This window comes from Dromiciops gliroides, chromosome 2, assembly GCF_019393635.1.
Source record: "Dromiciops gliroides isolate mDroGli1 chromosome 2, mDroGli1.pri, whole genome shotgun sequence".
Lineage (NCBI taxonomy): Eukaryota > Metazoa > Chordata > Mammalia > Microbiotheria > Microbiotheriidae > Dromiciops > Dromiciops gliroides.
Window position 1 is genome coordinate 244,398,977 of NC_057862.1, and position 72,089 is coordinate 244,471,065.

At 38.0% G+C, this 72,089-nt stretch overlaps 2 pseudogenes; both read right to left on the bottom strand.

Moving 5' to 3' along the window:
• Window positions 1–11,539: 11,539 nt before the first annotated feature.
• On the bottom strand, window positions 11,540–19,317 carry LOC122738638 (annotated as a pseudogene).
• A 23,503-nt stretch (window positions 19,318–42,820) lies between these two features.
• Window positions 42,821–43,493, bottom strand: LOC122738639 (annotated as a pseudogene).
• Between the last annotated feature and the right edge of the window lie 28,596 nt (window positions 43,494–72,089).

Sequence of the window (72,089 nt, forward strand, 5' to 3'; positions counted from 1 at the left end):
AAATTGTGCTAATTAACACAAAACTTTTATTACAATTTTATTTTAAAATGCTTTTTTCATCCTATTTCTATTTCCCTCACTGTATGGATAAACATGAACAACAGGAGGAAAAAACCCTGCCCTGTATCAATTCATGCAGCTTGGTCTTTTGAGGGTATTGTTAAATTTTGGTCCTAGCTATTCCTTGTACTACTAGACAGAAGAAGCATGACATGTGGTTGTGGTAGGTCTTGACTGTTTGCATGCTTTAATTTCCTCGTTTCACACTGGACATTTGGTCCAGGGCTAAACTGGGCAGCTGAAAGGCCACTATCATTTCCTACAGGTTCAAATTCACTAGTTATTTCTGCCAAAATATAGGAATCTGCACTTCTGTTTTTGGCAATTATTTTGTGAGTGTTTATGAGAATATAAGAGTCTTGAAAGAAGGAACTGTTTGACCTTTTTGTCTTTGTATTATGGTGCCTAACAGGATGTCTCATGAATAATTGGTACTTGAAAATGCTTATTGATTGATAATTGAATGATGATTGGAGGAGTTAATTTGGTGGAACATAATTTCCTAACTACACAGAAAACAAAAACAAACTTGCCTTTCTCCAGACTTATACAAAGTTGGTAAATCATGCAGGAGATGACTTGAAAAGCCACTACTAATAATTGCCCTTGTCAGAGCCACTCTTGTATCCTGGAGAAAAGAAGCTCTGAGATGATTTCTGTGGGGGAGAACAAAATGTGCCTGTCCTACTCTACTGTCTAATGCCCAGTGTTCGTGCACAGTGCTATTATTAAATATTGACTTTGCCCAGAAATTAAGCTGACACAGCTGCATAGTTGTACTTGGGGGCAGGGTGAAATCAGGAAGATGCACATTTGGCAATTTGGTCCAGGTTCACAGATGTAGCTCTCACACACCCATTTCTAGGGCCTCAGCCCCAGGCTAAGCTACAGTCACTGATCCAGAGAAGAGAGATCCTCTAGAGTGTGAAGAATGGGAGGAAGAAAATGACTAAATTCTTCCTTTCAGCCATCTACTTGGATGCTTAAGCACTGCTGTACCATCTTTTTGCTTTTGGTGGGAATTATCTGTGGTCATCATTGTAGACTCTTGGAGGACTAACTTTTCATCTATTTGGGCATGAAACATTCTATTAAGAAGGAATTCTCCTCCATATACCTAGATTGTAAGTTCCTAGAGAGCACAAAATGTGTCACTTATTTTTGTATCTTCCCCCAGCATATAGCTGGGCATTGTGTGTCATCCATAGTAGAGATACCCCATCTTTCTGCCACAAAGGAGCCCTGGCTCTGGACTCATTTTGTAGTATTTTGGGAAACTGATCCCAAAGAAAGGTGATTCAAGCTTTTTTCTCACTCTGTGGCTCATTATAACCCTTCACCAAGGGTCTAAGGGTAAAAAAAATCTCTAAAATAAAGTTTAGATGTGGTTTGTGTCTAGAATCTCCCTAAAAGGGATGAACAGGATTGGACACCTTTGAGAAAGTTACTGTGTGTGTTGTTATTGTTATTGTTATTGTTGAGTGGTTTTAGTTGTGTCCATCTCTTTGTGACCCCATTTGAGGTTTTCTTGGCAAAGATAGCAGCATCAAACTAGTGCAGAGTGGTTTGCCATTTCCTTCTCCAGTTCCTTTTACAGATGAGGAAACTGAGGCAAACAGGGTTAAGTGGATTGTCCAGAGTCACACAGTAAGGGACTGAGGCCAGAGTTTTAAATTAAATTAACTTTTTTTTTATCATAAAAGTATTTTATTATTTTCCAGTTACATGTAAAGATAGTTTTCAACATTTGTGAGGACAGATTTTAATTCAGGAAGATGAGTCTTCCTGACTTCAGGTCTGGTACTCTATCCACTATGCCACCTAGCTGCCCTATACAATGTATAGGATAGCTGAAAACAAAGTAGAGCTATTTATTTTTTCTGCAACAAAAGAAATGTTTAAAACACAAAAAACATGTTCTGACCCCTTACTAAAGTATATTTGACACCTGGTTGATCCCTTGGTCCCCATGACATGAGGTAGGGTAGGAATAATATCTCCAAAGGTCCTTGCCACTTGGGATAAGCATGTTAATAAACACTCAAAACATGAAACTGTGGGGACCAAATTTAATATAGGGAGAGTCAGTTGAGTGGCTCACCATAATATTGGGGTCCCGGAAATAATGAGAGACCTCTAGGTACAAAGATCCCTCCCCTCCAAACTGCCTTTTTAGATATTTCTCACAGGCCAGTAAGAAAGGAGCCTAACAGCCTCTTTTCCACAAACGAATCAGGTTTTATTAATGGGAATAAAATAAGCAGCAAAGGTGAAATTAATAAAATCAAAGTCAAGGAAATAAGCAAAAAGAAATACGTATAATCCACCTAACTCTAACTTAAGTCTATACCATCCCCAAACTCGCTTCCAGTTTAGCTAATTCAAAAGAGCAGGGCTCATATGTTAACTCACCACCTGGCAGCCGTAGCTTCAATGGAAAAACAGCTTTGCAGCCAGGGCCCGCAAGACTCCTTTGCTCCTGCAGTTCACACCACCAGAAAGAGAGTGACTCTGGAAGAGACTGAGCTCCCCTCAGTGAGCATTTACTCTCCCTCCTCCAAAAGGGGAGGTCCTTAAAAACTGCCTGTGGAGAGTGGTTTCTCCTGCTGACATTGGCAGCATACATCACTCAGGACAGGACAGGTGTGGCCCATCCCAATCAGTCTGTCAAATTCCAATAATTTTACCACAAAACAATAAATAATTGCTTCTAATATTCCTCCTCCCTCCCATCCTTGAGGTAGGAAAGATTCCTTGACACTTGTGGGATTGCCAAACAGATTTCAGTTTTACCTCAGTCTGTATTATCTGAGCTATGATTCAAGGTCTTCCGGACAGTCAGGACATGACTCCTTTTTCTGGTAGTGGTCATCTCTTTTCTAAGTAGGGCATGGTTACAGATAGCATTTCCTGATGCTATTTAGTATTTGGGAACTCCCTACCTCTTCAACTAATGAGGTAGGTGTGGGGAAATGTTCATATCTGAGGATCATTGTTCAATTACTTATCCTTGGAGAACAATATACAGCAGAAGAGACAGCCAGAGACTTGACATTTAATATCAGGGTCACCTAAGCAAAGAGCATATTCTTGTTCTCATGTGGGTAAAGGTACCAGCTGCTGTTGATGAGGGGCAGGGGAGAGAAACCTCCATTCTTTCTATCAAGGGAGAAGTCTCAAGAAAAAATCTGCCTCAAGAGTCTAGAAGCTTTCTCCCCTTGCATTTATGGCTGACAGAGTGGTAGACAATCATCTTTGGCACAGCCTCCCTGTTGTGGGTCCAGGCCTGACTTAGGGCAGTGGTTCTGGCTTGGGAATGAAATAAAATAAGACACTTTTAGAATGTCCCACACTTAACAAAAAGAAGTTTGTTCAATAATAACATAGAAAGGATTCTCAGCAAAGATAAATCACTTGGTCAGTTAGATGCAGTCCCACCTCACCTGATTCTCTCTTAGTTCCCATGACAGTGAGTATGGTAAAAATATCTACAGGGGTTCTTGCCATATAGGATAGCTTTTATTGTTGTTCGGTCATTTCAGTCATGTCTGACTCTTTGTGATCCCATTTGGGGTATTCTTGGCAAAGATACTAGAGTGTTGTCATTTACTTTTCCAGCTCATTTTATAGATGAGGAAACTGAGGCAGAGTTAAGTGACTTCCTCAGGGTCGCCCAGTTAGTCTGAGATCAGATTTGAACTCATGGAGATGAGTCTTCTTGACTCCGGGCCTGGCACTCTGTCCACTATGCCACCTAGTTGACCTATATAGGCTAGCTTTACCCTAAAAGTCAGAGTATATTGAATGGGATTGGGACTTTACATGATAATGGGACATCCATCAATTTTTTAATCAACATTCATTTTTAATTAAAAAAAAATTTTTTTTTTTTTAGTGAGGCAATTGGGGTTAAGTGACTTGCCCAGGGTCACACAGCTAGCAAGTGTCAAGTGTCCGAGGCCGGATTTGAACTCAGGTACTCCTGACTCCAGGGCCACTGCTCTATCCTAACATTCATTTTTTAAATAAGATTTTGAGTTCTAAATTTTTCTCCCTCTCTCCTTCCTGTTCCCCTCCCCAAGACAGCAAGCAATCTGATATAGATTATACATATGCAATCATGTTAAGTATATTTCCATGTTAGTCATGTTGTGAAAGTAGAATTAGAACAAAAGGGGGAAACCATGAGAAAGAAAAAGAAAAAAAAGTGAAAATAGTGTTCTTCAATCTGCATTCAGACTTCATAGTTCCCTTTCTGGATATGACTAGCATTTTCATCATGAGTCTTTTGGCATTGTCTTGGATCATTGTATTGCTGAGAAGATCTAAGTCTATCACAGTTGATCATCACACCATGTTGATGTTACTGTGTGTAATGGTCTTCTGGTTCTGCTCATTTCACTTTAGCATCAGTTCATGTAAGTCTTTCCAGGTTTTTCTGAAATCTGCCTGCTCATCATTTCTTATATCACAATAGTATTCCATTACATTCATAAACCACAATCAAGTTTGAAAGTCAGTGACTCCTTGTGACTGGTCTTTTTATGACCTAGGTGCGGGGAAAGCCATATCAACAACAAAAGTCCTACTTCCCAAGACCAATGAAGTCTTAGAGACTTTTATAGGGGAAAAACTAGCCCAGCTCAAGTGGCAAGGATCCTTGCAGAAATATTTCTTACCTTCCCTCCTGTCACAGACACCAAAAGACCACCCAGGATCCTCTGGTCTTGCACACCTTTTAATAAGGAGCCAGAGCATGTGTCCTCCCAGAAGGGGCCAAGACAAAGACTGATTCTTATATATACTCCATGAGCTGTGTCCCATTACATATTTACTGTGTATTTAAGTATTAGTTAAATTAATGAATGCTTCTGTTTCTACTATTCTACTTCCCAAATATTAAAAAAGCCTGGAGCTAAGTAGTATAATTAGATACAGGGAATTAGAAAGTTAAATTGGTATCAGAACAGTCTAATAAAAATAACAATAACAATATTCAATCTATGCCATTATCAAACTAATCATCCTACAATACTGCTTTATGTATGATACTCCTCAGCTTCATTATTCCCCATTATCTATAGACAAAATCTTTATTGTTTTCCATTGTGTATAGACAAAACCTTCATTATTTCCCATTGTCTATAGAATAAAACTTAGTTTACTAAGTTTGACATTCAAAGTTATCCACAATCTGTTCCTGACCTATTTTTCCTACCTTATCTCATAGGAGACAGTATCATATAATGGGTGTAGAGATGATTTCAAAGTAAGGAAGATCAGGGTTCGAGTCTTACCTCTGAAACACATTGGCCGTGTGACATGACTTAACCTAAGACTTACAAGTTACAGAACAGTTGCCAGTCTTTAGTGGCAGAGAGAATTTTCTCCTCAGGAATTCCCTACCTCAAGAAAAACAAACTAAAAATTCCCACTATTAGTCACACAGAGCCTCTATTCCAACCCAAATCAGTTTAATTCCCAGAATACTAGGTGAACATTCTTATTTCAGAGTCTTTACTTATATGTTCCTTTCCATTTGGAATTTCCCCTCTCCTTTTTTCCTTTGTCTCTGATTATCTAAGACCTGACTCAAGTCCTAGCTCTTTTGTGAAGCCCTCCCTAATCACCTCAGTCTCCAATAACACCTCTCTCCTATCGACTCCTCTAGTGTTTATTGTCCATGGAAATAGTTCTGGGTTGGGAATGGAGAATCATAATAATGGAGATAATAATACTTGTGCTACCTACCTAATAGGGTTGTTGGGAAGAAAGTGCATTGTAAACTTTAAGGTGCTATAGAAATATGAATTATCACTTATCAGGGATACCTAGCTGGCATAGTAGATAGAGCCCTAGGCCTGGAGTCTGGAAGACTTGAGTTCAAATCCAGCCTTAGATTGACCTTAGTTGTATGACTCTACACAAGTCACTTAACCTCCTCTGTTTCCTCAATTGTAAAACGTGAATAAAAGCACTTGCCCTACAGGGTTGTTGTGAGGATCAAATGAAATAGTATTTGCAAAGCACAGTGCATGGCACATAGTAGGTATTATATATTCCCTTCCCCTTTATTTGCCAGTTGCAACACAGTATTTAATACTGTTAGGTCTTCATCTGTAGTGGGAAGAGTGTGAACTTCAATAGCTGACTAGCTGCCCCAGGGAGGTCACAATGTAACACACTGTCAGCTGGCCTATTTCCTCCCTGGAGGAAAGGTGGTTTTTAGCTTGACATTTTCTCACCCTCTCTTTCTCTACGGAAATTTAATCAGTTACACCCTATTATAACAATTAGCTAGCATTTAATCATAGGGGCAATCTAATGGTCCCTCAGGTCCATATGGTCCCCTCCTCTGCTCTTTTACAGGTGTTACAGCTATGAAAATTTAGTAGTACAATCATAATAGCAGAGTCCCCTCTTTGTCCTCCCGCTGCTGCTGCTTCTTCCCATCCCACACCACTCCCTTCACTTTCTTCCCCTTTCCAATATTTAACATTTAAGCTGAGGACTGACTCTGAGCCCTAATTTAAATTTATGTTTATTTCTAGCTAACCTATGGACTCCTTATGTTTGAGAAGAAACAAAAAAAAATGTATAGGAAATGTTTGAGTAAAAGAAACAAGCAGTGAGCAGTTAGGTGGCGCAGTGGATAGAGCACTGGCCCTGGCATCAGGAGGACCTGAGTTCAAATATGACCTCAGACACTTAACAGTTACTAGCTGTGTGACCCTGGACAGGTCACTTAACCCCAATTTCCTCACCGCCCCCCCTAAAAAAGAAAGAAAGAAACAAGCAGGCTATACTGTAATATTTATTACTGGGCAAGGATAGGTGGAGTCAGGATTAGTATTATTACAGGATGAGGGTGGGAAGAGGAAGATGGAGAAAGATCAAATTTTTAAAAAAATTTCTTTTAATCTTTCAAAAGGTGGGTACCATCCCAGAATTTCAAGTCTTCAGTTCCAAGATGCCTATAGGTCGCTGAGAATCTTCCTAGTACTTTTTCCTTTCAATCCATTTCTGTTTTCACCTTGGTACTTCTCTGCCACCAATTCTTTCCTGGGCAGGACTGGGGATAATACCCATCTGCTTTTGCTCAGTTATTGAAGCTCCTACTCTTCTCTATCATTCTGTCTTACAGACTGTGTTTGTCCCTTTAAAAACTCTAGGTGTGACTCAAGTTTGCTTTCTGGCTCAAAGATTGTGATGGCTCCAAATCGCTCTGAGGATTGAGAGGGGAATGCTTGCCCTCTGAATTATAAATCCCAGGATACCAGTCAGTTCTTAAACCCCTATTACATTGCTCTCTTTCATATAGAATTTTGCAGAACTTTGCAAAATAGGATACGGTACATTGACATCTGCAATTATCCAGTATAACATCAAAATTACATCAGCATTTAACAGAACAAGGATGATTAACCCAACAGCCCAGGTAATCACCTTAGGGTATATTTCACAGCAAATATACAACAGCAATCCATGTAATAGACCTAAAACAATGGAGAGCACCATTTTGCCAGACTGCTTCAATGAGTGCATGTTTGAATTTAATTCTGGGGATATATATATATATATATATATATGTATGTATATGTATATATATACACACACACACACACACACACACACACACATATATAATATACACACATATGCATATGTGCGTGTGTATATGTATATATATATATATATATTACAGGCATGTGTCTTGACAGTACAAGCAATATCATGTAACATGAACAAATATACATAAATAGCAAACAGATGCAAAGTGATAAGAGCATTGGTGTTTAGTCATTTTTTAGACATGTCTGACTATGACACTATTTGGGGTTTTCTTGGCAAAGATACTGGAGTGTTTTGCCATGCCCTTCTCTAGCTCAGTTTTACAGATGAGGGAACTAAGGCAAACAGGGTTAAGTGACTTGCCCAGGGTCACACAGTTAGAAAATATCTGAGGCCAGATTTGGACTCAGGAAGAGGAGTGTTTCTGACTTCAGGCCCAGTGTTCTATCCACTGCACCAACAAGCTCCCCAGTAGCATTGGTAGAGTAGGAAAAATAGCCAAATTATAGGCTAACAACAAAATTAAGCATAGTTAACAAACTATAAACTATCAATCAATCAATAAACATTTATTAAGTTCCTGCTATATGCCAAGCACTGTGGGATGTGCATAATGTTAATATAAGGCAAACACACATACAAAAAAGAAAAATCACAATAATGACAAATAAACCAGGAAAATGATGAATATCCCAAGATTAACATGCGTATCCATTAGCATATATATTTACATTCAAGGAACATCTTGCATGGGTAAATGTTTGCATTATCATCTGACTACCAGTGTAACTGTTTCATCAGTTTCACCTTATATATTGTATTTGGTCCCTAGTCCAACAGTCCTTGTTCTTCTGTGACCTGCTGACCTATGTACCCTTCTATCCAGGCTAGTTGATGGTATGGACTGATCAAACCTTTATTACACTTGTGTATGTCCTGTCCCCACAATTAGACCATATATTCCTTGAGGAAAATGACTGCTACTGTGCATAGGATAATGCCTTTTATTTAATAATAATAATAATAATAAATAGCTACCATTTGTATAGTGCCTTAAGGTTTGTAATATGGTTTAGAAACATCTTTGTAGGTACCAGTTTTTATTTGGGGAGTGTTAGCTAGGCAGCTTGCCACAATATTGGGGCAAGGAAGGATACTGACAGCCTCCCTCAAAACATAACAGGATTTATTAACAAGAACGAACTTAAAAAACACAAGCAAAATCAGTAGAATTAGGGGAAAGGAAATAAAATGGGGGAAGGTAAATGATACAACCTGACTAAACACCACCACCCAGGAATCAGCTTAGAACACACAGGGCTGCATCCTGTCATCTTCCAGCTTCAAGCTAGAATGGCGAATCTCCTCCCTTCTTCCCAGCAGACCCCAGGCTGACCACACACAGCCCCAAGCCAATTGGCTGGCAGCCCTGACTGACAGTCACATGACTGCCCTCACTGGGCTTCTAGTCATTATAATTTTGCCAGGCCCATGTAGGCATCCACAAATGGTGATGATGTGAGGTGTCAGCACCATGGCAACGGCTACAACCAGTGGATGGAGCACTGTGCTATTTGTGGAGGCACTGTGCCTGAGCCCCAGGCCAGTGTGCCCACCGGGGTTTTTAAAATTCTAACCAAAAGATGGGGTCATAAAGACCTCAAATAACAATTAATTCTTTATATCTTATTTACAAATCCTATCTCACAACTCAGATCTTCCCATCTCCAGATCCAGCATTCTATTCACTGTGCTATTTAACCACCTTTGTACTTAATACAGTATGATAAATGTTTGTTAATGATTTGTGGGGGGAAAATGCTAATTTTGGAATCAGAGGACCTGGGTCCAAATCCTGACTTTGCTATTTATTACCTATGTGACTGGGCTAGTTAGTTTGCATCCCCAGGACTAAGCTTACTTGTTTGTAAAATAAGAAAGTTGGAATACATGATCTCTAAGGGTTCTTCTAGCTACAAAAATATTATTCTATGACTAATAGAAAAATGGATTTACTTACTAAACAAACATTTATGTTATCATTGAAAGGACTTACTTTATAGAGATATCCCCCTCCCCAAATAGCTTTTCTTTTAAAATTCTTATCTAACCTTGTTTGTTCCCTCACTTATCCTCATCTTTTCTTTTTCATTTCACTTCCTGTTACATGCATAACAGGAATGATTCCAATGAACTCACCCAAAGTGGGGGTTAAGAGATAGGGCAGGTTCAGGATCTGGGTAAATAGTCAAAATTTTCTCTTAAAAGGCCAGAATGAGTGGATCAGGTGGAACAGGATAGAGGAGATAGTATCTAGGGACACTAAGTTCAAGAAGGAAAAGAAGGGGAGAACTCTGGGGAGGGAAGAATCTCCATGTCTAGGCTGTGTCTTGCCTCTAACACAACATTCCAATAGTGATGACCAGGTAGTAATGAGGTCCTGTGTAGGCCAGCTGATGAGGCAGTCATAATAGGAAACAGTGTAAAGGAAGGATAAGAGGTTTCCACCAGGACAGAACAGTGAAGTGAAGAAAAAGTGAAGAAAGGACTCAGAAGAATAGGCAGCTCAGGTCCCAAGTTCCCTCAACTGAGTGGACATTGATCCTCAGGAGTATTGTTAGTGTAGCAGAATTAAACAGGAAACAGCTGTCTAAGCACCTGAACTGTGTTTTGTTCTCCTGAGTTTGGGGCATTTCTAAAGATTGGTTAAAGGCAGTCTACATTGTTTGATGTTGCATAATACATTTAACTAGTAGAGAGGTCATGATATTAACAGCACTAGTTTAGATTGCTGAACTGAATCAAACATGTGGTCAATAGCTCCCCATGTGGGTTAAAAACATATACTATTTCAACATTGAAACTGTATCAACATGTTTGTTCTAACTTATTTCTACAGTTCATTGTCACAAAATTGAGTTTAATAAGAAGTTGTGATAAATATATATTCAGTTTGTCTTTTGAGACAGATATTTTCCTAATTATCAGCCTTATTGTGTTCTGGTTTGGCTGATCTTATTTTTACTGTGTTTTCCCCAATAACATTAGAATTTCGTTGAAATAGAAAGACTGAGACTTAGCCAGAAGGTGTAACCTTTAAGGAACTAATTAAATTAAACTTAGCATGGAAACATTTAGCACTTTTATTTTGCTGTAACTTGTTTATTATGTGCCAAAACCACTACATCACAGCTTACTCCACACATGTGTAGGAGAGTGCAATCTTGCCTGTGTACACTACAGTGAGACAGAAGCTGCATAAACACCTTCATAAAAATCCACACAGAAAAGTTGGGATAAACAATATTCACTATGAAAGTTAATATGGATTAGATGTAAGAACTTTGATAATTATAATAAAATCAAAGAATTTTGATTCTATCTCTACAACATACTTGACAACTATCCCCTTCTCTTTCATCACACTGCCTCTAGCCTAGTTCAGACCCTCAGCAAATCTTCTTTGGACAATTGCTCTTAATTATTCTCCTTTTTCTGGTATTTCTCTTCTCCAATTTGTCCTATGTGAAATTGATATTCCCAAAACATAGATATGACCATATTTCTTCCCTACCTGAAAATCTTCCGTGGTTTCTTTTGATAGATACAAATTCCTCAGTTTTACCCAACTGCCATTATTTTGTTAAATTAAATTTGTAATTGTGTGATTATGCTTCCTTAAAAATATCCTTTATTTATTTATTTTTTTAATTTTTAAATTTTTTTTTAGTGAGGCAATTGGGGTTAAGTGACTTGCCCAGGGTCACACAGCTAGTAAGTATTAAGTGTCTGAGGCTGGATTTGAACTCAGGTACTCCTGACTCCAGGGCCAGTGCTCTATCCAGTGCGCCACCTAGCCTCCCCAATATCCTTTATTTTAACCATAACCTTTATTAACTTTTGGTCTTCACACCAGGTGGCTCAAATGCTGCAGGAAGATGATATTGTTGGTCTCTGTCACCACTCTGCCATCTCTAGTTCTCCATTTGATGGTCTTATGGATGCTATGCAAGGAAGTACTGTTGCTAGTAAACTAGTCTTCATTACATGTCTACTATTTGCCAGTTGGTATTTCTTTCTGCTTCCAGCTTAACTTTCTTGTTGAGCGTGGCTTCATATTGGAGGTGTCTGGAGGTGTCTGTCTGTACTGACTGCCCCAGCTCTGTCTCTACATCTAGCAGAGCTGTGCTGATCTATTTCCATCTGTACAAGCCTAGCAGATCACCATCTCCCTGAGGTTCTTCTCATAGCTGGCTTTCAGATTCCGAAGCAAGTCCAAGTCAATCTCCAGGGACTCTACTGTGATTTCAGCTCAGTGGCAATCTGCTCTACCTCCTCAGAACTTGTATTGATCACCATAGTGCCCTCCTCAATCTGTTGGGACCAATACTTATGAAGCTCTTGCCATAGCTTGGCAGCGGGCTCATATGTCAGCCAGGAGCTTGTTCAGGTCTTGGCATTTGGGAGAGTCCCCTCAGCTGAGATCCTGTTTTCTGGGCTTATGGGAAACTTACCTTCTCTTCATGGTTTTTATTTATAAAGCACTGCTCTTCCTTCAAAGCCTCAATCTATGTCTCCAGCTGCAGCCTGGTCATTTTGGTGTCTTCCCTGAGGCCACGGAAGTTACTTTCCCTAGATTGTCTCATGGCCAGCTCTGTTTCATGTTTGATCCCGAAGTCATCCACTAACAGGCATTACAATTTTTGAGACAATTCTGACATTGTTCAGTGAGTTTATAATATCTGAGCCCACATTCCTTAAACGTCTTGAAATAGGGTCACCAATCTCTCTGGTGGTTAATGTTCCCTCTTGTCCATATGCTCCCAGGTTTGTCTGTGATTCTCAGCCTCCAGGATTCTGCACAGGTAGGAGAAGAGGCAGATGTTGGAGTCCTCCATGCTCTATTTCTCCTGCTAGATCACCTAACCCTATCTAACTCCCCTAACCAGACCCCTGACTCTTCAACCCTCACAGAAGTCAATGAGGCCAAAGAGATTCAGGAAGCCAGTGCCATTTTAGACTCTGGCCACACTGTTGACTGTACTAAACTAGTGTAGGGAGAAGTAGTTGGTGAATAAGATGGTAGAGTAGATCATGTAGCCACAAGAGTAAGGTAAGAGGCCATAAGAATTATCAGGCCTGTATGTGAGAACTATATAACTATCTTTCACTAGACTTTGTCACTCCAGTATTGTGGGGAACTTGTTCTGCACATTTAAGAAGTTTCTATCCTCACATCACCAACAAACCCATAACCCAAATCAGGTGATACCTGAATTTATCTTTACTTAAGTCATTATTTATCTCATCATTCTTTTTGTTGAGTTGTTGCTTTATGGAGACACAATGTGATGTGGGAGGTGACTAGAGAACCAGCTTCAGAGTAGGGAAGACTTGGGTTCAAATTCTACCTCAGATGCATAGTAGGCTATAAACAGTAGGTCACACAGTTTGACCCTGAGTAAGTCATAACCCCTTAATGCCCCCAAGCAACTTTAAAAAAAATGATAAACATTTTTATTTAAAGTTTTGAGTTCCAAATTCTATCCCTCCCTCCGTCCCCTCCCTGCTCCCTGAGGTGGCAAGCAATCAGATTATAGGTTATACATGTGTGATTATTTAAAACATTACCAAATTAATCATTTCATATAAGAAAACTTTAATAAAAGAAAAAAATGAAAGAAAGTGAAAATAGCATGCTTCAGTCTGTGTTCAATCAATATCAGTTCTTTCTCTGGGGATGGATAACATGCTTCATCATTAGTACTTTGGGATTGTCTTGGATCATTATATTGCTGAGAATAGTTAAGTCATTCACAGTTCTTCATCAAACAATATTACTGTCACTGTATACAACATTCCCCAGGTTCTGCTCCCTTCACTATAAATCAGTTCATACAAGTCTTTCCAGACCTTTCTGAAATCATCCTGCTTGTTATTTCTTATAGCATAATAATATTCCATCACCATCATATATCACAGCTTGTTTAGGCATTCCCCAGTTGATGGGCATTCCTTTGATTTCTAATTCTTAACCACCACAAAAAGAGCTGCTATAAATATTTTTGTACAAATAGTTTTTTTTCTTTTTGGGGATGTCTTTGGGATATAAACCTACCAGTGATATTGCTGGATCAAAAGGTATGCATAGGGGGAAGCTAGATGGCACAGTGGTTAAGCACCGGCCCTGGATTCAGGAGTACCTGAGTTCAAATCCGGCCTCAGACACTTGACACTTACTAGCTGTGTGACCCTGGGCAAGTCACTTTACCCCCGTTGCCTGCAAAAAAAAAAATTAAAAAGGTATGCATAGTTTTATAGCCCTTTGGGCATAGCCCAAGTAATTTTTGAAGACTAATAAGTTGTGAATCATCTGCATTGGTGGGTAAATACCTGCACAATGCTGTCAGATGCCTGGATAAAAAAAGTGTTGTTTTATTAAAGGGAAATGCGTCAGTATGAAAGAAATTTGTTAAGACTCCATAAAGTTTTGTGAGGATTTTTTATGTTACCCAGGCCTTATTTATCATCCTAAATTTGTCCTGTAATTAAAAGCCCTGCTATAAATAAGTAAAGAATGATCTCATTGAAAGGAAGAACGAGAGAGTGGAAGGAAAAAAAAATGGAACATCAGACATCAAAAGGCCCAAAGAGATTATTTGTATAAAAAGCATCAGATAATGAGAATTGACACAATTACTTTCCAGGGCTAGATGGTGTGGCATCACCCAGGGAATTTTCTGTCTGATTAAAAATAATTATTACTGGCATTAAATCCAGTTGGAATTAGACAGCACAATTTATCTTTTATTTCATGCTGCTAACATATGCTGACTTTCTTGAGCTGAAAGATTCTCTTTCATTCTGATAAATAATACTTTGTAAATATTTTGAGATGAATTTCCTGGATCACTGAACAATGCTAACCATGAACATAAGTGAATGAACATGCTATCTTTGTTCTTTATGCTTGAAGTGTAGGACCTGGGAGGCCTTGACATATTGGATCTGTCATCCTCATGAGGCCCACATCATTCATAACAGCAATTGGAAGTCACTGAGCTTACCCATGTTAGCAGAGCTCTTCAGAGTCACATGGATACCCCCGGGTTACACGTTTCATTGTCTGGTGAATACTATGTATGTAAATGGACAGCTTGCCAAATGAGCACCCTATGAATCTGAGTTTTCTTAGCACATTGGAAAGACCTTATATACCTACCTTTTCCTGTTACTTTCTAGTGGGAAAAATAAATATCTTGGTTCTCTTATCAGTCTGAGTTAGGAACATGAAAAGTAATCTTTTGGAATTCACCATTTTTTTTTACTGCTTTTTCTCTACTCAGTGTAAATCATTAGGTAGTGATCTCTCAGACCAACTAGACTATTTTGGAACTGGAATTAGGATTAGGCCATAGCATCATAGATTTAGTGCTGGAAGGCATTACTAGTTTAAAGATTGTTAAGGGCTAAAATTCTAGCTAAACTGTCTAAAATATCGAATGAGTGGTCACCAATAAATTATAAGCTTTAGCAAGAGTTAGACTTTTAAGCATTTATTAAGGAGAACAAGAATTTGGTAAAGAGAGAGAGAGGCCTAGATTCATCTATCTATTAAAGGGAGAGCACATTTCTAGCTCCACTCTCCGCCAGAGTCCCCAGGAAAAGCCCCAGTCAAAGCGCCAGGCTCCCCCCTTCTTCCTCCCACAAGCAAACATCACTTCCTGACGCCAAAGAAAAGACTCCTGGTCTTGCCCTCAAAGACCTTCACTTTATGGCAGAACTTTCCTATAGTAAGTCTCCAGTAGGTGGCGTCATTCCAATCATTACAGTATCCTGCACAGACAGGAGAAGAGGTAAATTTTGGAGGCCTTCATGGGTTCATTTTCCCACTGGATCCTCCCCCACTACCCCAGCCAACCCCTCAACCACACCCTTAGCCTTCCAACTCTCACAGAAACTGGTGGACCATCTGGTTAAACTCCCCTTTCTCCATTTTACAGATGGGGAAGCTGAGACCCAGAGAAGTTTTGACCCAAGAAGAACTTGACCAAGGTTTTAAAAACATCATGTAAGTAATAAGTAGCAGAGTTAGGATTTGAACTCAGGTCCTCTGGCTCCAAATTCAGGGCTCTCTGTGCTGTGTTGCACTGTATCTATATAAGACTGTTCTAATAAAAACCATGACTTTCAGCTGACCACAAATGCCGGTAACTGCTAGGTTCCAGTTTACTTTAGATATAAAAAAACCCAAATTTGTAACAGCCTAGAAGCACTGATTTGTTTTTTACAGTCACAGAGAAGGGTACTAAGCTGCACAGACAGGAGGAAGCAGTGTAACATAGTAAATAGGGATCTGTCCTGGAATTCAGGAATACCTGGGTTCAAATATCTCCTTTGACACATGCTGGCTGCATGACCCTGAGCAGGCTGACTAATCTCTCAATGCTTTCTATAACTATAAATTATAGAGAAGGTATTGACCTGTGTTGGTAATGGAAGACCCTCGCTGGGAACTCCCTCCATCAGTGACATCATAGATCTAACCCCTATTCCTATAATAATGATGATGGTGATGATGATAACTGACATACACACACACACACACACACACACACACACACACACACATATATATATATATATATATATATATATATATATATATATATATATATATATATAGAGAGAGAGAGAGAGAGAGAGAGAGAGAGAGAGAGTACAATAGTACAATAAGGGGCAATAAGGGTTAAATGACTTGCCCAGAGTCACACAGCTAGTAAGTGTCAAGTGTCTGAAGTTGGATTTGAACTCAGGTCCTCCTGAATCCAGGGCTGCCCCGATACAAAGTTTTTTGCATATATTTTCATGTTTAACAACAACTCTGTGAGGTAGTTGCTAAGTTATGATGATGATGATGCCTATTTTATCTATGATGAAACAATGGTCACATACTAAGTATCAAAGGTAGTACTTGAACTCACCAATGTCCTGATTCCCAGTCCAGTCCTTTTCTTACTCTATCATGTTTCCTCCCTCAAAGGGAGCAGGTGCACTAGCTGGACCAAATAAATATTCCTTCTTTCCAATTGACTATAACATCACCTGACCATCTCCTGTCCATAATATAACTGCTTTTGTGATGTTCCAAGTTAAGGGAAAGAAGTATTTCTGTGATTCCTTTCATTTCCTTATTTTTTTCTGTGTTCTCTAGAGTCTAGCACAATGACTTGCACATAGCAACTTGGTAAATGTGTGTTGGATTAAATTGAATAGACTTCCTTGACAGGGCTTGGCATCCTCATCTCATAGGTCTATGCTCTCCATCTTGAAGTCTGTGGTTTCAAACTGAGTCTCTGTAAGGAAGCAATGCAAACATCTTAGTGAGGAAGCAATGCAAACATCTTAGCTTTCTAACTTGTTCCTACATGCTCATTATCAAAATTATTCATCCATTTAGAAAATCTATCTCTAAATATTTACCAAGTGCAATTTATCAGAATGAAAATATTTTCCCATTCAACAAGATCAGTGTCTGGTAGCAGTGGGATATTAGAGATGAACTGTGCAGAAAATGTCAGTCTCATTAGCAATAAAGAATGAGAGAAGAAAAATCAGGGGAAGTCTAAGACATGGGAACAAAACTGATTTTTTACCAAGAATGCTCAACAAAGACTCCTCCTGTTCCCTTCTTCTTGTTCCCCTGAGGCTCAGGACCCTGTTCAGACCAGAAATTCAAATAATGAGCTGGAGGGGCCAGACCATTAGCTAGTTTGGGAGAAAGAAAAAGAGAGCTGGAGAAAAGAATGAATGTGCACATCTTTTCTCCCAAGAGCAAACCCATGGGCTAAATTAAATGCTGGGACTTTTCCAAAAGACCCCCAAATTGCCCATATCCTTAAAATAGCACCACTGTATCCCTTGTCACTAATCAAAAGAAAAATACTTTACATAACAAAACCTGCATTTTATTATTCATGCCACCAGGCAAGACAGGGTACTACTCTGGCCAGGGATAGTATGGGCTGTGGTGAAAAGTGACAGTTTAGAAAAGTGCAGGTTCAGTTTTGGGGGTTTTTTCTTTTCCAAACTACAGTGATCAGAGAAAACTTGTTAAGGACAAACAGAAAAAATATGTTTGTCATTTGTAGTTTTGCTCCAAGGGTTGTGCAGGTAATTTCTTAAAGAGTTAGAGAATTTTGGGGTTTTCTGCAGTATGTGTCTATGTGTAAGGTAAAGACTGATTGGAAAAAAACACACAACACATTAATTCTTTTTAAAAACAACAATTTTTAACCATTTTTCTGTGTCATGGACCCCTTTTATAGTCTGGTATAGCTTATGGACTGCTTAGAATGTTTTTAAATGCATTAAAATACAATATGTAGGATTACAAAGGAAGTCAATTTTATTGAGATACAGTTATCAAAATATTAAGTTCCAAATTCATACCCATCTGAAATATTTCTATGGACACTCCTGATTAAGAACCCCTCTTCTAGGGGCAGCTGGATGGCGCAGTGGTTAAAGCGCCGGCCCTGGATTCAGGAGTACCTGAGTTCAAATCCGGCCTCAGACACTTGACACTTGCTAGCTGTGTGACCCTGGGCAAGTCACTTAACCCCCATTGCCTAAAAAAAAAAAAAAAAAAAGAAAAAAAAAAAGAAAAAAAAGAACCCCTCTTCTAAAGGCAGCAACACTATAACCTCCAGAAGTACAGAATGAGATATTCCTTCTGTTCTCTTCCCAAATTTTGGGTCACCAGTTTAGACACTTAAAAAATATTATTGGAATCCATTGTGGGGATTTTTAGTTTTTAATCCCTTTTAGGACTTCACAAAGGAATTAGTCAATGCTAAAAGCAATATGTCCATTCATTTGACATGTTTATGGGAGAGCCCCAAAAGACAACCATATGGCTTAACAAGGAACACCAGAGGAAATCTGGAGGAAAGGACAAGGGAGGGATCTATGACTCTTTAAGCTAGGACCAGGACTAATACCTCTAAACTAAGGCAGCCCATCAACTCACTCACAGCAGGATTAGTACTAACATTAACAAATTAGATCAGTCAACCATCCTTCTCACATTGATACAAAATCTAACAACTCACATTATGGGGTGTAGCCAAGACAGCTGAATAGAGACAGTAAACCAGCCAAACTCTCTCAAGATTCTCTTCCTAACAATTTTAAAATAATACATCAAATCAAATTCTGGAGTAACAGTCAAGAAAAAGTTGGGGTGAGGCATTTTTGAGCCCAAGACAACTTAGAAGGTCAGCAGGAGAGGTCTGTGGTACTTGGTGGGAATGGGGGGTGTCAGCCTGGAGTACATAAAGTGGCAAAACCAGCTATAGACCTAGGAAGTAAATGCAACAGCAATAGCAACAGCTTTGGGATCTCTCAGCCCAGAAACAGTAAGAAGATTGGAAAATTAGTCAGTAAGAGATTACTAGAGATCCTGGACTGACACAGGGTGCAGGACCAGGTCCTGTTTGGCAACTTCATTGTCCATATACATTTCTGGGTCACAGTTCTAGGGCAGAGAGGAGTACTTGTAGTTAGTCACAAGGGAGTAGGGGCCTTTCCTGACTAAAGACTGGAACACAGATCAGGAGATCAGTGGCCATACCTCTCCCAGTATCGCACCAACTTGGAAGCATTGAAACCTTGCAGACCCATAGAATTAGCTCTGAGAAGAGTGGCATGAAAAAGCCTGAACCTTAGGATAGTGCTTCTTAATTGCCAGGGAAGCAGAGTCCAACTTTAACATAAAGTTCAAAGTCAAGAAATAGATTTAAAAAATGAGCAAACAATAACAAAAAGAACCTGTGTATAAAAATCTACTGTGGTGGCAAGGAAGATCAAGACACAAACTCAGGAGACAACAGTGGGAAAAAAGCTACAAGCAAAGCCTCAAAGGAACAATGCAAATTGGACACAAAACTAACAAGAATTCCTGGAAGAATTAAAGAAAGAGATAAGAGTGGTAGAGGAAAAATTAGGAAAAGAAATGAGAGTGATGCAAGGAAATTATGAAAAAAGAATAAATAGTTTGGCAAAACAGGAACAAAAAAATCACTGAAGAAAAGAATTTCTTAAAAAGAAGAACTGGCCAAGTAGAAAAAGCTCACTGAAGAAGATAATTACTTAAAAATTAAAATTGGGAAAGTGGAAGCTAATGACTCCATGAAACAATAAAATAGTCAAAAGTCAACAAAAAATTCAAGATTGAGAAGAGATAATTTAAATATTATTAGACTATATAAAACCCAAGATAAAAAAGAGCCTTGACATATTTCAATAAATTATAAAAGAAAACTATTTTGATATCTTACATCCAGAGGGTAAAATAGAAATTGAAAAATAACCTACCAATAACCTCCTGAAAGAGAACCCAAAATGAAAACTCCCAGGAATATAGCCAAATTCCATAGTTTCCAGGTCAAGGAAAAAATATTGCAAGCAACCAGAAAGAAATTATTCAAATATCATGGAGTTACAGTCAAGATCACACAAGATTTAGTGGCTTCCACATTAAAAGAGAAAGAATTTAGGAACTAGGATTACAACCAAGAATAACCTACAAAGCAAAACTGAACATAATCCTTTGGGGAAATTTGGATATTTAAAGAAATAAAGGACTTTCAAGCATTCCTGATGAAAGACCAGAGTTGAATAGAAAGTTTTATATTTAAATACAAGACTCAAGAGAAGCATAAAAAGGTAAACATGAAAGAGAAATCATAAGGGACTTAATAAATTTAAACTGTTTATGTTCCCATTTGAAAAGGTACATGTAACTCCTAAGAATTTTGTCATTATTTGAAAGAGTCTACATAGAGGGCATGAGCGTGAGTCAATTATGTTGAGATGATCTCAGAAAAGGTAAAAAGGCAAAGAGGGATACACTGGGAAAAGGGGGAAGGGAGAAGAAGAAATTATCTCACATAAAAGAGGCATGCAAAGAAAAGCTATGTTAGTGGAGACAAAAATAGAAGGTGGGGATGGTGGGCAACACTTGAACCTTATTCTCATCAGAATTGGTTCAAAGAGGGAAGAATACACACACACACACACACACACACACACACACACACGCACGCATGCACGCATGCACACACACTCAGTTGAATATAGATATCTATCTTACCCAACAGGGAAGTAGGAGGAGAAGGGGATAAGAAAAGGAGTGATAGAAGACAGAGGGCTGATTAACTGAGTCAGTGGTCAGAAGCAAAACAGACTTTTAAGGAGGGATAAGGTAAAAAGAAGGAAGGATAAACAGAGGAAAATAGGGTGGAGGGAAATACATAGTTAGTAATCATAGATCTTAAAGTGAATGGGATGAACTCACCCATAAAACAGAAGTCTAAAAGGCTATAAAACTGGGAATACCCTTTGACCCACCAATACTACTACTAGGTCTATATATCACAAAGAGATCAAAGAAAAAGGAAAAGGGCTTAAATGTACAAAATATTTATAGTAGCTCCTTTTGTGGAATGGCTGAACAAGTTGTGGCATATCATTGTGATAAAATACTATTGTTTCAGACAAGGTTTCAGAAAAACCTAGGAAAACCTATATGAATTGATGCACAGTGAAGTGAGCAGAACCAAAAGATAATTGTACACAGTAACAGCAATATTATAGCGATGATCTATTGTGAAAAACTTAGCTATTTTGAGCAATACAGTGATACAAGGAAATTCAGAAGGATTCATGATGGAAAATGCTATCCATTTCTGAGTGCAAATTGAAGTGGAAATTTTTCACTTTTAAAATTTTTCTTGCATTATTTTGTGCCATAGCTAATATAGAAATATGTCTTGCATGATTTCACATACATAATTGATATCATGTTGTTTGCCTTCTCAATGATTAGGGATCAGGATAGAAGGAGAGAACTTGGAACTCAAAATTTTAAAAAGAATGTTAAAAATCAATAAATAATACTTATTTTTAAAAATATGACAATGCCACACTAGGACTGAGAGGGGGCAGATAAGGGATAACTAGGGAGCCTTGGACACAATGGTCTGCCATAGCATGTAGATGGGAGTTCATGATGGCCTAGAGCAGTGGTTCTCAAATTTTTTGACCTCTTTTGCCTTCTCAAAATTATTGAGGACCTTTTGTTTATATGGGTTACATCTATGAGTATTTATAATATTAGAAATTAAAATAGATATAATTTAAAAACAATCCTTAATTCATTTGAAAATAACAGACTATTGCATAAAAATTATATTTAATCAAAATAATCATATTTTTCAAAACAAAAAATTAATGAGAAGAGTGGCATTCTTTTATGTTTTTGAAGATCTCTTTAATGTTTTGCTTAATTGAAGGTAACTGTATTCTCATCTCTGTTTCTGCATTCAATCTGCTGTGATGTTTTATTGAAGTATATGAAAAAAAGCATGTCTCATAGATAGTAGGAAAAAGGAGGAATATTTTTATAGGCCAATAATGCAGATTCCCTGAAAGAATCTTGGGGATTCCCAGAGGTTCACAGACCACACTTTAAAAATTGGCAGTCGGATTAGGAGAAGAAGGAATAGTTTACCTCTAAGATCTTTGGAAAGGAGAACAGTTTATAACCAAACAAGAGATGGAGAATAGTATGAAATGCAAAATGGATGATTTTGATTACATTAAATTAAAAAGGTTTTGTACAAACAGAAGCAATGCACCCAAAATTAGATGGGAGACAGAAAACTGGGAAACAATTTTTATAGCCAGTACTTCTGATAAAGGCCTCATTTCTAAAATACATTGAGAACTAAATCAAATTTATAAGACTCCAAGTCATTCCCCAATTGAGAAATGGTCCATGGATATGAACAGACAGTTTTCTGATGAAGAAATCAAAGCTATCTATTGCCATATGAAAAAATGCTCTAAATCACTACTGATTAGAGAGATGCAAATTAAAACAACTCTGAGGTACCACCTGACACCTATTAGATTGGCTAATATTACCAAAAAAGGAAAATAATAAATGTTGGAGAAGCTGTGGAAAAATTGGAACACTAATGCATTGTTGGTGGAGCTGTGAACTGATCCAACCATTCTGGAGACCAATTTGGAACTATGCCCAAAGGGCTATAAAGCTGTGCATACCCTTTGACCCAGCAATACCTCTATTCGGTCTTTTCCCCAAAGAGATCATAAAAAAGGGAAAAGGACCCACATGTACAAAAATATTTATAGCTGCTCTTTATGTGGTGGCAAGGAATTGGAAATTGAGGGGTTGCCCATCAATTGGGGAATGGCTGAACAAGTTGTGGTATATGAATGTAAATGGAATACTATTGTGCTGTAAGAAATGATGAACAGGTGGATTTCAGAGAAACCTGGAAGGACTTGCAGGAACTGATGATAAGTGAAATGAGCAGAACCAGGAGAACATTGTACACAGTATCAACAACATTGTGTGTTGATCAACTGTGATAGACTTGATTCTTCTCAGCAATATGATGTCCCAAGATAATTCCAAAGGACTCATCATGGAAAATGCTCTCCAAATCCAGAAAAAAAAAAAAAAACCAAACTGTTGAATCCGGATGCAGATCGAACCATACTATTTCTATTGTTTTTGTTGTTGTTTTTCTTTTTTGAGGTTTTTCCTTTTTGCTCTGATTCTTCTCTCATTACATGACTAATGCAGAAATATGTTTAATGTGATTGTACATATATAACCTATATCAGATTACTTGCTGTATTGGGGAGGGGGGAGGGAGGGGAGAGAGGGAGAAAAATTTGAAACAAGAAATCTTATAAAAACAAATGTTGAAAATTATCTCTACATGTAACTGGAAAAAAAATAAAATGTTTATATGGGGGAAAAAATCACTGGTCAGGGGCAGCTAGGTGGTGCAGTGGATAAAGTACTGGCCCTGGATTCAGGAGGACCTGAGTTATCAAAGCCAATCTCAAACACTTGACACTCACTAGCTGGGTGACCTTGGACAAGTCACTTAATCCTCATTGCCCTGCAAAACAAAACAAAACAAAACAAAACAAGAATACTGGTCTAGATCATCTAGGTCCAATACTTCATGGCAACTCAGGCAGCTCCAGGGTCAAATTAACACCTGAATCAACCCTCAGGATCATAGGCATTGTAGGATCAGAGATGCTCAACCTTTTTTTTTTTTTAATGTTTTGATAGAAGGGGAAGGCTCTGGATGAGGAAGATCAGATTGGTTTCCTACTCCTGAGGTCACAGCAGGAAGATAACCTATCAGCTAAGAAACTAGCTGTTTCTACCCCCAGATTATTCCAAATATAGAAGATTACAGACATAGGAGTAGAAGAGAGAGGGTAGCAGACAGAAAGAGGAGTCGTGACTTAAGGAATAGATAATCTGGTGCACAATGAAAACCTAAGACAGAAAAACCCAGAAAAGCACCTGAGTAGATGTGAAGGGGCTTCTGCTAGGGGATGAGCAGCACATCTGGTGGGATAAATAGCCCGTCCTGCTCTTATCCTAGGCCTTGCTCTTAAAAGGAGAATCTAAAACTTAAACTACATGGAAACAGAGTGGCCATAAACTGTGTTACTCTGGTAGAGATCTGCTCATTCCCTTCCCACCACATCCATCTGCAGAGAATATGCTTCTCATTTGGAGCTTTGATGCATCGTGAGGAACCTCACCTTGTACATAGATTTAAGGAGCTCCAAACAAAAAATGGGGTAGGGGGTGGGGGATGGGAGGATGTTGAGCACTGAGTCACCGTGATAAATCCCTTCCAGGGCACTTAGTGACAGTTTTCCCTCATGAGCCTTGAGGTAGCTACAGCTCCACGAGGAGAATAGATTTTTTTTTTTTTAGTGAGGCAATTGGGGTTAAGTGACTTGCCCAGGGTCACACAGCTAGTAAGTGTTAAGTGTCTGAGGCTGGATTTGAACTCAGGTCCTCCTGACTCCAGGGCTGGTGCTCTATCCACTGTGCCACCTAGCTGCCCCCGAGGAGAATAGAATTGAGGTTGATGCTGTGACAATTTTTGAATCGTGAGTCACCTCTGTTATCATCTCCTGGGAGATGCCTGTTCCCCATTTCTGTTCTATTGCCCATGCTCTCTTCCCCTCACTTGCTCACTTGGAATGATCTATTCCTCCCCCCCTCTCTAAATCCTGCCCATCATTCAAGACTCATTTGTCTTAAGGAAGTGAAATCTCACCTTATGAAGTCTTTCCTGGCAATTTATGAGGAAAAGATGAATAGGTCCTATTAATAGACAGAAAACAAAGAAGCTGCTGTTAGGCATTAATAACACCTGCAATCCACTTGGGAGTTTGAGGCTGGTGGATTGGTCGAGTTTGGGAATTCTGAATTAAAGTGGGACTAAAGCTGTTTGGGTATCAACAGTAAGTCTGACATTAATTTAGTGAGTAGGGGGTAGGGTTTTGGGGGGGTGGGGCAGGTTGCCTCAGGTTTCTAATTCGCAAATCAAACAGGTTGAAGCTTCCAAGATGATCAGCAATGATGATCAAGACCATGATAGGTCATGATACTTCCATCCCGGGTTAGATAGAGACCTAGTCTCAATCTATATCCTTTTTTTTTTTGGGTGAGGCAATTGGGCTTAAGTGACTTGCCCAGGGTCACACAGCTAGTAAGTGTCAAGTGTCTGAGGCCGGATTTGAACTCAGGTCCTCCTGAATCCAGGGCCAGTGCTCTATCCGCTGCGCCACCTAGCTGCCCCAATCTATATCTATAGATAGATAGATAGATAGATAGATAGATAGATGATAGATAGAGATAGATCAATCAATTAATAGAAAAATAGATTGAGTGAGGAGGATCAATCAATTGATTGATCAATAGATGATGGATGGATGGGTGGATAGACAGACAGACAGACAGATAGATAGATAGATAGATAGATAGATAGATAGATAGATAGATAGATAGATAGATAGATGCTACTTCCAGAAGGTCTACTTGTTTAGGCGATAAATAATGAAAACCTCATGTAATCATATAACAGGACACTGGAGATGAATGTTGACAGGTAGAAATTCCCCAGTATTGCCCCTCTGTGAGCCCCAGAGAGTTTGTCCTGACCCTGGGTTGACATGGCCAGAGTTGACTGACAAGGTGGAGGGGAGGTTAGAGCAGAAGATGGGAAGAGGGTGTGGGTTGTAAGGGCTCTCAAGGATGGAAGGTCTGGTATGCTCAAACAGCAGCAGGGCAGCCTCAGAGTTCAAAGTCTTTGGGATTTGGAACCTACCAAAGGAACCATAAGCAGAGTAGAGGAGGGGAGCCAGAAAGAGTAGGCATTATAGAAGTAGAAGAGGAACTACAGTGAAGTAGCTGCCAGCACCAGATACCAGTTTGTCAAGGTAGATTCTTTATTTTTAATTTTTTTTTTATTGGTGGGGAAATGAGGGTTAAGTGACTTACCCAGGGTCACATAGCTAGTAAATGTCAAGTGTCTGAGGCTGGATTTGAACTCAGGTCATCCTGAATCCAGGGCTAGTGCTTTATCCACTGTGTCACCTAGCTGCCCTGTCAGGGTGGATTCTGTTTTGCTGAAACACATCCAGAAGGAAGATTTAAGATAATGATTTTCTCCTCATTTCCTTGCTTCTCTTTCCCTTTATCCCTCATGACAGAGGTATAACAAACTTATCTTTGTTTCTTCAAAATTTCCTGCCACCTTTTTTTAAGGATGATTTTAAGAAAAGCATGGTTAACCATTATGTTGCACATCTATTTTTTTACTCAAATGCATAAGATAAAAGCAATAAGGGAATGCCTCAGTGATGAAAGAGATGAATAACTTATAGAATGCTATTTTTTTCTGGCTAGGGGCTAGAAAGGGAAAAAAAGTAGAATTATTTGTTTATTTTCACAATTTCCTAGAGCAAAGAGAGAAACTTAAAGGCAGAGCTTTCTAGGGAAATGTACCAGAAGTTTGACTAAGGGTAGGTAGTGATGAATTGGCAGGCATGGAGAGAAGTAGGATCTTGGCCAGTTCCCCCTTCACTGTTTCTTACTTCAATTTGAAAAGAAAATCATTTCTCCAGTGGGGAGGAGTTGAGGAAGTGGCTAGAGAGAAAAGCCAACTGGGTTCCAAAAGCCTACTGTACTGTAAGTCTCTTGACCTTGTGAGAATTGGAATTGTACCCCCTACTGGAGAGATACTGTAGGGAAGCTCCTCCATGAGGAGAAAGCATGTGATTTAGAGACCATGTGACTTTAGTGTCTGGAAGTTACATCTATAGAACCACTTGTGGGACTTGTCAATCAGAGCTACCAGCCAATTAGCTTGGAGCTGTGTGTGTGTGTGTGTGTGTGTGTGTGTGTGTGTGTGTGTGTATGGCCCTGTTTCCTGATGGAGAGGAGGTTTCTGGGAGGAGGAAGAAGTGAGCAAGCTCTCTTTCACCCGGGATCTTGGTTTTAAAGGAGCTGAGATGCTGGCTCCCTGAGATAGATAGATGAAGGAATCTTGGCCTCTTTCTCCTCACCAAATTCTTATGCTCCTTGATAAATACTTAAAAGTCTAAACTCTTGCTAAAGCTGATAATTTATGGCAACCACTCAATAGATTTTTAGACAGTTTAGCTAGAATTTTAGCCACCTTACAGATAACAACTTTACACCCTGGTATGCTCTCTCCAGTGTGATGGGTAAAATCTGAAATAACTGAGGAAACAAAGGTTTGAACTTCCAATCATATCAATGTATTAAGTAATTCATGCTGATTGCACAACAAATCAGGACCAGGCTTTCTCAGCTTGGCACTAGATTCCAAATACAGGGGGAGACTGATTTCTATTCATTAAAAAAAAACAACAATTAACAGGATATAAACCATGATACAAGATTGGGTAATCTGATTTCTGATTGGAGAAAAGATTAGGGGCTTTATTAGTTGGGAGTTGGGGGGGAAAGGAGAGCAAACAGGTGCAATTCCCTGAAATCAGAAAAAGAGATGTCCCATTCCTCTCTCCCCTCAAGTGTCTGCATTCAATTAAAGAAATAAGGAGTGGGGCAGCTAGGTGGCACAGTGGATAGAGCACCGGCCCTGGATTCAGGAGGACCTGAGTTCAAATCTGGTCTCAGACACTTAACACTTATTATCTGTGTGACCCTAGGCAAGTCACTTAACCCTAATTGCCTTGCCAAAAAAAAAAAAGAAAAAAAAGAAATAAGGAAAAATAAGGAAACTGTAACTAACTGACCAGTACAGGACCAGTTTTCAGATAAGATATACAGACTGATTGATTTAAAATTGTGAGAAAACTCCTTGAACCAATCTTTGGATTTGATTGGGTTTCTGGTCAGCATAACCGAGGTCCTTAGTTAAGGGTCTCTAAGCAACATGTGAAAGTGGTCCAGCTTCCCAGGGCTAGGTTCAAAGAATACAATAAAGTTTTCTCACATTTCCCATATTTGAACAGAATTTTCTCACAAGACAGAAATTGTACTAGACCTATAATTGAATAGAAAGGGAACAGAGCTAGATCCAGAAGTGATTCTCAAGAATCAGTGTGATTCACTCAATTCCCACAATTTCTTTACCATTCATCTACTTTCTCACCTCCTTCTGCTCTCACTACTCCTTAACATAGGACTTGTTGGTCAAGTTTGGTAGTGTCAATACAGAATCAGGGCATATTTTCTGGGGGTTTAGGAGGGGGATCACTGGAGGATTCCTGCCCACTCTAGAGTGTTGCTCTTCAGTGTTACACTCACTAGTATATTCACAAGGGAGGTCTGTGTGTCAGCATTGAGGACTCTGACTCAATAAAAAAAAATCTAGCATTTACTTACTATGTGCTGGGGACACACACACACACACACACATTGCAAAAGATTTCCTGCTCTCAAGAAGCTTACATTTTCTTTTTTAAAATAATAAACATTGGGGCAACTAGGTGGTGCAGTAGATAGAACACTGGCCCTGAAGTCAGGAGGACCTGAGTTCAAATCTGGCCTCAGACACATGACACTTACTAGCTGTGTGACCCTGGGCAAGTCACTTAATCCCAATTGCCTCACAAAAAAAAGTAGAAGCAGTAAAATAATAAACAATTTTGTTTAAAGTTTTGAGTTCCAAATTCTATCCCTCCTCTCCCCCCTCCCTGAGATGGTCAGATATAGGTTATACATGTACAATTATGTAAAATATTACCATTGTAAGGGGCTAAAATTCTAGCTATATGGTCTAAAATATCTAATGAGTGGTCACCAATAAATTATAAGCTTTAGCAAGAGTTAGAGTTTTAAGCATTTATTAAGGAGAATAAGAATTTGGTAAAGAGAGAGAAAAAGGCCTAGATTCCTCTATCTATTTTGGGGAGCTACAGTTCTCCTGTTCCGCTCTCCATGAGAGTGCTGGCAAAAGAGAGTGAGAGAGCCAGCTTCTCCCCCTCTTCCTCCCCCAAGCCAATGTCACTTCCTGATGTCAAAGAAAAGCCGCATGGTCTTGCCCTCAGAGGGCTTCTCCTCATGGTAGAGCTTTCCTACAGTAAGCCTCCAGCAGATGGCGTCATTTCAATCATTACAGTCCCCGCTTTGTTTCTTCAAGAAACCGGGTGTTTCCTTGATGACACAGTCAAAAATAAGGACTGTTTACTTGTTCAAAGAAGATTATGTAATAATGTCTAATATTATCAGCTTTTACATTAATTTATCTTATATATGTCATTATACTCTGGGTATAGTTTGGAATCATTGTATATATAATAAGTATATCCTCAGTTATGCAGCATGACATGCATTTTTACCATCATACAGTCTTTGGTGAAATTAATATAAGATTTATAAATTAAGGAAACTTATCATTTCAGAGACTAACTGCTCTTACTGTGAACTTTAATGCCGGCCCTAGAGAGAATATATGTACAACAAGAGGAGAGATGGGTACACGTAAGTCTATGGTTTGCTTATGATGGCAACTATGTAGACCACAATTGCTGGACACAGTGCAGTTTCTTCCTCTCTCCCTCCTAAAATAACCTCATCTAACTTAACTTGTTTTCTTTTTCTTTCACACAGTCTGATGGCATGGTCAGAATCCATCCACCTGTGGCCTAGCACAATTGCTGGATGTCTCAGAACCATGAGATGTGGTATGATAACCTTTCTATAACATTTTCAGGTATCACGAACACATTACTAAATTTGGCTTTGATCCAGACACATGGTGGTAAGAAATGTTATATATTGCATAACTACCTCAACCCTGTATTATATAAAAGGGGGGGGGGAATGTAATGAAATGTATTAATTTGATCATTGACAATGCTATGCTAAGGTTTAGTAAAAATACAGTTTTCCAGACTAGAGACCAGACCAGAGTCCAATTTCCTCCTGGTGACATCTTATGACTCCAAGAAGACAAGAGCTCAGAGACTATATGAACAGTTTTGTTTTCTCCTTCTGTTATTATATACACCATCTGTAACATGTACTCTCTGCAGAAGCCCTCCCTTTGCAAGACCAATGTCAAGCGTTCATGAGGGACCGCCCCTCTGGACAAAACTTTTCTCTCTCTCCCTTTTCTATATTGTTATTTACATATTGCTTGTTAGCATAGGGTGTGTTTCATCAAGGAACACCCTGTTCCTAGAAGAAACAAAGGGGGGAATCTGTCAAGATAATGGAATGTGATAGATGAGATTTAGCAGATATTCAGGGGTCCACCTGGAGACTGAATTAAACTGATTGAATTGGATAAGGCAACTGACTGTTGACTGCTTACTAGATTGTAAGCCCATCTGGCTGGTACTTAAGAAAGTAATTGTTCTCAGAAGCTAACAACTTTGAACTTTGACCACCTTCAGGCCCAGTGAACCAATCAGCTTGTAGAACCTCCCATTTCTGGGAGGGGAACAGGAAGGAGGAAGTGGATGCTGTTGAGAGAGCTAGGCCTCTTTGACTGAGAGAGATCGGCATAGTGGCAATTGACTTCAGAAGCAGGAGCTTAGGAAGTTTAGGATCACCAGGTTATAGGAAATCTGTTCTCAATCTTTCTCTTTCTTTTACCATCTTTCAACAAACCCTTAAAAAACCTAAACTTGTTTATTAGTGATTTTAGTCAATTTCCCTTAAAACTGGAGTGGGGGGGACAGATTAGAACCCACATTTAGAAATTTAAATTACACACCATATTAGTAATTTTATATAAGAAAACTTAAATGAAAGGAAGTGATAAATATGCTTCAGTCTGTGTTCAGTCAATATCAGTTTTTTCTTTGAATGGGGATGGTATGCTTCATCATTAGTCCTTTGGGATTGCCTTGGATCATTGTTTTGCTGAGAGTAGCTAAGTAATTCACAGTTCAAGAAGCTTGCATTCTAATAGGGAATATAGTTGAATGGTGAACAGGGAAAGAAGCTTTGTTTTTTGGGGAAGGGGGAGAAGCAAACACACATGGCAGCAGAGAGATGGTGAGATAACCTGAAGAGATGGCTGGATAGGATGAAAAGTTGAAGCATCATCTGGTGTCTAAGGTCAACCAGGAGAAAGAATCAAGCAAATGGGCTAATTTACATATACTTGGTCACCAATCAATTGGATTGTACCCTAGTACAGAAACTTGAAAGAGAAAATCCCTGGGATCATGGCATAGATTCTAAAGGTCCCAAAGTATAAGGGTCTAGTTCTCAGATCTGATGGGGAGGGTACTGATATAGGTGGAGAGGAACAGGTCTCTTTTTCCTTCTAGGAGATAGTGTTATACCAGAATTAGCAGTGATTTCTCTTTCAACTGAACTTCTATAGCAAGTAATTATTTATATCCATTCATGTAGCACTTCTGTCCAAAAGATATTTATTAAGTACCTGCACTGTCCAGCACTATGCTAAGTGCTGGGGATACAAAGAAAGGCAAAAGACAGTCCCTGCCCTCAGGGAGTGCACAGTCTACTGGAGGAGACAATATGTAAACAACCATGTTCAAATAAGCTATAAACAGGATGAACTAGAAAGAATCCCCATAGGGAAGGCTTTAGAGTTAAGGAGGCTTAGAAAGGGCTCCCTGCAGAAGGGGGAATTTGGGCTGGGACTTGAAGGAAGCCCAGAAATTCAGGAGGTAGAGATAAGAAGGGAAAGAATTCCAGACATGGGGGACAACCAGTGAGAATGCCTGAAATCTGGAGATGAATGTCTTGTTTGAGGAATATGAAGGAGGCCAGTGTTGCTGGATCACAGAGTATGTGGTGGTGTGGAAGGTGTAGGAAGACCTGAAAGGTTGGAGTGGGGTGGATGTGGTGAGGGGGGAGTATGAAGGGCTTTGTATGGCAGAGGATTTTAAATTTGATCCTGGAAGTGACAGGGAGCCACTGGAGTTTATTGAGAATGGTTGTAACATGGTTAGAACTGCAGTTTAAGAAGATCGCTTTGACAGCTGAGAGGAAGATGAACTGGAGTGGGGAGAGATTGATATACTGTTTTATTTTTGAAGTCATTTAGAAATTTATGTCTTATCTTTCCTACTTGATTGCAAGCACCTGGAGAGTAGGGACTGGGCTTTATTTTTCTTTCGTCAGTTCTAACCCTTGCCCCCAGTAACTCCTGGACTTCATATACATAGGGTTTGTAAAAGAGCCAGGTTAGAGCCAACTAACATCTACAGCTCCTGTAGCACAGAAAAAAAGAGATTCATGGGAAATTGGAAAATGTATTGAATGCCCTATCTTTCTACCCTATCTTTAGTTGCTTCTGAGTTTCTGAAAGCCTGGTACATTGTCCTTGTGAAGCTGCCACAGCTGAATTCTAGCCCTCTTGACTGAATGTTACTGTCACTATCTGGACATTCACAATGTCTGACACCCGCTTTCATCTGCCCCACTTCCCTCTTTACCCTGTTGCCCAAATACTCTTTGATGTTGTAAGGGCTAAAATTCTAGCTATACTGTCTAAAATATCTGAGTGGTCGCCAATAAATTATAAGCTTTAGCAAGAGTATTTAAATGTTTAAGTATTTATTAAAGAGCATTAAGATCAGAGAGAAAGGTAAAAATCTATTTCTAAGAGACCCTATCATCTGACCCACCATGGAGATGTCAGGAACCAAAAGAGACAGAACCTCTCCACCAGCATCCACTTCCTACTTCATGTCCCACTCCCAGAAATGGAAGTCTCCTCAAGTTGATTGGCTGGTAGCCTTGATAGACAGTACCCACAAGCAAATGTCACTTCCTGACGCTAAGGACCTTGACCACATGGCTTGCCCTCAGAGGCCTTCACCTCATGGTGGAGCTTTTCTACAGTAAGTTTCCAGCAGGTGGCATCATTCCAATCATTACAGTGTTCATGCTTTTCATAGGAGTTTGCTGACAAGTGTAAAGAGAAGAGGAGAGGAATGGATTAAGGATAGTACCTGATCCCACTTAGTAACAATGACCAGAGTACATTTAAAGAGGTACATTAAAAATACCTCCACAGTCATGCACTAGCATGCCATACCACAAAGTATCCTGGACTATCAGCCAGAGGTCCCAATGTAGAGACAGTTCTGGGGACAGTTCAATTGCAAGTAATGGAGGAAGCTGTGGCAACAGCAGTAACAGTGATTAATCCAACAGACAGTATAACTCTGGCTGCAGGAGTGGCTGTGGGAGAGAGTAGCAACAGTCCCCAGAGGACATGCTGGTGGTTGGGGGCCAAGAGCAGCCAAGAGAACAGCCCACCTGCTAGTGCAATTATGCCCCCCCAAAGGGGGCACTGTTGTCCCTCCTTTCCTTAAGACTTTTAAGGAAAGGTGGAATTTGGGACTGAAGTGCCATTGGGAAATAAATATGGGAATGTCAGCCTGGGAGTTGTTCTTCATGGTGGAAAGGACCAGTAGTCATCACTGGGAGAAATTAACTTTCCTCTAAAGAGAAAGAACTCTTCCTCCTCACCCCAATCGCAATCATTAGTGTCCTGGGACAGAGCCTCATTTGCCATTTTTCATGTTGTTGTCCAGTCATTTCAGTCATGTCTGATTCTCCATGATCCCATTTGAGGTTTTCTTGGCAAAGATAATGGAGTAGTTTGTCTTTCTTCTCCATCTCATTTTATAGATGAGGAAACTGAGGCTAGATCTGCTCTCAGGTTCTCCTGACTACATGGCCAGCACTCTTTCCACTGTGCCACTACCTGTCCCTACCATTTTCTTAATAGCCATATGTGAATTGCAGCTCTGTAAAGCTGATCACCAATATCCCATTTCCTCCCTAGCTTAATGCCAGCACGGTTGCTTCTTTTCCAATAACTCCCAACATTAGCCTTCAAATTCATTTCACTTTGGGTGCCTTGGGCCAATGAAAAACTTACACCAAACCTCATCTTATCAAGAGTAGCCATCAAAACTGAGTCAAGCCTTGGTACTCTGTCCACACATTATATATGAGTATTAGCTAGTTAAGTCACTAAGGAAAGTAGTAGCAGGGGTAGGCTGGTAAATGTTTAACAACTAGATTTCTGGGGGGAAATTGATGCATGGCACACTTGTAAGATATGGAGACAAAAACAGGTCAGTTTTTTTTCAATGTAGGCAGCTGACTCATAAAATAAGAGAAAAGCAGAGGTTTACTACTGGAGTTTCAAGGGTTGACTCATCATACTGTTTAAGCAGAGCTTATTTGGGGAAAAGGAAGAAATATTTACTTGAGATCTCTTCAGAAGGTAGTTGTTTAGCTACTTGAATTTGGCATTACTGTTTTCCCCCCTGCTTGTCTATGGGTGTTTTCTCTGTTTTTTTGTGGGTCATCTGGAAAGTCTTGTCTCCCAGGTCACACTACAAAGTTGCCCCAAATCTTGGCAGTGACAAATCTGTGTCACAAAGTCAGAAAATCTGGGTCTTTGACAGTATTTTTTTAAAAAGCAATTTCCCTTTAAGACATGTCTAAATCAGAGGTTAAGGAGCCCTAGCAATCATAGGTCATAGAATTCTGACGGGTACCACTTTATAGGTAGATATAGTCCAAACCCCAAATTCACACAGAAACGCTAACATATAAAAAAGCCATCCTGTTTAATTTAGGAGGTATTCAATAAATAGTCAATAAACATTTCTTAAGTGCCAGGCACCTGGTCATACACTCAAAAATCCAGATAAAATCAGTCTTCTACTTGTCTTCTTTAGCCATAGAAATCTAATAATGTGCACTGCATTAAACTAATTTTGAGAAATTTTGGCTGCCTAGAAATTCTGGATGCCTGGCCAGGGCATCTTGAACCCTTGGTGTAGTGTTTAAGTTCACTTTGGTTCTTTTGTTCAAAGTACAGAAATCTATTCACATTAATATCTCCCTATTCTTCCATACCACCACTATACATGATTCACTTGAACCACTAGACTGTGATGTCAATCAATAGTTATTTCAGATGATCTCTGGGATAATCTATCACAGATAAAGATATCCTCCTACATCATTCCCCAAATAATCAGGAGTCAATGAATTGGATTCTGTGGACTGCTCTTCAAGTACATCTCAAATCCCACTCACACAGAGAGAGCATACCTTCCTGAGCTTCTGCCTCAGTTGATCCTTCTGTTATTAGCAAGCAACCAAAATCTAATTTCTCCGGATCCAAATATGAATTAAGAGCCAGTGTTCTTATTATATTCACTGCCAGCACTTTCCTTTGGCCTTAAGCATCTATAAAGACTGCATAGATGGACAAATTGTCCAGGTATTGGCTTTCAAGATTACTATATCTTGCCAATGTTTTGAATAGGCTATAATAGACACCAAACAGTGGTGACCCTTCAGTGAGAGTCTGAGGATCTGGACATATCAGAGGCATAGTACTCACTTTCCTGTTGACACCGACAATTCTTTAGGAAACTTCGTGTTCCTATCAATGTATCTCAGGGTCAGGTAAACTTTATCACCCAGTCTTCCAAGACCAAACCCTTTCAAAGGATATAAATGTAGTATTCTCACATGTCTCTCAAAATGACTAGAATATTATAGTCACTTGAAATTCACTGTTCAGGATGGGTAATGCATTCCATACCCTCAATCTTCATCATAACTTCTGGTGGTGAGGGGTGGGGGGGGGGAGGGGAGAGATCTTATGAGTCCAGATGGAAAAGACCCATAAGGAATTGATGATAAGGTCATTGTGCAAGATATATAGGTCAATCTCTTTCTCTGGTTTCTGGTTTCATTTTCTTTTCATAAAGTTCAGTACTTGGAAGTCATTCTTGACACTCAAACTCTGGATTTTTCTCTTGTGGCAGCCATTAAATATGTGTCCTCCCAAGATAAAATTGTAGCAAAGGATAATTCTGCTTCCCCGAATGTGTCCTGCTGGTGATATTCTTGTATCAATCTATTATAGCCTCTATTTTATTGATTCTTTATCTTTCCAATAAGCAAGGTTTTAGGCAATTAATACATATTGAATAAACAATTAGCAAATATGCAAATTCTTATCAATTTAACAGAAATAACGAGCTTAAGATCATGCAGTGTTGATAACTACAAAGAGAAGTTAGCAAATCAAAATAATTACTGATGTCTATATCAACATCAACATGATTCATCAGTAAGTGCCATCAAAGCGAACATTTTTGATAAACAACATTTTTATGGTAGCAGAACATTCACTTGGGAAAAAGAATTGTTCCTATGAGAGTAGGAATAATCACAAAACAAATGAATATAAAATTAGAAGCCTTTCCTGGAATCAAAATTGTGAAATTATAATGGGTAACCAGGAAGTATTTTAAAAGTACATCTGTAAAATATGAAAATCAAAATGGAAGATGCATTGAAAATAGCTAGATAAATAGCCTGCTCAATGTAGAGAAAAGATAAAATAAAATAAAATTTCCAGAATTGGAGGGTGGAGATGGTGACAGGTGGAGTAGAAATCCCATTGGAAGAAAAACAAAACAAATTAAAGCAAAACCTAAAACAAGACAAAATACTAAAAAAGGATTTAAAATATTTTTTTTTAAATTGGTGAATAAGCATGAAGATGTATAAAACTGAACTTCTGAAGCACAAAATACAAAATGAGACATTTTATCCAGCCAACATCAACAAAATCTGAGGCCCACTGACCATTCTTTCTATTTTTAAATTTATTTTATTTTATTTTTTTTTAGTGAGGCAATTGGGCTTAAGTGACTTGCCCAGGGTCACACAGCTAGTAAGTGTCAAGTGTCTGAGGCCGGATAACTCAGGTACACCTGAATGCAGGGCCGGTGCTTTATCCACTGTGCCACCTAGCCGCCCCTGGCCATTCTTTCTTAGATGATAGAGCATGGACAATTACTGAATGGGAATAGAAAGAAATAGATATATTTCTCAATTACACATGGCATATTTATAAAAATTGACTATGTGATAAGGCATAAAATACTTCAAAACAAGCATAGAAAAGAAGCAATATTAAATACATCCTTTATTAACCACAATGGAACAATGTTACAATTAATAGGTTATCTCTGAAGAAAGGATTCAAATTTAATGGTGACTAAATAATTTAATCCTATGGAATTAATGAATCAAAGAACAAATTATAAGAACAACAGATAATTCAACTAATTAAAACAACAATGAAGTAACATACTAAAGCTTTTGGGATACAACCAAAATAGTCCTTAGGGGAAAATATATCACTCCGCACATTCATTCACAAAAGAGAGAAAGAATTGGCTAATTAATTGGACATATAATGAAAAAATTAGAAAAGTAGCAAATCATACAACCCCAACCAAATACAAAAATAGAAATTCTGAAAAATAAATTAAAGTTTAACAAAATCAATGAATTAATAACATTTGGAGATTAAAAACTAATAAAATTTCTGAGCCATTAGCTTATATCATTTTTCAAAAGAGAGAAAAATTGAATTGCCAATTTCACAAATTAAAAAGAATTTCCCAGATGAAGAAACTATAAAAGAAAGGATCAGAAACCCTTTTCCCCAAGTTTGAGTCAATAAAATTCATAAATGAAATGGATGAATATTTACAAAGATTTTAAGTACTCCGATTAACAGGATAATAGAGATATTGATCCAATTTTAAAAAATTGAATTAGCCATAAGAGAATCTCCACATTTAAAAAAGTAAATTATGAGTAAATTCTAACATTCAAAGACTAATTATTTGAAATATTAAATAAACTGTTTGCAAAAACAGGAATAGCAGAGAAAAATAGGGTCCTGATACCTGAAGGTATTAGGTATTAAAGATAAAGGTAATAGAAAGAAAGCAGAAAAAGGTAGGGGAAACCTAGAGACCAATATCCTTAAGAAATATTGAGGGTAGCTATGTGGCTCAGTGGATAAAGCACTGGCCCTGGATTCAGGAGGACCTGAGTTCAAATCCATCCTCAGACATTTGACACTTACTAGCTGTGTGACTCTGGGCAAGTCACTTAACCCTCATTGCCCCTGAGGGAAAAAAAGAAAGAAATATTAATACAAGATAATGAACAAAACATTAGCAAAGAATTTACAAAAACCTCCAAAAATAATTGAGTAATATGACTAAATTGGATTTATACTAAGAATTCCAGATTGATTCACTAGTAGGAACAATATAAATATAATAGATCCAATTAATAACAAAACAGTAAAATCACATTATCATATACATACTGAAAAAGCTTCTGAAAAAACACTTTTTTTTTATAAAAACATTAAAGATTCTCAGAATAAATTGGTCTTTCTTTAATATGGTAAATATTATCTATATAAAATCAAGAGCTACCCTTAGCTGAAATGGAGAAAGGTTAAAGGCCTTTGCAGTTAAAGCAAATATTTCCATTGTCACCATTATTATTTGATGTTGTAATAAAAATGCTAGCTATAGAAAGACAAGAAAAAGAAATTGAAGGATAAGCACATACCCAGAAGAAACAAATTTATGGCTTTTTGCAGGTGACATGGTGCTTTACTTAGGGAATCCTGGAAAGTCAACTAAAAATTATTTGAAAAAATAAACAAGTTCATCAAAAGTAGCAGGATATAAAACAAATCTGAAGAAACAATTGTCCCTTCTATACATTATCATCAAAACCCAGAGGAGATAGAAAGAACATTTCCATTAACAATAACTACAGAATGTATAAAACACTTGAGTCCCCATGTCAAGACAAATACTGGGACTATAAAATGCAACCACAAAATCTTTTTTTTTTTAAACTAAAGACAGAACTAAATAATTGGAGAGATTTTTAACAGGCTGGGGCCCTGCCAATATAATAAAAATGACACTACATAAATCAATATGTTGTTGTTTGTCCTTTGTTTTTGAAAACCAGGGAAAGTGCAGGGTGTTGTCTTGACTCATGCATGAATTGAATTTAAGTGAGGTAGAGTTACACAAAGTTGTCTGTCTTACTCTCTCTTACAGTATCAAAGTCTAGTGGCAAGACACAAATTAGGACAAATGATAATGGCTCTTCGATATCTGACTAAACTTTAAGCTTTCCAAAGCTCCTGCTTCAGTCACCATCATGGCTATTGGAACAAATTATTCTCATCCTCCCATTCCACCAGGGAAAATCTTCACATGCTTGGGGTAGATGCCTTCCTAACTCACGACAGATTTGAGGTCTATTGGTTACCCCCATCCTGGTGTAGCTTATCTGCTAAGATGGTTTTATTGGGATATATGTGACCGCTGAACATACTATAGCTTTTTAGAGCCACAGGTGAGAGCAGGGTGAAGGTGGACACCAAAGATGGATGAGCGGCCCTGAAAAGGACTCAGCAAGCCTTCACACCAGAGGTGCCAGTCTTCCCTGAACACTTCATACACATAATATACATATATAATATAACTATCAAACTACCAAAGGGTTATTCTCTTGAATTAGGTGAGACTCCACTGTACTCTGCCATTGTCAGACTTCATCTGGAGTGTTGCGTTCAGTCAGGATAACCTAGTTTATGAAGGAATTGATAAATGGGAGACTATGTAGAGGAGGGTAGGGAGGGTGGTGAAGGCATTATATCCATGTGATGTGAGGATTGATTAAAAGAACTGGAAACATTTAGCCTAAATAGAAAAGATTCAGAGAGGATATCATAACTCTCAAGTTCTTGCAGGTCTGACGTGGAAGAAGACACTGACATGTTCCATTTGACCCCAGGAGTCAAAATAAGATTAAAAGCTTCAAGGAGGGGCAGCTAGGTGGCGCAGTGACTAGAGCACTGGCCCTGGAGTCAGGAGTACCTGAGTTCAAATCCCACCTCAGACACTTAACACTTACTAGCTGTGTGACCCTGGGCAAGTCACTTAACCCCAATTGCCTCACTAAAAAAAAAAAAAAAAGCTGCAAAGAAGCAGATTTTGGCTTAATGTTAATAAAAATGTCCTGTTAATTAGAATTGTCCCAAAATTGAATGTTCACCTCAAGATGTGGGTGCTTCCTCTTCCTCACAGGTTTCCAAGCAGAGACTGAGCCATCACTTTTTGAGTATAATAAAGTAGGGATTTCTTTTGTGTATGGGTTTGGACTAAATGGCAGATGAGGTCTCTTTCATCTTTTCAGTTCTATGAAGAGTGTCATCTACATTTGTTTTAATTTAAATGAACAATGAAAGATTTCACATTGTATTAATTGAACAAACTCCAAATCTTTGTGATGTGATGCTCTATTAGCAAGGCATGATCTTTTCCCATTAACTTTCTCCCACAGGAAGGAACACAACCTCATTCCATTAAATCTATTGTCTGATTGTTAATGGAAAGCACACTGCTGGGGTGTCCCAAACTACATTAGAAAAAATAGCCAGCCCTAGAAGCCAAGTGTAGTCAATACTGAAATTAACTTCATTTTCTTTCTCTATATCAATTTCATCCTGGAAAAAAACCAAATAGAGGAATTCCTCCCCTATGCTTGGAACTTGTACAGGCCTTGCTCCCTCTCACTTTAACAATGTATCTGTTTCAAATTTGATTTTTAAAAATCTGTTTTAATTGATCCATGATGTGTTTTAATTGATCCATGCATTTAGGCAGACAATAAATTTGAGTCTTGGGATAGATTTTCTGAGTGAGAGGATAAAATGAGTAAAGTTTGCATTATTTATAACTCACAGCCAAATGCAATGTCTAAGTCAAAAGGCCTCTTCTCTTTTTAAGTCTAAGCAGGAAAAACAGAAGGCTCATTTTTAGGAAACCAGCTTTTTACACCACACTGAATTTTATTCTGAATCTTTCAAAAATTACATACCTGACTGAGGAAAAACCTCAAGGATTTTGCATAATCCTTCCCATAAAGCTTTCTATTCACTTGCCTGAAAGTAGGTGGGCAAGGGAAGAGAGGCTGTTTGGGACTGCAGAAAACAAACAATCAACTATAATAAGCCAAGTGTATTTTTACCAATCAGATGACTCATCTGTTCCAAGAAGTTAGTAATGACTTAAATGAAGGAGTCGTGTGAAGTATTTATCTTGGAAAATGTGGACACATGTGGTTTTGGTTACTTTCAGACTTCAGGGTTCTGCTATGATTTCCAAATTTTGAAAAAAGAATATTAACGTGAAGTCATCCTGGTGAATGCGTTTGAGCCTGTGTGCGTGAGTCCACATTTTTAGGCTGACTCTGGGCAGGTTGAACCAAGTATTTAATTTGCTACAGAGATAAAAGTGTTATTTTGAGGTCTCCAACTTGGAATGTGAGAGATTAGTCAGTTTCAGCTGTTTTTGAGCAATTAGCTGACTATTAGGGCATTTGATCAGAACACTGCAAATTGATGGGATGCTGTTAGTACTAGAGAAAGTCAACTCTTATTCATCTAGTTCATGCCCAGCCATAGTCATACTTTCAATCACTGGTCTTCAAATTTTTTTGATCATGTGCTCTTACCAAGAAAAAAATTTGAGTGCTACCTCCATTATATGTATATTTATTTATTTTTAAATGCTATACATGTATGACTATGCTAATATGTTATATACCTTGTAAAGCACATAAAAGAAAGATTAGGAATAATGAGATAAAGATGAAAAAAATATTTTAAAATACTTTATTTTTCTTATTAAAAGCACAAAACATTTTGATCATACTAAAATTTTAATTAAATTATTTTTAGAGAGGTGATTGATATGTTTTATTATTACTTTTAAAATCTCTTTGTATAGTCTAGGAGATAGGGTGGACCTATAAATAATAATTGTCTCAATAATTAATCAATTAATTTGACTAATGCAGCTAGTCTCAGTAGGCAAACTTCTTTTTAGATGTTTTTTATTAAAGGAGACAATAAAAACAAATAATAGATTATAATATTCAGTGAGGAGGCAGTTATGTGGCTCAGTGGATATATGTTGGGTGTGGAGTCAGGAAGACCTGAGTTCAAATCCAGCCTCAGATACTTACTAGCTATGTGACCCTGGGCAATTCACTTAACTTATGGTTGCCATAATCTACTGAAGAAGGAAATGGCAAACCACTCCAGTATCTTTGCCAAGAAAACCCATGGACGGTATTGACAGGTCATGAAGAGCCAGACAAGGCTGGACAAGTCAATATATAATAAACTTTCAGTGAACCCAATAGCTTTTCATCAAAATTGATGTTTCTCTGTTTTGTTTTTTCGTTTGTGCGGGGCACTGAGGGTTAACTGACTTGCCCAGGGTCACAAAGCTAGTGTCAAGTGTCTGAAACCTCATTTGGACTCAGGTCCTCCTGAATCCAGGGCCAGTGCTTTATCTACTGCGCCACCTAGTTGCCCCTGTTTCTCTGTTTCTAGATATAGACCATACGCAATACAAAAATGAGCAAAAATGAATTGTCTTCGGTTTCAAACAACATAATGTTTTCACTATAAATCCATTTATTTTTATTTAATAGTTCTGCTTAATAGATAGTATCATAACTTAAGGTTCCTATTCATATTTTGTTATTTTAGTGAGAAATAGCAACAAGCATGGTTTGACTGGTCAATAGATGCAGGAAGGGAATTTGTTATTATATATAATGAATGAAGGGTAGGTATAGCTATGAGACACTTTTCATAATTGGCTATTGTGGAAATAATGGGAATGAGAATGGGAATCTTTCCATTCTCTGATGAGATCTCTTATGGATTATTCCATGACCTCTTTGGGATCATGGTATGGCTCCTCCAGAAGGCTATGGGCCCTACTTTGGAGACTATTGACCTGTTCACCCTAATTCAAACCCTCATTCCCCCTAGCCCAAACTTTTACAATGGCCTCCTTGCCTTATCCCTCTCCATTCCAATTCCCCCTAGCCCAAACTTTTACAATGGCCTCCTTGCCTTATCCCTCTCCATTCCAATTCACCCTGCCAAAGTGATTTTCTTTTTTCTTTTTCTTTTTTTTTGAGCAGCGAGTAGGCTTTATTCTTTATTGTGGGCCCAGTCGGCCTTCTCGTGGGGCTGCTCCTCCTAGTCATGTATTCTCCCAGCCTGGGCTGGGGGTCGGCCTGCACGTGGCGCAGGGTGGTCAGGTGGTCGCCCAGGCGCTTCAGCAGGCTCTCCTCTTCGCCCAGGTAGTGGCTCTCTAGGAAATCGCAGAGGTGTGGATCCCGTTGGCTGGAGCCCAGGGCGTGCAGCTTCAAGGAGGGCCTGGTTCAGGCCCTTCTCCAAGCTCAGGGCAGCCTCCATGACATCCAAGCTGCGGCCCCACTCATCTTGACCAGGTTTCTGCACCGTCTGGAGGAGGACCCGGCCCCCACGTTGGTTCTGGAGCCACATAAGGCGCTCGGCGCCCTCGCGTTTGTCCTTCGCCAGGTCACGGAAAAAATTCGACACCCTCGGCAGGGCGACATCGTCCCGGTCGAAATAGAAACCCAGGGACAGGTAGGAGTAGGAGGCTTGCAGGTAGAGGTTGGCCAGGCGGTTGACCGCGGCCTCGGCCTCGGAGGAGAAGTTTTGGCGGATCTGAGAAGTGGAGCTCATGGCACCGACCGCAAAGGGAGGAGGCGGCTGGTCCCGGAGCTGTTTGGTTTCGGAGGCCAGGGGCCGATGGTCCCGGAGGCGGATGGTCTGGAAAGCGGGGGTCGGGTGGTCCCAGGGGTTGGCAGGCTGCAGAAGGACGAAGATCTAGCGAGAGGGAAGCTGGGGGAACCCTGCGTCTGTTCCGTTCAAACACTGTTGAAGCAAGAACCAGAGCCAGGAGACGAGGTCTGCAAAGTGATTTTCTTAAAGTGCAAGTCTAACCATGGAACCTTCCCTGCCACCCTTCCCCAATATTGTTATATATAACAAGGCAAGAATGCTAGGAGGGTTATAGGCTATATAGGCTATAGGAAGGTTATAGGCTAAGAGTTTTAAGTGCCAAAGAGGCACTTAAAGTGCGTACTAGAGGTAGTAGGGAGCCACTGGAATTTATTGGGGAAGGGTGGGAGGGAAGGTGACATGGTTAGACTTGCACTTTAAGAAAATCACTTTGGCAGGGTGAATTGGAATGGAGAGGGATAAGGCAGGGAGGCCATTGTAAAAGTTCAGGCTAGAGGGAATGAGGGTTTGAACTAGGGTGAACAGGCCAATAGTCTCCAAAGTAGGTCCCATAGCCTTTTGGAGAGCCATACCATGATCTCAAAGAGGCCATGGAATAATCCATAAGAGATCTCATCAGAGAATGGAAAGATTCCTATTCTTATTCCCATTATTTCCACAATGGCCAATTATGAAAAGTGTCTTATAGCTATACCATTCATTCATTCATTCATTATTACTAAACACTCATAGACAATGCTGTGTATGCTTCCAGTCCACCCATTTAGCCCCTTGGGACAATTATAACCTAATTACTAATGAGTTCTGCACTTCAGGGGCAGTGACTGATGACTAAGGGTCCCTTCTCTTTTCATTTTTGGATGAGACAGACTAAATCTTACAAGATGAACACATATAGATAATGAACTACATTACAGTTGTCAGTACATTGCCTTTTCCCAAAACCCACTCTTTTTCTGAATTTTCCCATTACTGTAGAAGGTATCACCACCATCTCAATCATCTAGGTTCATAACCCTAGTGTCATTTGTGACTCCTCACCTTTACTCACCCCACATTTCAAAGCAGTTGACAAATCTTGGTGTTTCTGTCTTCACAATATCTCTCTCTCTACCACACTAGTTTAAACTTTCATCACCTCTCTTGGAAAACCAGAATAGCCTTCGAATTGGTCTTCTTATTTCAAGTTTATCTCCTCTCCTATCATTTTTCATATAATTGCCAAAGTGATTTTCTTAACATGTAGGTGTGACCATGTCATCACTCCCACCCCCAGTCCCGACTAGAAAGTAAATTCCAGGGGTGCTCCATATTACTTGTAGGATCAAATGTAAAAACCTCTGTTTGATACTTATAAATGCTTTTAAATGAATAAAATTAATGCAGTTAGGATAAGAAGAAAATCAGTTTACTGGGAAAAATGTTTTTGTATCATAGCTCTAAGGGTCTCATATAGATAGACTCATAGATATATGGACAACTCACAGAAATATATGACCAAAAGATATTTCCTGATAAGGGATGAAAGGAAAAATTCTTCAAAAATATCTAAACTATTAACAACTATATTCAAGAATGCTTCAAATCATCATTAATAAGAGAAATGCAAATAAAAAAAACCGACCCTGTGGTTTCAACTCATATACAGAAAATTGACAAGGATGAAAAAAGATGGGAATAGTCAATGCTGGAGGGATTGTGGAAAGACAGGCAGGCTCATGCATTCTTAGTAGAACTGTAAATCAGTACAACCATTATGGAAAGCAATTTGGAATTATGAAAATAAAGTGACTAAAATGTTCCTATCTTTTGACTCAGAGATGCCACTGCTAGGCATGTACCTCAGGAGGTAGATGACAAAAAAGAAAGATTCCATATATACCAAAATATTTATTGTGCAACTTTTGGGGCAACAAAGAATTGGAAACAAAATAAATGCCCATAAATTTGGGAACATCTAAATAAACTGTGATACCTTAATATAAATAGAATACAGAAAAGTGTGGAAGACATGAATAGGCTTGAAGTAAACAGAAAGTAAAATAATACAAAGAATAGACTACAACACTGTAAATGGAAAGGACAACAACTTTAAAATGATTGAAATGGAAAGTTATCAAATTATAAGAGAACAAATTGACTCCAAAGAATATACATGAGAAGACAACTCCCTCTGCTCCTCTCCAGAGGGTGAGGTCCATGAATTTAGAATATTGCATGGAATGTTAGTTTTTTTTTTTTTTAGTTTTTCCTACTCTTCCTCTCTTTCTTAAAAAAACACACACACAACAGCTTTATATAAGAGATTGCTCTCTGGCAGGGGGTGGGTGGGAATCTGGGCAATGTAAAAACAGTGTATTAATAAAAATCTAATTTTTAAACGTAAAGACCTGTCTTTGGAGAGAAGTGCTAATTCAGGGAAAATATTTTTTCCAAGCAGTTTCCAATTCATATTTTAGTAAAACAAAAGATCAAGTCCATAAGAGTGATAAAACAAAACACACATTTTCAGTTAGGGTTTTATAAATCACTAAATAAAGAGATTACTGTTAATGCTGGCACGCACCCTTGGAGAAGATGATTTTCTGAAACTGACTACTCCCTTTAATGACTCCCTGGTCAGTTTGGTCAATGTTAAACAAAAAGAATGCTTCTATTCATTTGGTTGACAAAATAACATTCTCATTCTTAGTTTGGCCACCATAACCTCCCTCTTATAATCTAGCTACCAATTCTGTCGTCTTTGGGGAATTAAATACATTCCTTATTGATTAAGTATTCTAATCTTTCCCCTCTTAGTCTATTCTGATTTTTATTTTCTGATTCATAAGCTATATGCCCTTATTATTCCTTTTTTATTCTCCATGTCTCTCATGTAGTTCAATTTTCTGAAATACCATGTTTGAGTTCCCTCTTCTATCCAATTTCTATATTATTTCCGGATCCTCTCCTTTTTCAGCTGTGATTCACCTTTTTTTTTTTTTTAGTGAGGCAATTGGGGTTAAGTGACTTGCCCAGGGTCACACAGCTAGTAAGTGTTAAATGTCTGAGGCCAGATTTGAACTCAGGTACACCTGACTCCAGGGCTGGTGCTCTATCCACTGCACCACCTAGCTGCCCCAACTTTTTTTTAATAATAAAAGTATTTTATTATTTTCCAGTTATATGTAGAGTTAGTTTTTAGCATTTGTTTTTATAAGATTTCTAGTTCCAAATTTTTCTCCCTCCTTCCCTTCCCTTCTCCATCCCCAAGACAGCAAGCAATCAGATATAGGCTATATGTGTACAATCACATTAAACATATTTCTGCATTAGTCATGTAGTAAAAGAAGAATCAGAACAAAAGGGAAAACCCTCAAAAAAACAAAACAAAAAACCTCAAAAAAAGTAGAAGCAGTATGGTTCAATCTGTATCCAGATCCCACAATTCTTTTTTTCTGGCTGTGGAGAGCATTTTCCATCATGAGTCCTTTGGAATTCTCTTGGATTATTGCTTTTCTGAGAAGAGCAAGTCCATCACAGTTCTCCTGGTTCTGCTCATTTCACTCAGCATCAAATCATGTAAGTTTTTCTAGGTTTTTGTGAAACCCATCTGCTTATCATTTATAATCTCTTTGGGATATAGATATAATAGTGGTATTGCTGTGTTAAAGGGTATGCACAGTTTTACAACTCTTTGGACATAGTTCCAAATTGCCCTCCAGAATAGTTGGATCAGTTGTGATTCACTCATAAATAAGTATTCACATACCACTACTAGGTCTATATCCCAAAGAGATCATAAAAAGAGAAAAGAACCCATATGTACAAAGATTTATATCTGCTCTTTTTGTGGTAGCAAAGAATTGGAAATTGAGGGGATGCCCATCATTTGGAGAATGGCTCTAACAAGTTGTGGTATATGAATGTAATGGACTACTATTGTGCTGTAAGAAATGATAAGCAGGCAGATTTCAGAAAAACCTGAAAAGACTTACATGAATTAATTCTGAGTGAAATGAGCAGAACCAAGAGAACATTAAAGACAGTATCAACAATATTGTGTGATGATCAACTATGATAGACTTTGCTCTTCCCAGCAAAACAATGATCCAAGACAATGTCAAGTCACATGATGGAAAATGCTCTCCACACACAGGAAAAGAACTATGGATTCTGAATGCAGATTGAAGCATACTACTTTCACTTTTGTTGTTGCTTTTGTTGTTGTTGTCATTTCTTCTTTATTGTGGTTCCCCCCCCCCATTTGTTCTGATTCTTCTCTTACAACATGGCTAATTTAGAAATATATTTAGCATGATGGTAATGTATAACCTATATCAGATTCCTTACTGGCTTCAAGAGTGGGGAGGGGAGGGAGGGTGGGAGAAAAATTTGGAACTCAAAATCATATAAAAGCGAATGTTGAAAACTATCTTTACATGTATTTGGGAGAAAAATAAAAGTCTAGAAAAAAAGAAATAAGTATTCATGAGGGAGTAATACTGGATGGAAGTAGCATCCTTTGGTAGGAGCTATCTGTGTTCTAAATTGTGATGCCCAGTCACACCCCATCCCCTAACTTTGATTAGTTTACATCCCAAAGAGATGTGGAATTTTCTGCAGTTATGAAAAACTGAAGGAGGAAACTAAATCATGTATTTCAAAAACAAATTGAGCAAATGCTACAACCCCAAATGATATATACTTAAAACCTCAGCGTAATCAATAAAAAATATGGCATTTAACAAAAGAGATATTTGAGGTATTGATCAGAAAAAAGAGAGGTGAACAGATTATTTTTGACTTTTAAATATTGAGAAAAGAATCTCAAGAAAGGTTAATAAATACAATTATCAAGAGAAGATAAAGTAATGAAAGAGTTCATCTCTGAATCTACATGTCACCACAGCCATGAATACTTTGGGTGCTAGCTGACTCTAGAAAGTATCCCTTCTTCTGGAGTAGAATGCTATTCATAGAGGTTCGACATTGTCTCTTAAAAGTTGACCACTGGGGCAGCTAGATGGCGCAGTGGATGGAGCACCGGCCCTGGAGTCAGGAGTACCTGAGTTCAAATCCAGCCTCAGACACTTAACACTTACTAGCTGTGTGGCAAGTCACTTAACCCCAATTGCCTCACTAAAAAAAAAAAAAAAGTTGACCACCCCATGAATAAATTGTATACAGACTGACCCCATCACAAAGTCCCTATTTCCCTACTGCAGGCACATATCTCCTACTCCATGGGAATATTCATCAGTACTCACTTCCCTTCTCTGCAGTTCCAATCCCTTTACCCTCCTCATTCCAACTCAGTCTCTCAAAGATGACCATTATCTTTTTCCAAAAAGGCTTAGAAATAAATATCCTTTCATTATTCAACCACGGGCTTAGTAGGAGCATACAATTCATTTCTGTTTTCCACTTGCCCTCTTTCACTATATCTTCTCTTGATAATTGTATTTATTAACCTTTCTTGAGATTCTTTTCTCAATATTTAAAAGTCAAAAATAATCTGTTCACCTCTCTTTTTCCCAATCAATACCTCAAATATCTCTTTTGTTAAATGCCATATAATTTTTATTGATTAGGCTGAGGTTTTAAGTATATGTCATTTGGGGTTGTAGCATTTGCTTACTTTGTTTTTGAAACACGTGATTTAATTTCCTCCTTCAGTTTTTCATAACTGCAGAAAATTCCACATTCTTCAAATTTCCTTTTTTCATATTTGAACACCATTTTCCTGACAACTAGCAAAATTTATTGTTTGTTACTGAAATGTTAAAATGTAACCAATATTTTTGTGTCTTGGAGTTTGGGGTGAAAAGGGTTTTCTCCTCTTATGGTGATGTATGAATTTTCTTGAATAATGCTCAGTCACCTGTATTCAAAAGTTCTGAACAGTTTTCAGATTTTACTTCTTTCATTGTGGTATTCAGGTTTTTTAAATGTATAATGTGGTATTCAGGTTTTTTAAATGTATAATGTTCTTCTATGAGACTTATAATCCTTAAAATGTCTGTTTATCTGTTTTCAAAGTGAATTGCTTTGGTTCATAGAGAATTCGTGTGCTCTTTTGTCTTTACTATCTTTTATTTCTCTTCTAACAAATTTTCCTATACTTTATTATTTTATTTTTCAACTCTATTGTTCTTTTTCTCAGAGCTCCTACTTATTTGCTTTGATACTCTTGTGTAGCCAATTTTTCCTGTGTTTTAAAATTATTTATTGATATCTAAACCAGGCAGAGCCAAAACAGAGAAAGAAAATTACAGACCAATTTTCCTAATGAATATTGATGCAAAAATCTTAAAATATTAGCAAGGAGATTGCAGCAAGTGATCAGCAGGATAATACACTATGAGCAGGTGGGATTCATACCAGGAGTGCAAGGCTGGTTCAACATTAGAAAAACTATTAATATAATCAACCACATCAATAACAAAACTAACCAAAATCATATGATTATCTCAATAGATGCAGAGAAAGCATTTGACAAAATACAATACTCTTTCCTATTAAAAACACTAGAGAGCCTAGGAATAGGTGGAGCTTTCCTTAAAATAATAAGCAGTATCTACCTAAAACCATCAGAAAACATTATATGTAATGGGGATAAGTTAGAGGCATTCCCAATAAGATCAGGGGTGAAACAGGGATGTCCATTATCACCTCTGTTATTTAATATTGTATTAGAAATGTTAGCTTTAGCAATAAGAGAAGAAAAAGGAATTAAAGGAATTAGAATAGGCAAGGAGGAAACAAAACTTTCACTCTTTGCAGATGCTATGTTGGTATACTTAGAGAATCCTAAAGAATCAACTGAGAAACTGCTTGAAACAATTAACAACTTTAGCAAAGTTGCAGGATATAAAATAAACCCATATAAATCATCAGCATTTCTATACATGACCAACAAAGCTCAACAGCAAGAGATAGAAAGAGAAATTTCATTTAAAGTAACAGTAGACATTATAAAATACTTGGGAGTCTACCTGCCAAGACAAACCAAGGAACTCTATGAACACAATTACAAAACACTTTTCACACAAATAAAATCATATCTACATAACTGGAAAAATATAAATTGCTCATGGATAGGCCAAGCTAATATAATAAAAATGACAATTCTACCTAAATTAATTTACCTATTCAGTGCCATACCAATCAGAATACCAATAAATTTTTTATAGAGCTAGAAAAAATAATAACAAAATTCATCTGGAAAAACAAAAAGTCAAGAATATCAAGGGAACTAATGAAAAAAAATGCACAGGACGGTGGGCTAGCCGTACCAAACTTGGAACTATATTATAAAGCAGTAGTCATCAAATCTATGTGGTACTGGCTGAGAAATAGAGTGGTGGATCAATGGAATAGGTTAGACATAGGAGACACGGTTGTAAATGACTATAGTGATCTACTGTTTGATAAACCCAAAGACTCCAGCTTCTGGGAGAGGAACTCAGTATTTGACAAAAACTGCTGGGAAAACTGGAAGATAGTATGGCAGAAACTAGGAATAGACCAACATCTTATACTTTATACAAAAAATAAGGTCAAAATGGGTTCAAGATTTAGACATAAAGTGTGATACCATAGATAAATTAGGAGAGGAAGGAATAGTTTACCTCTCAGATCTATGGAGAGGAAAAAATTTATGTCCAAACAAGAGATAGAGAATATTATGAAAAACAAGATAGAAGACTTTGATTACATTAAATTAAAAAGCTTTTGTACAAACAGAAGCAATGCAGCCAAAATTAGAAGGGAAGCAGAAAACTGGGAAACAATTTTTACAGCCAGCATTTCTGATAAAGGCCTCATTTCTAAAATAAATCAGGAACTAAATCAAATTTATAAGAATCCACATAATTCCCCAATTGAGAAATGGTCAAAGGATATGAACAGGCAGTTTTCTGATGAAGAAGTCAAAGCTATCTATTGCCACATGAAAAAATGCTCTAAATCACTATTGATCAGAGAAATGTAAATTAAAACAGCTCTGAGGTACCACCTGATACCTATCAGATTGGCTAATGTGACAAAAAAGGAAAATAATAAATGTTGGAGAAGCTGTGGAAAAATTGGAACACTAATGCATTGCTGGTGGAGCTGTGAAGTGATCCAACCGTTTTGGAGAACAATTTGGAACTATGCCCAAAGTGCTATGGAACTGTTCATACCCTTTGACCCAGAGGTACCACTTCTAGGTCTGTATCCCAAAGAGACCTTAGAAAAGGGAAAAGGACCCACATATACAAAAATATTTATAGCAGCCCTCTGTGTAGTGGCAAAGAATTGGAAATCGAGGGAATGCCCATCAATAGAGGAATGGCTAAACAAATTGTGGTATATGAATGTAATAGAATACTACAGTGCTGTAAGAAACGATGAACAGGAGGAGTTCAGAGAAGCCTGGAAGGACTTATATGAACTGATGCTGACTGGGAGGAGCAGAACCAGGAGAACATTGTACACAGTAACAGCAACATTGTATGATGAACAATGGGGATAGAATTGGCTCTTCTTAGCAGTGCAACAATCCAAAACAGTTTCAAAGAACTCATGATAGAAAATATTCTCAACATCCAGAAAAAAACAACTGTGAATTAAGAATGCAAATTGAAACATACTGTTTCTACTTGTGGACTGTTTTTTTATCCTTCTTGTCTGAGGTTTTTCCTTTGTGCTCTGATTCTTCTTTCACAAGATGATTAATGTAGAAATATGTTTGATGTGGCTGTACATATACAACCTATATCAGACTTCTTTTTGTCTTGGGGAGGAGGGAGGGAAGAGAGGGGGGGAGAAAAGAAAAATTTGAAACTAAAAATCCAGTGTAAACAAATGTTGAAAACTATCCTTATATGTAATCTGTAACTGGAAAATAATATAATAAAAATTTTAAGAAGGCAAAAAATATTTATTGATAGCTAATTTCTATGAACATTGAAAAGTTTGGTGACTGGTGTATGGCTGCTACTTGTTCCCTCAGGATTCTAGGGTTAATGCTGCTATAGCACATGAGCCAACACTGGGTGCTGAAAGACATATCCTCCCATCATGGAATGCTCAAGAAATTCCCTTTAGGTGGTACAATGGATAGAGTGCTGGACCTGGAGTCAAGAAGACTTCAGTTCAAATCCTCACTTAGATGCTTACTAGCTATGCCCATATAACAACTGTTTATTCCCTCTTTCTCCCTCTCCTCCTTTACTTTGGCATGGTGTAGCTTTTTTTCTGGGGTGCTTGTAGATGTATGAATCTACCTCCCTGCAATGTAGACACCACTAGAATGTTTACAAAATCTTCGTTTTGTCAAAGGGGTAGAGGAGAAGGAGATCAAGGTCAAGGCTAAGCCAAGGTGCTCTCCACCTGCATCATCCTAGTAGCTCTTCCTCAAGGGTCTTGTAGAAGATTCTTCTCTGGCCCACACTCTCAGATGTCTAAATCTTTCAGGTCCAGACTGGTTTGGTATTTTATAGACAAACCCTTGGATGTGACCAAATTTCCTTAGTCAATCCCAATCCAAACAGGTTCCTGTGTACCAGTTACTCCAGATCATCAAGGAATTCTTTGCACTTAGTTTAAAGTTTATTATTGGCTAATTGAGCCATCATTGAGACCCAATTCTCACCTCATTTAAATGTGATGGGGCGATTTCATTGATTTTTTAAATCAAAATGCCCCCAACTTTACACTAATCTCCCCAAGATAGGTGATAGGATTACATGTATGGACTGTTCCTGGCATTGTAGGGTTCATCATGTGGTCTTTGAACTATTCTTCCTTTTGCTTTTAGAATACCCTATGTTGATTCCTGATTGTATTCTGGGATTTTCCTGAGGTTTTTTCTTTTTCTTCTTAGGATTTTGGGTATTCGATCCATTTTCTTGTGTTAATATGTTACTTTATCTTTTTCTCTTCCTTCTTTGCTGGATGGCAATCCCACATGGCTGGGCTATGGGCTTAACTAAGTATCCCATCCTTAAATCATTAGTGCAAGCTTAATTTCCTGGCCAAAGTGATTTCTTGGACTCTTCCCTATGTAAGCAAGGATGTCTAATAGATTTGTATATTATTTAATATATCTTATAGCTTGCTCAAGGCATCTATTCCTATATAGAGACATGCATCACTTGATATTCTGAAGCTGACTAGCACAAGGGGCCATTTGGGTATGGGAGAAAAGATAGTTGGTAGATCATTTCATTTAGGGGCAGTCTGGGAGTTTGAGTGACAGTGGAACACACCAAAAATATATTTGAAGAAAATGACAGAAGGAACAAAAGAAGGAAAAGATCTAGGCAGGCGTGAAAATGAGTAGCAAAATCATAACCAAACACTCTGAAATAGTAGATATTTGCAATAAAAGCATCGAGATGCAAAGGACTCTTAGGTGTTCACAGGTTAAGAATACCTTTCTGGTTTTCCCTGAATCATTTTAAAATATAATGGTGAGAGGGGGCAGCTAGGTGGTACTGCAGTAGATAAAGCACCAGCCCTGGATTCAGGAGGACCTGAGTTCAAATCCAGCCCCAGACACTTGACACTTACTAGCTGTGTAACCCTGGGCAAGTCACTTAACTCTCATTTCTCTTCAACAAAACAAAAACAAACAAAATAAAATGGTGAGCATTTTCTTTTTAATGAAAAAGTCTGATTACTATTAAAATTCAGATTTAAACCCTTCAGAAGAGGTAGTTTCAATTGAACTCCAAGACATTAAACCCACCTGGCTATGCCTGGTATTTTTCAGTGGAATTATCACTTAGGTTTCATTCTAGACTGTAGGATGGTTATGTTAATGTAGATCAGGATTAGTTAAAATCAGCATATTAAAGTGCCACTCACAGAGAATCCTTGTCAGGTCCAGTGATATAGGCAGGGGTTTGCTGGAGTTAAATATTCAGTGTAAGCATATATTCCTCAGAAATCAGGAAATGCTACAAAACAGGGCTCAATGTATTGATTAAAAAAGTGTTAATAATGCAGATTAAACCCAAGTGAGTGTCATATATACATTTCCTTCCTTCTTCCAGAAGGCTGATTATTAAACATTTACCAGCACACCCCCATATAAAGGCAATAGCTGATGGAATAACATGTTGTGGACTGTGTGTTCCAAGGGGTTGTGTTTTTCTTCAGAGAGACAAAGTTTTACCTCTAAATACAAAATTTTTGAAGGGCAGCTAAGCTAGAATGTATATGACCTTGCTTTTTTCTTGCTCGGGGGATGCTAGTGGAATCTTTTAAGGTTTGATAAGAGGTCTGTTTATAGACCTTCACCCAGTCACAATCTGATAACTTCCTGTCCCCAACCAAAGAGGTAAGAATGAATTTTTACTCAATTTTTCCTAATATGGAAATATGCTCCACCTATTTTAGTTTGAGTAGAGAATTAAAGAAAACCTATCTTATGACTAACATGATTTAAAAAGTCTCATGGCAAGTAATATGCACAGTGAATGATGTCAGCTAGCAAAGTGGTCAAATTCTTCTTTTTCTTTCTCTGAAGAGGCTTGTGAAAGAGATTTCACAAACATTTCCTTTCCCTCTTCTCTTACTCATTATTGATTCAGCCCATAGGCATCAAATATGGGCAGTTCTTAGGAAATATTTTAAAGTATAAATAAAAATACAATAAAACACAGATAACATTACTTTGTTATTTTTAGGGGGAAATGGTTTTGTTCATGGGCTATAACATTATAAACTCAAGAGAACTCATAAACAAAAAGGTAAATTTCCACATCTACCAACCATCCATGCAAGAAGTTTATATGGTACATCCATCCAGTCAAAACCAACCCACTCTCCCTTAAAATGTCATCTATTTTTTCCCAAGGAGATAACACTACAGTTTAAAAGTAAGTCAAAGTGGGCAGGTAGGTGGCACAGTGGATAAAGCACCGACCCTGGATTCAGCAGAACCTGAGTTCAAATCCAACCTCAGATACTTGACATTTATTAGCTGTGTGATCCTGAGCAAGTCACTTAACCCTCATTGCCCTGCAAAATTAATGAAAATTAAAAAAAAAATAAGTCAATATGCTTTCTTTCAGGAATCCTTATTTACTAGTTAGTACTCTGCCCCTTTTCTATTTGAGTTTGACACCATCTTAATTTACTTATTTTTGGGAGGCAGTCAGGGTTAGGTGATTTGCCCAGGGTCACATGGCTAGTAAATGTCTGATGTCAGATTTGAACTCAAGTCCATACTGACTTCAGGGCCAGTGCTCTATCCTCTGTGCCACATAGCTGCCTTTAAGAAAAATAAATCCTAATTCCACTTCCACATGACAACTTTTTTAATACTTGAAAACAGCTATCATGCCATAGGCACACAGGTTTATGGTATGGGAGCTTTAGAATTAGAAGAAACCTCATTTAACAGATGAAGAAAGCGAGACCCCAAAAGAACTGAAATGGCTTGTCCAAAGTCACATAGGTTTCAAGTTAAGTAGTAGGCTTCTGCCAGTCACGGACGACCATCAACCTTGAAGAGCCACGGGCCACAGTGTGGCTGTGCAGTCCGATACGGGAGCCGTAGCTCCTGCCGCAATGAGAACATCGGAAAACTGTGCTCAAGTTAGGTACTGAAATTCAAATCTAGGTCTTCTAATTCCAAATCTACGTCTCTTTCTCTGTGTGCAACACTTCAGTAATCTTGAGGGCGGGGACAAATCTTGGACTTTGTATCTCTAGTGTTTAGCAAAGTGACTTGACAATACAGGTGCTTAATAAATGTTTCTTGAATTAAATTGGATCTTCATCTAATGACAAAATTGAAAAATTATTTCACCCTCAATGAGGAAAAACAGAAAGTTAAAACTGGAAAGGGCTTTTAGAGATAATTTAGTCTGATTTCTAATTTAGTCTTATTTAACAGATGAAGATACTAAGGCCAAAAGAAATCAAGTGACTTGTCCAAGGTCATGTAGCTAGCAAATAGTGGCACTGGGATTAAAAAAACCCAGATCTCTTTGTCCACTATTCTTTCTGCTATACCCCTGTTTCTCAAGTATTATTTGGTAATTGAGATATTTTCTACCATAAGTGTTACATAAAAATATTTCTTTTTAATTTGCATATGTATGTGCCCAATGCCTCCTTCACTACAGTTTTCACATCTTTTCTTAGCTTTAAAAACAAAATCTCAATTCTTATTAGTTGGCTCCATAACTCAGAAGCCTCTAAAAAAACCTAAAAACCAAAAAACATAATTCAGAAGCCTTTGAGGAATTACTGAACAGAACTCAAGTTCAAAGACTAGGCAAAGATGAAACTCCTCAGCTCTCTAGTTTAATTAAGAGAAACCAGACTGACCTACATTTTTGACCTCAAAGAAATGAAAGCCCTGATATAAAGTAAGTTGTTTATATATTATTGCTCACCTTGTGGTTAAGAACCAGGCTTTACTGTGTGATTACTTGAGCATAAAAAAGTGATACTTTTTAGACAATTGATCAAAATGTCTGATTTGAAAGCCTGGAGTCAACTCCAACAAGGCACTGCTGAATTTCTGCACAATTTGCAAATTTAAAATGTTCCACAGTAAATACTATGCCGTGCAGAGAGAATAACACAGCAGGACATAGCATCCTAGTTGTAGCCTGAAGTAAATAAGGGAAAAGAATGGGACAATTGACCATTTCTTCTTCTTGTATTAATATTAACATATTTTTATATAATTATAATATATAATAATAATAACTAACATTTATGTAGTAGGTCAGTCATGATGCTAAGTGCTTTTTAATATGATCTCATTTGATCCTCATAACAACCCTGTGAGATAAGTGCTATTATTATCCCCATTTTACAGATGAAGGGAGTGGGGAAAACTCAGCAAGTGTCTGAGGCTGGATTCTTGTTGGCTCATTGGTCAACTCTCTTTTGGTGCATCTCCCTTCTCCTAATACCATCACATGCATCTAGGAATTGCTGCATCACCCAAAATTCTAAGTCTTTCAACTCTGAGCCAGAGTACATGGGATTCCAGCCCAAGGGAGACTAGTTTATCACTATGCATACTCCAGGGGGGTGTACTCTAGCCAGAATGGATAAGGGAGGGCTGATTATATACATATAAATAGTAAATAATTGAGGGAGGCTGTTAACAAATGGGGGAATCAGCATAGATTGCTTATATGACATGGCACCTGAGCTGAATTTTGTGGAAAAAAAGAAATTCTGAGACTGAGAAGGGGAGAGTACACTCCAAGCATGGAGGACAGCCTGTACAAAGGTATAGAAATGAAAGATGTAATGTTGTGTACAGGGAATAGAGAGTAGGCCAATTTGACTGAGAAGTAGAATATGTAAAATGTAATAATGTTTAAGAAGTTTGGAAACTTAAATATGTCAAGTTATAAATGTAAGTCAAACTTATATAAATATAAGTTAAACTGTGCTTTAACCTAGTGACAAAAGGAAACTACTGGAATATCCTGATTAGGGGAATGACATGGACAGGACTATGCTTTAGGAGTATGACTTTGACAACTATATGGAGAATGGATTATAGAAAGGAGTAATTGAAAGCAAGGAGGCCAATTAGGATGTTACTGTAATAGCCCAGGTAAAAGTGATGAGGGGGATAATTGTGTGAGTGGAGTGAATGGGATGAATGAGATACGTTGTGGAGGTGAAACAATAAGACTTGGCAACTGATTGAATATGAGGGGTGAGAAGGAGTGAAGAATCAAAAATAACTCCAGAATGTTTCAAATCTGGATGTTTGGAAGATTGGTGGTACTCCAACAAAAATATAGAAATTAAGAAAATGGGAAGGTTTGGGAGGGAACAATGAGTTCCGTTTTAGATATAGAGTTTGAGATGTAGTTGGCAACATGAGATTGGAATTCAAGAAAGAATGTTGGGATGAATCTGTAGATATGAGGAGAAATAGACAATGAATTAGGGATAATCAATGAGCTTCCTTCTGTTTCTCTATCTTTAAAAAATGTGGGTTTTTTTGTTTGTTCCAGAATTGTGATTTCATCTGTGTGGGGAAACTCCTTGAAGTAGGAATTCCCTTTACTAATGGAGAATCAACTTCTTTATAACTTAAGGTCTTAGAGAGTTTCTTGGATTACTGAGAGGTTAAAATTGTCCATAGTCACACTGCTGGTAGTGTGACAGCAAGGACTAGAATTCAGGTCTTCTCAACTTAAACCATTCCTATATTCATTAGCCATGCTGCCTCTCTTGTTCTCCACCTAAAACAAGAGTCCTTAACCTTTATGTGTCATGGACCTCTTTGTCACACTGGTAAAGCCTATAGACTCCTCAGAATAATATGTAAAAATGCATATTTTAGGGGCAGCTAGGTGGCACAGTGGATAGAGCACCGGCCCTGGAGTCAGGAATACTTGAGTTCAAATCCGGCCTCAGAAACTTAACACTCACTAGCTGTGTGACCCTGGGCAAGTCACTTAACCCCAACTGCCTCACTAAAAAAAAAAAGCATATTATAAGATACATAGAATTACATAGGAAACCAATTATATTGAGCTACTATTATCACAATTTTAAAAAATTCACAAATCCTAGGTTAAGAACCCCTGATATAAAAATCATAAAAATAACCATGCTAGAAACAAATAGAGTAACATTGGGAACATACCCTAGTATCAAATCCCATTTAATGAATCCCAGTAATGAATTTAGTTAATTTAATGAATCTCAATTTTCCTTGCCTAGCCATTTGACCCATGCAGGAATGATTTAATTTGAGGGGCTTTATTTTCAGCAGAGATGCAATGTGGCCTAGTAGGTAGAATGATGGACATGGAGTTAGAAAGGTCTCTGTTCAGTCTTTCCTCTTATACTTACTAATTATGTGGTAAGCGGCAAATCCCCTAGTCTCTTGAGCTTCAGGCAGCTCTCTAAAATGGATTGTGAATGTATTCATTTCAATTTAAAGTCCCTCCCCACATTCCCCCACAAATGATCAAATAACAAAATCATTTTTCCTCCCATCACCTTCTGAATCCAGAAATGTTATAATGGTTTAGCACCCAGGTGGCCAAGAACTTCTAAGTGCTTTGGTTCTCTGTTGTTGTTGAGTCATTTCAGTCATGTCCAACTCTTTATTACTCCATTTAGGTTTTCTTGGCAAGGATACTGAAGTGGTTTGCCATTTCCTTCCCCAGCTCATTTTATAGGTGAGGACCCTGAGACAAACAGGGTTAAGTGACTTGTCTAGGGTCACATAGCAAGAGTCTGAGGCTGGGTTTGACCTCATGAAGATGAGTCATCCTGATTCAAGCCCAATCCTCTATCTACTGTGCCACTTAGATGACCTGCTTTGGCAATAATAATAACAATAGCTAGCATTTATGTATTGATTATATATGCATGTATATATACATATATGTGTTTGTTTATACACATATGTGTGTATACACACACACACTCACTCACACACACACACACACATATGTTAACTCATTAGATCTTCTCACAACCCTGTGAGGCACATGATATTATTATCCTCATTTTACAGATGAGGAAACAGATACAGAGAGAGCCTAAGATACTTGCCCTGGCTCATTCAGCTAGTATGTGTTGGCTTTGAACTCAAGTCTTTCTGACTCCAAATCCCCTACTCTATCTACTAGTTTCATTTAGCTGCCGCTAGGCTGTGATAAGAAAATTCCGATCATAAACTTTCCTTGAGCCAGGAAAGATCTGCTTAAGAATTTGTCAGGAAACTTCTCACCTTAAGCACTGTTTGCCTGTGAAATATTTTGCAGATGGTGAAGCTATTTTATTCTACTCATGTCTTTCAGATTTGTGAAGATTTGGAAGTGGGGGGGGGGGCTATGAATTATTATAGTGCCAAGGATCCGATTAGACTCTATACTGAGATGTTTTGAAAGAGGCAGTTTTAATAAAGAGCTCAGTCATGATATCCAGCTGATGTCTATGGTTCCTCTAAAGATATAAATATACCAAATAACTGAGTTATCTATGGCAAGGGTTATTCTTAACCAGCAATAGGCCACAAAAATAATCCTGAAATGCCTCTCCCTTTGAAAGAGGGAATCTTGATGAAGATTTGCCTGCCACTACAAATGTGATTTTCATTTTTCAGTATGTAGATAATTGCTTCCAAATAGAGGGTAGGCTGTATGACACACATGACATTGTTCTGCTTTTAAAATTTAATTTGAATTTATATAAACAAGAAATCAGCCAACTTGAAGTACTATCATATATCTTGGGAATCTATGAACCCTGGGGACCAGTGACCTTTCCAGAGATTTCAAGGCTCCTTTATCCCACACTTCCCTAATGGTGCTAACTCTTCAGGTGAACTTTCAAAATCATTTATTTGTCTTCTACAGTTTTCTGGCCTACAGTCCCTTCCCTTCTCCCTCCTAGTTGATTGAGATGTATCAGAGCTTTATTTAAAATGTTTGCATTCTGCTGAAGTCCTACCATACCTCAATTTACCAGAAGATTTGGATAATGCAAAGATTTAATTGAATAAATCACCCCACTTCACTTAAAGTGTGGTGGTAAAAATAACCTGTTACTGTAATAGTCAATCACCCTCAACCATAGGCTTTTATTTCAATTAATCAATCATAGGATTTAAACTAAGTATGAAAAGTCCTGGGAATTGAGAGTGACTTTGTACAGGAATTATGTTTGGAAAGGTTGAGGAAATTTGGTTATGCTTAGGTTATACTTGGGTTAAACTTAGGTTTGTCTATACATCATTAAGCTAGCTAGAGTCATTCAAGAAGCCAGAGCAAGTGTAGCGTTCCAGTAGAATCCTTGAGCAGGAACCAACTGAGAGCAGTAGTATGGGAGAAGAGTTTCAACCTTGACCTTAGCCTAGGTCTCCTTCCCCACCCTTCTCTTTGTGAGGAGGACCTTATGAACTCCAAAGGGTCTGAAGGATATTGGACTTACTTTCATCTTTTTTGTTTTTAAAGATTTTTTTCTTTTTTTTGTTGTTGAAGCAATTGGGGTTAAGTGCCTTGCCCAGGGTCACCCAGGTAATAAGTGTCAAGTGTCTGAGTCCAGATTTCAACTGAGGTCCTCCTGAATCCAGGGCTGGTGCTCTATCTACTGTGCCACCCAGCTGCCCCCCTTTCATCTTTTTTTTTTAGTGAGGCAATTGGGGTTAAGTGACTTGCCCAGGGTCACACAGCTAGTAAGTATCAAGTGTCTGAGGCCAAATTTGAACTCAGGTCCTCCTGACTCCAGGGCTGGTGCTCCATCCACTGTACCACCTAGCTGCCCCTCCCTTTCATCTTAATGATGTCCAACCAGCATCCCTGGATCAGCTGAAGGCAGAATTTTCATTGAGAGCCAAGGATTAGATATAGACTAAGTACTTCACAAGGAACCCAGCACAGAACTATAGCATACCTAAAGAGGAACGTCTTGAACCCCACAAATGGAAGAAACGGATCAGAAACCAGGATCTATGAATTTCCCCCTTGCCACATGTGCTTTCTAAACCTGAACCCATTTTCCCCTGGGTTCTGTTTGCACTTTAGGGACTGTTTCACAGATTCTTTATGGGATGCTTTATATCAACTCCTCTTACTGTACTAACTTAGTAAATATCCTTGTATGATAGTTACTTGAGGATGGCTGACTAAAATAATTGTTGAATAGCTTGGAAGAAAGCACACTTGTGGAGGTTTGAGCCACTGACATTAGAGAATCATCACCAACTCCCCAGAGTTCTCCTAGAATTCTGGGGGAAGAGATGCAGCATTATTCTGGATCCTGACACTCATTTGTGAGAGTGGAAACTGTGATAAAGATCCTCAGATCTAGTATGAGTTACAATAGAAATGGCTCTGATAGAGATATATTGTTCACAAAATTAGAAACACTGGCCAAAAAGAAAAGAAAAGCTTGAAAAGTTCCGGCTCTGCTGATCATTAGCATCATTAATTAGCTTTACCTTCACCTATGCATAAAATGATACATTAGGGTGGCTATATTTTGGGTGTGTGACAATAGAAGAAAACAAAGATTTCTCTTGTTAACAGCTAGGCATTTATTCATACAACAAAATTACATGGTATGTGCAAGGTGATTATGAGTGTATTGCAACTCGATTTAAATGTCATCCCCTTGTCTTCCTGTGTTTATCAGATTCTTACCACTTTGATATGTATATGTGGCAAATTCAGCAATTATTTCACAGTTTTTCTGGCAGATTAACTCTGACTACTCCTGTTATAAAATGATTAAATTATAAAATAAAGAACCTACACCCACAAAGAATGGATGAACCATAGGAGACAAGGTGAACTCTATTCCACAACAGTAAATCATATTAGGGAAAGTTGATGACTTGGATTCTCACTTGGGAATAAATGACCACAAGGATCAATAACTGCAAAATACTGAAGTGAAAACAGTGTGACAAACACTATATTTGACATAGACTGGCCAGCCTGATGCCTCTTGGATATCAGAGGTAAGCCAAGGAAAATATGGCCATGATCATCACTCAGAGTTCATATCAAACTGTTTAAGGGAAGGCTACAAGGTAGCCAGACATGGTACAACAGTCACATAGTTACTACCTGGTCCCAGGGTATCCAAACTCTGACATACATAACATACTGAAGTATTCACCAACAAGAACAGTAAAGGACCAATTTTCTTGCTCAGATGACTGAGGAGATGAAGATGAATGTGGCCTTCTTATATGATTTCAAGTAACTACTCAAATCCCAAAGGAATGCTCCAGTGAGGATCAAGCACTTCAGTGTGACCAAAGATAAAAAACCATTAAGTTTTAGCCATGATAATCAAACACTGATTCATGCTGAATAGGGAATACCTTAGTTTCAGGAGCTGTGGGTGAGCCTCATAATATCTGAGAGTTCAAGCCATTTGTGTCTTGGAGCTATGATTCTGTACTGGATGTTATAGTTAGCCCAACAAGAAAGCCCAGAGAAGCAAGAGTGTCTGGTACTCAAACTCAGGAAGTCTGGAACTTGGAAGTGGGAATGAGCTCTGAAGGAAATGACCTCAAACCCCTTCCCCTCCCCAGAGGCTAAGTGGGTACAAGAAGGGAGGGGAATTATGCCTCCCATAAGGCATAGTTGCGGGATTATATTTTACGGAGTAAATATTTCTTTTAAAAGTTAATCCCAGGGCAGCTAGGTGGCGCATTACATGAAGCACTGGCCTTGGATTCAGGAGGCCCTGAGTTCAAATCCAGACTCAGATACTTGACACTTACTAGCTGTGTGACCCTAGGCAAATCACTTAACCCTCATTGCCCTGCAAAAAAACAAAAACAAAACCAAAAAAAGTTAATCCAGGGGCCACTAGATAGCGCAGTGGATAAAACACTGGCTCTGGATTCAGAAGGACCTGAGTTCAAATCCCACCCCAGACACTTGACACTAGCTGTGTGACCCTGGGCAAGTCATTTAACCCTCATTGCTCCCCAAACAAAACAAAAAGTTAATCCCATTAAGGCTAAATGGAACTGGGGTACAGTTTATGCTCCCTACAATTGAGGGAGCATAATCAATGAGAGCTAAAACCAGTGGAAAGAGCCTATAATTTCCCAAACCCTATAAGGGTACCAAAGAACCCTGGGGGTGGAGTGAAGTGTAACTCACTGGACATCCTGGCATCAAGGGCTATGGTAGTAAGTATTACGCATGAATATTGCGAACAGAGGAAGAAACAATGATGTAAAGCACAAGAATACTTCTTAGTAGCAAGCAGAGAGTCTATGGAAAGCAAATCTCAGAACACCTCTGGGTTCTATGGACTATGACACTGATTTATTCTCCAGTTCCATAGTACCATTTCACTGTATACTCCCAGAAGGCAGAGCTCATGCCTTTGCCTATCCTGAAAACTCTTGGTAGGAGCCCAGACCATTATATTCACTTAATAAATGTTGTTGACAGAGTGGCACAGTTTGCACTTTTACTTAATTTTGAAACATAATGTTATCTAAGTTTTATTGTATTTTTATTGGGTTTGTTAAATATTTCCGGATTACATTTTAATCTGGTTTGCCAGCAGCATGACTGTGTGTTTGACCCCTCTGTTTTACACCAATGAAATCATAGGTACATTAGGTAAATAATTATCCTGTCCCCATTTCTGCCAATGCACTTACAAGTCCTTTAGACTATTAAGGTTAGACCACTCCAACCCCAGTGTTCTCTGGTACCTTTAAGGGGTTTAGGGAGGTATAGGCTCTCTGACAATGTGGTCTTAAATTCTAAGAGAATGCAAAATCCATTCATCTGACTTCCATTCTATTCTTTCCCGTCCCCAACTCCTAGCACTCCACTGGAGTTGGGGTAGGGAGGTACAGTTAGAGTTCAGCTATTATATACCGAGATAAAGATGTGAGTTTATATGGGGTGAAAAAATCTCTCTCCTCCTATTTAAGAACACTCCCCTTGGGATTAACTTAAAGAACTTGTGAGTGCATTAGGTAGGAATGGCACCAGACGAGTTATTTACATAATAAACCTGTGATTTCATTGGTGTAAAATAGAGGTGTCAAACACAGTCATGGTACTTGCAAATCAGATTAAAATGTAATTGGGAAATATTTAACAAAATCAATATACATACAATAAAATATAGATAACATTATGTTTCAAAATTAAGTAAATATAGAGAGGCAGGATTTCTTAACTATGGATTAATGGCCCTGTGTCTACATGAGTTTGACACCACTTGTGTGGAGTTTCCTAGTGAGAAAATTCCATTTACTAGGGCAGATTAGAAATTGTTCTAAAAATTTATCGTCTTAAAGTGATTGGGTCACTGCACATTTAGGTGACTGACTGTTAGCCCTTTAAAATTTTTTTTATTACTTTGATTACTTCAGGTCTTTTGCTCCTCCAAATAATTTTTGCCATTATTTTCCTAGATCTGTAAAATATGCCTTTGTATTTTGATTGACATAGCACTAAATCTGTAAATTTGTTTCAATAGTATTGTCATTTTTATTATACTAGCATAACTCAGTGTATAGTATAGTGGAGAGAACTTCTACAATGATTTTTGTTCCTTTTTCAGTTGTATGGGTAGGGGGGTGTTCTTTTTTCTTATTATGAATTTGACAAATATCAACAAACATCACTTCTACCTATAAAGAAAAATAAGAGTTGTGTATGAAATCACAAATCTCTATTATCCACACCTTATTTTTAAGCAAAATATATAATCAATTTGTAGTTTCTGAACTGTCCTGCTTATCTTTCTTATCTCTTCCTGAACTTGTATTTGCAATCTTTTATGTATTTTAAACATGTTTCATTTCTCACTTTTCTTATTTTTGTTGCTTTGATATCATTACCCACTTTCCATCCCAGTTCTGGGCACAACCCTCCCCAATAGTCACATATAAACACCCATACCCACCCACGCCCACATACACCCACAGAGAGAGAGAGAGAGAGAGAGAGAGAGAGCCTTCCATGTAATAAATAAATAAGTATAGTTAAGAAACAATGACAAAAAATCCACACATTGGCCATGTCTGAAAATATACATTTAATTCTGTGCTTTAAGAGGTGTGAAGTATGTTTCATCACTGGTCTTTGGTAGTTGGGATTGTTCATTAAACTGTTAAGTTTTTCAAGGTTGCTTTTTATTTTTCCTTTACAATACTGTAGTCCTTGTACAAATTGTTTCATTTGGTTCCAATCACTTCATTCTGCACTAATCAGTTCATACAAGTCGTCCAGGTTTCTCTGAATCTGTCCGTTTTGTCATTTTTAGACACAATAATATTCCATTATAGCCATAGGAGAGGTATCATGCTGTAATGGATAGAGAGTTGGCATTGGAGCCAGGAAAATCTGGGTTCAAATTCTGCTTCTGACACTTACTGGCTGTGTGATTCCATCAAAAATATCTTAACCTTTCAGTTAACCACTACTCTAAGCAGTTCTCTAAACCTAAAAAGTGAAAACCTGCATTGATAAAGGTAGTTTTCTTACCGAGAAATTCCCCATGCCAATGAAATTATAGATCTAGTCCCTATTACCCTAAATCTTTCCATGTTCCTCAAACTTATTTACAATGTGACCTTTTAGAGCTTGGTCATGTTTTCATTTGGAGTTTATTGTGGTATCTGGTATTGATCTAAACTTAACTTATTCCAGATTTTCCAGTTTTTTTCTAGCAGTTTTTGTTAAATAGTAAATACATGAGGATAATAGCCGGAGTCTTTGTTTTTATCAAACACTTGTTTATCAAAACAAGAACTATGACCATTGACCTCTGGATTCGGATCTATTATTCCACTGACAAATTCTTATATGTTTTAAACAATGCCAAATAGTTTTAATGATTACAATTTTGGGGTGTAATTTGATATTTTTACTGCCATCTTCCTTCCTTTCTGCCTTCCCCCAATTATTTCCTGTGAGAGTATTGATTTTCTTTTTATCAAGATCAGCAGTTCTCAAACTTTTTGTTCAGGACCCTTTTATACTCTTGAAAATTATTAAGGACTCTGTGTTTTAAAACTGTATACCCTTTGACTCAGCAATATCAATATTAGGTTTATATCACAAAGAGATCAAAGAAAAACCTGTATGCAAAGTAATATTTATAGCAGCTCTTTTTGTGATGGCTAAGTATTAGAAATTGAAGAGATGCTCATCAATTGGGGAATGGCTGAACAATTTGTGGTGTATAATGGTGATGGAATACTATTGTGCTGTAAGATATGACAATGGAGATGGTTTCAGAAAAACCTTGAAAGATTTATAGAAACTGATGCAAACTGAAGTGGGCAGAACTAGGAGACTATTCAGAAATAGCAATATTGTACAATGATCAACTGTAAATGATTTAGCTATTCTCAGCAGTACAGTGACCCAAGGCAATTCCAAAGGACTTATGATGACAAATGTTATTCACCTCCAGAGAAAGAACTGACAGAGTCTGAATGCAGATCAAAGAACACTTTTTAAACTTTATTTTTCTTGTGGGTTTTTTTGGTGTTTTTTTGGGGGGTGGGGTCTATTTTCTTTTGTAACATGGCTGATATGGAAATATGTTTTACATGGCCACATATATATTGTCTATATCAAATTGCTTGCCTTTTCAAGGAGAGGCAGGGGAGAAAGGTAGAGAGAGAATTTGGAACTCAAATTTTTAAATAATTACTGTTAAAAATTGTATTTACATGTTATTGGAAAAAATAAAAAGGGGGCAGCTAGGTGATGCAGTGGATAAAGAACTAGCCCTGGATTCAGGAGGACCTGAGTTCAAATCCGGCCTCAGACACTTGACACTTACTAGCTGTGTGACCCTGGGAAAGTCACTTAACCCTCATTGCCCTGCCAGATAAATAAATAAACAAACAAATAAACAAACAGCCAGATAAATAAATAAATAAATAAAAATATTAAGGACTTCAAAGAGTTTTTGTTTATGTGGGTTATATCTAGTGATGTTGGGAAATTCAATTGAGATAATAGGTGTGAAGCATTTTGCAAACTTGAAAGCACTATTTAAATGCCAGTTGTCGTTGTTGTTGTTATTGTTGTTGTTGCTAGCCTACCATAACCAAGCCTCCAGACTTAATTCTCTGTGCCTTCTAATAAACTGCTAAGCTAAAGCGATGTTTATAGAGCGATAATGAGGAGAACTAGTAAAAAAAGTAACTCTTTTAATTTGATTTATTGGCATGGCATAGCATCATTAAATTATTGTATTGTCATTTTTGTAATATTGGAATATTCCAAAGATGAATAGTTAACATTTCTCTATGTGTCTGTCATTATGTCTTCAAAGGATGTTTTATAGTTGTTTTGATATTCTTCCTACGTGTGTCTTGTTATGTAATATACCAAATACTTTATACATTCTGTAGATATTCTGAATGTAGTTTTACTTTCTATCTCTTCCTGCTTAGTCTTTTTTAGTAATATACAAAGAGGTTCATGATTTATATCTTGTTGCTTTGCTAGTTATCAATTGTTTTCATTAATTTTTAGCTGAATCATGATGTTTCCGTAAGTAAGCTATATCATCTATAAAAAGCAATAATTGTATTTTCTCTTTTCTATGCTTATTCCCTCATATTTTTCCTTTCTGATTTATAAAGGTAGCATTTTTCCTAATTACACGCAAAAACAATTTTAATGTCCATTTAAAAAAAACTTTGTGTTCCAAAATCTCTTCCTCCCTCTTCCCCCCCCCGCTTAAGAACTCAAATGATTCAATATAAGTTATACATGTGTAGTTATGCAAAACATTTCCATATTATTCAGGTTGTGAAAGAAAATAGACAAAAAACCCTTATATAACCTATATTAGATTGCTTTCTGTCTTGGGGAAGGGGAAGAGAAGGAGAAAAATTTGGAACTCGAAATCTTATAAAAACAAACGTTGAAAACTATCTTTACATGTAACTGGAAAATAATAAGATACTTTTATGATTTAAAAAAGAAAAAGAAACTAAAAAAATTATACTTCAATCTGTATTCAGATACCATCAATTCTTTCTCTGGAAATGGATCACATTTTTCATAAATCCTTCAGAGTTGTCTTGGATCATTGTGTTGCTGAGAATAGCTAAGCCATTCACAGCTGATCATCTTACAATATTGCTGTTATTTTGTATACAGTACATTTTACTTTGCATTAGCTCATGTAAGTCTTTCCAGGTTTTTTTTTTTTGAGAGCATCCTGCTTATCATTTCTTATAGCACAATAGTGTCCCATCATAATTTATCCCACAATTTGTTCAGTCATTCCCCAATTGATGGGCATCTCCTCAATTTCAAATTCTTTGCACCAGAAAAGCTCTGTCATAAATATTTTTGTACATATAGTTTCTTTAACTTTTTGGTTTTTATCTCTTTTTGGACAGCAACCTAGTAGTGGTATTACTAGGTCAAAGAGTATGCATGGTTTTATAGCCCTTTAGTCATAGTTCCAAATTGCTTTACAGAATGTTTGAATCAGTTTACAACTCCACCAACAGCGCATTAATGTCTCATTTTCCCCATATCCCCTATAAACTGTATATATAAACTGTCTCAAGTTTCAGGGGGCTTGTGCAGCTGTTTTCAGAGATACTTCTAGAAATTTTTAAGTTTTTAGTTTGCCCAAGGTGGTATGATTTAAGGAGAGATCTGTTTACTACTCTCCTGCCTTGTGCTCTGGTCTGCAAACAATGGCAGGCTTGCTTTTCTGCCTTGGAACTATGAACAGAATCCCACTCCACTGTGGCCACAAGCTCCAGGGTGTTTGTGCTCCTCCCCTACCTGGGAAGGCTACCCAAGACCTGGATCCAAGTATGGGCAAAACAACAGGGTCCTGCCTCAGTGTTGGAAGGAATCCCTATAATTTCCTTCTGGCCAATTATTCGACCCCTTTACCATCTGTGGACTGAGTTCCAGAAGTAGTTGTAGCTAGTGCTGATTCATGGGCTCCCAAGACCTGTTCCTGGTTTGTTGTGGCTGTGGTTGTGTCTTGGCTGGTGCAGTCTGTGCTGGACTGTGCTCCGCTCTCACCCCAGTACAACAGACCTTTTCTACTGACCTTCTAAGTTGTCTTTGGCTGGAAAATGAATTCACCCTGTCTTTTTGTGAGCTCTGTAGATTCAGGAATTGTCTTATGGCATTATTTGAAGGTATTTGGAGGAGTCTTGGGGAGAACTCAGAGAAGTCACTGCCTTTCCTCTGCCATATTGGCTCTGCCACTTAAAGATAACATTTTAAAGACCATATCAAATAGTAGTGATAACAATGGATATTGCATCCTGGTTCTCATTGGAAAGGCATGCAGCATTTCCCCTTAAAAATAATACTGGTAGGGGCAGCTAGGTAGTACAGTGGATAAAGCACCAGCCCTGGATTCAGGAGGACCTGAGTTCAAATCTGGCCTCAAACAACTTGACACTAGCTGTGTGACCCTGGGCAAGTCACTTAACCTTCATTGCCCTGCCCCCCCCAAAAAAAAATTTAAAAAAATAATACTGGCTCTTGCTCTTAGCTCATTAGTATTTACCATATTAAGGAATATGTGTGCATGAGTTGTATTCTGTCAAAGCCTTTTCTGCATGTTGATACCATCATGTGATTTTCATTTCCTAATGTAAATCTAATCTAGTCAGAGTATATAGCCTTTTAATATATTTCTGTATTCTTTGCAATTAGGTTATTTAATTTTTGTCTGTGATATTTATTAGGACTATTGGTTTTTAGTTGATTTATTTTTTCTACTTTGTCTCCCTCTGATTTAGTTATCAAGACCTTGCTTGTTTCATAGAGGGAACTTACTAGTATTCCCTTCCCCCTATATTTTTCCAACCAACTTATTTAATATTGAAGTTAATTTGTTTTTGAATATTTGATAGAACTCACATAAATCAGACTGGTTTTCCAAGTTTTTTCTTTTCCTTTTGGGTGTTCCTTTATGGTTTGTTCATTTTTTTCCCCTCTGACCTCAGGTTATTTAACTTCTGGATTTCTTTTCCTGTTAATCTGAGTATTTTATACTTTTGTAAATATCTATCCATTTCATTTATAATTTTTTGGCATATAAATGGGCAAAATAGCCTCTAATAGTTACTTTTCCTTATTTTACCACTGTAGTGAATTACCTTTTTTATATTTTGGAATTTTTTTCTTTCCTTTTTATTGTGTTCATATTAACTAATGGTTTATCTGTATTCATTGTTATGGTATTATGGTTTTTTTTGTCCTTTCCTGTTCTTCTGGGAGACCTATGATCTCTAAGTTGTCTCTTTGCATCCTGTCTTTGAGATCTGTATGTTTTACTTGCATAGTGCATATTTTCTTTTAATGTTCTTGTTTTTTGCATTTCTTCTTCAAGGTTGTTTTTTCATTTCAATGTATTTGTATTCCCAATATAGTGTTCTCTTGTTTGTGTGCATGTGTGTGTGTGTTTATTTTAATTTTAATTTTTTTTGGTGAAGCTTGCCATTGCAAATTTGAGTTTTTCTATTCTGTTCTTTATTTTTGCTGTGCAGGACACAAATTCAGCCCTCATAATTCTCATTTCTCTTTTAACCTAGGAACAGTGTGTTGTGGTTTCATTTTCTCCTGAAATTCCACAGGGTCCTCTGTCTTATTAAGGGTTAGATCATTCTGCTTCATTTTGCAGTATTTTTTCATAGATGCCTCAACCCATTTACTAGATCTGGAGGCCATATTTCCTTCCATTGTTACTATTTTTCCTATTGATTTACCTGTTTATTTTCAAGATCTTTGAGATCTCTTCTTCCTGGAATCTTGGGTACTTTTATTCTTTCTTTCTCCCCCTTTCCTTATGACTTCTGCCTCCCTTCCCCCGATTACAATTTCTTTGTGGGCTGGAACTCAAAGCATCTCAGCCTCCTCCCACACTTGGCAATTCATAGTTCACCAGCCTAAGGCTCTGCCCCAACTGACTTGTAGGTGGTCAGAACTGGCCTTAGCTGGATATTGTGCTTGGTGAAGTGATGCACAGTTTTCTACACACATAGTGCCTGTCCTGGTGACCTGTCTCATTCTCTATGTTTCTTAGTTTCTCTGGCCCAGCACTAGA